The 71,639-nt window shown below is 40.9% G+C and overlaps 4 protein-coding genes across 5 annotated transcripts; all 4 read right to left on the minus strand.

Moving 5' to 3' along the window:
- Positions 1 to 1,403: 1,403 nt before the first annotated feature.
- Positions 1,404 to 16,391, minus strand: cers2a (ceramide synthase 2a). The gene is made up of 11 exons (XM_070846160.1): positions 16,015 to 16,391; positions 8,647 to 8,820; positions 8,378 to 8,495; positions 8,038 to 8,156; positions 6,831 to 6,888; positions 6,439 to 6,489; positions 6,185 to 6,277; positions 5,271 to 5,399; positions 4,769 to 4,875; positions 3,344 to 3,497; positions 1,404 to 3,247 (listed from the first exon to the last, which is right to left on the minus strand). Exons 2-11 carry the CDS (start codon positions 8,817 to 8,819, stop codon positions 3,101 to 3,103), a joined length of 1,149 nt encoding a protein of 382 aa, XP_070702261.1. The 5' UTR covers position 8,820; positions 16,015 to 16,391; the 3' UTR covers positions 1,404 to 3,100.
- Positions 16,392 to 18,459: 2,068 nt separating this feature from the next.
- Positions 18,460 to 44,253, minus strand: celf3a (cugbp, Elav-like family member 3a). The gene is made up of 14 exons (XM_070846035.1): positions 43,839 to 44,253; positions 42,769 to 42,921; positions 40,861 to 40,943; positions 30,853 to 30,901; positions 28,666 to 28,794; positions 27,405 to 27,484; positions 26,642 to 26,785; positions 25,654 to 25,798; positions 24,601 to 24,750; positions 24,275 to 24,334; positions 23,598 to 23,702; positions 22,124 to 22,267; positions 21,819 to 21,951; positions 18,460 to 19,309 (listed from the first exon to the last, which is right to left on the minus strand). The coding sequence occupies exons 2-13, from the start codon at positions 42,911 to 42,913 to the stop codon at positions 21,824 to 21,826; spliced, it is 1,362 nt and encodes a 453-aa protein (XP_070702136.1). The 5' UTR covers positions 42,914 to 42,921; positions 43,839 to 44,253; the 3' UTR covers positions 18,460 to 19,309; positions 21,819 to 21,823.
- A 4,136-nt stretch (positions 44,254 to 48,389) lies between these two features.
- rprd2a (regulation of nuclear pre-mRNA domain containing 2a) lies at positions 48,390 to 63,468 on the minus strand. 2 transcript variants are annotated; one of them, XR_011585527.1, is made up of 11 exons: positions 63,037 to 63,468; positions 57,855 to 57,984; positions 57,447 to 57,598; positions 57,160 to 57,212; positions 56,872 to 56,998; positions 56,561 to 56,736; positions 55,817 to 56,159; positions 54,065 to 54,265; positions 53,717 to 53,899; positions 51,510 to 53,594; positions 48,390 to 48,667 (listed from the first exon to the last, which is right to left on the minus strand). XR_011585527.1 is itself a non-coding variant. In XM_070846702.1 (10 exons), the coding sequence occupies exons 1-10, from the start codon at positions 63,209 to 63,211 to the stop codon at positions 51,850 to 51,852; spliced, it is 3,285 nt and encodes a 1,094-aa protein (XP_070702803.1). In that variant the 5' UTR covers positions 63,212 to 63,468; the 3' UTR covers positions 50,836 to 51,849. The 2 variants fall into 2 exon arrangements, 1 of the variants encoding a protein (XP_070702803.1); XM_070846702.1 differs by lacking the exon at positions 48,390 to 48,667 and having other exon boundaries at positions 50,836 to 53,594.
- Positions 63,469 to 64,489: 1,021 nt separating this feature from the next.
- On the minus strand, positions 64,490 to 70,113 carry ciarta (circadian associated repressor of transcription a). The gene is made up of 6 exons (XM_070847008.1): positions 69,902 to 70,113; positions 68,199 to 68,549; positions 68,025 to 68,100; positions 67,819 to 67,897; positions 67,574 to 67,721; positions 64,490 to 66,883 (listed from the first exon to the last, which is right to left on the minus strand). The coding sequence occupies exons 2-6, from the start codon at positions 68,547 to 68,549 to the stop codon at positions 66,509 to 66,511; spliced, it is 1,029 nt and encodes a 342-aa protein (XP_070703109.1). The 5' UTR covers positions 69,902 to 70,113; the 3' UTR covers positions 64,490 to 66,508.
- Positions 70,114 to 71,639: the final 1,526 nt, after the last annotated feature.

The following is a 71,639-nucleotide window of genomic DNA, read 5'->3' on the forward strand; positions in this document are numbered from 1 at the left end:
AGGCTGAAGAGCGGGGCACGGAGGTAAAGTGATCCCACTCCATATGCAATTAGCCAAGAAGGCCTTTTAGGCTGCAGCCAAAATTACTGCAGGGGGAAAGTGGCAGGGGAAGAAGGAAGAAACTAGAACTGGTTTCTTTTTAGGGTGCATGAAAAGGAAGCCCACCCTGATCAACACTCTCAAACTTCCTAACTGAATCAAGACCAACTCTTTCATTCCAGGATGATTACACAAACATCTGAGACATTTCTGGCAACAGTCTGCCTCCTAAAAGTGTGCCAGGTGCAGCTCAGTGTGTCACCACTACACTGTGCCATCTGATATTGTAATAGCTCCACGGAGACTTCAGGTCTACTCTACACCAGTGGAACCAATAACTGAAGGATGGTGCTCGTGCCAGACTGGATCTGGTCCACAGTGACAGAACATCTACAAGGCAGCGTTTGTCTTTTAGCTCTGTCACCTCTGAGTGGCACATTTCTCAGCTCGTGATTTATGGCTGTATCTTATGGTGATTTAGTCCAAATCACAAAATTGTCAAGGGGGTACAATCAGGACAATTTATGTTTAGGAGTTTTAGAATTAGAAAAAACCTTCTGGACACTCTGGAGATGGTACTATTAGATAGTTAGAATAAAACTATTGAAAAAAAGACTGCTTAAGCTACTTTTGTGTTTTTCATACTATTCAATTGCTGACCAACGCCATAAAATGTGGCTAATTGATGAAAGCTGAACATTTTCCAGTAAGCTTGCGTGCAGAACATTTGACAAACTATATGCAGGTTAAATTTAGACTTTTTGGGCACGTTACTGCTGAAGTCATCCACTGAACGTGTTCTGAACTCCACCTGAAAACAGTGATGTTTTAACCAATTAGTCACAGACACAACAGTGGTGGGAAACAATTTTTGAAATCAATTAAAGCAAAAGTGCCAAACACATTCTACCTCCAGATTTTTCCAATTGTTTTAAGATTTTGCTACTTCTGTTTAATGTATTAGTAAATTTAAATCTTTAGCTTTGGACTTCTGCTCAAACAAAGCAAACATTGTGAGGACGGCGAGGGGACTTGTGATGTGTACTTTCACTATTTTCTGGCGTTTTAAAGGTGAAATAATCAATCAGTTAATAGAAAACAACAGACAACAGACAAATTGATGATGAAAACTGCCACCCATCGCAGCTCTCAAGAATTTCAAAACAGGAAAACCACAGGAAGCCATTTACCAGTTAGTCATCTTTCATTATAATCCTCTCTCCATTCAGTCCTTTGCATTTATTAATTTAATGTGAACTTTGAGTCTTGAATGTCAAACATCTGAAGTTAAACCTTTATACCTGTAAAAAAAATTGCCATATTTCAGGTTCTAATTAAAAGAAGAAACTATGAAAGACACAAAGTAGTTATCCATAATTATCTTTATCATCATCGTCATTATGATTTTACATTTCAGCAACACTTAATGCAGAATTAAAACGCTTTCTGTAGAAGCAAAGCTCTTCAGAGGGAGCTGCAGGTGATTGGTCGTAGTGAGCCGCGGCGTTCAGGAAAGTTAGAGGCCCAGAGTGTTACAGTTACAGTGCATGTGTCGGACGTGTTGAGGCACAAAAGACAGCAGAAATAAAGACAAAGGGACAGAAATGACTTTTTTTTTTTTGTGTTAACAATTAACACTTGACATGATGAAGGCACTTGACAAGGGAATACAAAATGTAAACCATACTTTGGCGTTTTATTTTTACCGCTTTACTCCATATTTCATTAAACTTTTTTTTTTTTACAAAATGAACAAAAACACAAGAGGAAGATCTTGGGTGGATAATAATGAGAATAAATATGAAAAAAAATTGAAATCATACTCCAAACCTCTCTAAACTAAAAATAAATCAGGTCTGAATTTGAAACAAACACTATCACTACCTTTGTTTACCAGATATTTAGTCAAAGCTGATCTACAGAAGAAACCATAAAGTGCATCTTTGGATGGAAGAGAAAAACAACACTGAATGGGAACGCTATTGACTCTTTCAGCCCGCAATGAATTCATAAACAGTTACTGATTGGTTTGGGTTACGCTCGTACAAATTGCTCCCAAAATTTAAACCGTCGACTGGACTGAAAACAAATAAAACATAAAGCAAAATAAAATCATACACTAAAAAGATATTAAGCATAAACAAAACAAACATTTAAAAATTATCTCTGTGCAGTCTGCTTCCCAAAAGGCAAAGCATTTAAGACAAACTTCCACAAAGGCACAAAGCAACACACACACACACACAGCAGATGTAGCACCATCTCACGCTCTTTCAGACTGTTAAAAAAAAAAGGGAAAAAAATGGTTTTCTTCCAATTATTTTGTTTTAAAGATTATTGGAACTAATATATTTTAGCACAACCATTGGCAAGAACCAAAGTGACAACATGGCAGCTGCAACAACCAACTTTTTTTTATTAATTTTTAACTGATACTCTGATCTTCAGTAAATTCACTTAAATCAGGTTATGGTCCACAGAAAGACATCACCTCATTCATTTTAGTGCTCCTCATGATGTCACTGACTTCAGTGGGGTTATTTAGAGCAAAAAAATCTGTCAGGTTTAAGGGCAGTAATACTCAAAAGAGTTTTAGCTGACTGTGCAGGAAGGGATTGCCCGTCCTGACCACAGCGTGACTTTAAAACACTTCTAGTAACAAAACATAAAGCTACAAGCAGGCAGATTTGGCTCGTGGCAACTTGGTGAACAGCACAAAATCTTGGCAAATAGCGAAACAGGCTCGAGTGGAGGGAGAAGAGGTGTGTGTAACGAGAAAACCGCTCTGTTGCTTCAGTGCAAAGCAGATCATTGTGGTTCTCCATCGCAGTCTTCCTCTTTCTGTTTAATTTATGGTAATCCACAGAGGAGTGAAAAAATCCATGTTGGACTACCGAGGGTTTCAGAAAGGAGGGAATAGATGTGTGTGTATTTGTGTGTGCTGCCCGCCGCCCCTTTAAACACGCCACGCTTCCGTTCTTTGGCTTTCAGGTGAGGGCCATGCGTGAGGGCCCATCGTCACCTCCTCACACAGCCTTCGTCTCCAGCACTCGCAGTCCGATCAGTCAGTCTTACTGTGGTTGTTGTTGAGGACGGCGTGGCCATTCTGCACGTGGCCGTTTTTAGATTTTTCCCTCTGTTCGCAGTCATCGGCTTCATCTTCGGACTCGGTCTCCTCTTTGTCGCTCCGCTCGTCCTCGACAATGTCCTGTTGGGAAAAACGAGACATGAGATTTGTGCAGCTGCTGGTTTGAGGTCAAAGTGTTGTGCGGTGGGTGGGAAAACTGAAAACGGAGGTTCATACGTTGCCTGGCAGGAATTTGACGACCATGCGCAAGATGAGCCCGGCCCAGAAGATGTGCAGAGCCTGCAGCACAAACATGAGCCCGTTGAAGAAGTAGAAGCCGGGGAAGGGAGGGTAGAGGGTGAGGGGGTACACCCACGTCGTATATATGATCCTGGAAGAGAGGACAAAAGGCAGAACAGAGAGTCCAGTCAGAGCCACCTACAGTCACCATCAAAAGCCCATTGAGAGGGACCACGACGGGACACAATGCATCTGTTGTTACATTTCCATTCGATTCTTGCTCTAGTTTTATGCAAATTGATGACATTTGTGCAAAATTCAAATGAGCGCACATTTACACCAACTACCTGTATGCAGATATATTCAAGAGGACATATTGCATATCTGAAATCGAGTAACTCTGATACATCATGGCATTTCATTTTGGCGGCCCCCTCGAGATGGCATTTCTGTTTTCATAATGAATCGACTCTTTTGAACAACATGTAACCAGCAGCAACAAGAGACAGTATGATATGAACACAGTGAGTTACAGTGGGTAAGTAGTGGAAGAACAAAAGACCAAAACCAACAATGTGCTGGTCTCAGTGTTTTCAGACTTCCCTGCCCCGTCTGTGGCAGACGGCCTGAAGCTGAGCAGTTTGTAAAGTTGGCATAAAAAGAAAAGGTCACAAATATATAATTCTGTCTGGGACCTTTTGCCCATGTTTAATACTTGGCTATATTGTAAATGAGTCACCTACATGTATTTCCAAAATTAGGTAAAGGTGAACTAAACTGAATATAGTTCGTTTTTTTCCTCAAAAGACTAAGTAGCAGCTCCTATTATTGTTTTATCTAGCTTTCATTTTTAAAAACAGATGTAGTGTCTACTTGTGAATATCTCTACTTTATATTTTAGTATTTTAGATTCATGTTTCCTGATTATACATCAATATACTACACTGGCAATAAACCTTTAACAAACATTTGTCGGTGCATTTGTTGGGGACTATTTACTATGATCAATACTTGACCACTTGATGTGATAGTGAGGCCGGTGTATGTCCTCACATGTCCATCATAATGTAGACACGTTATCCAGTGCAAAGGTGTTTCTCACTGATGTGTTTCAGTCTCTGGCACAGAGGATCAGACGGTGAATTCACAGACAACACCTGCTAGGGAAAATTCATTGTTCGTGATAGCCTTTTCGTGGGATTTGTTGACTTTCAGAAGAATTAAAATCACTGCCAACTTTATCCTTTTAGTTTCATGTGAAAAATCAGTTTTCATCCATAAACATTATGGCATTTCCATTTTGCTCTTTGAATTTGAAATGGCCATAAATATGTGTCAGTGTGCACGCGTTCCTCAAATGTTCCTATTACACATCGGTGACTCATTACAGCTACAGTTTATCGGATGTCACATAATTTTTACCAGAAGGGGAGGATCACGAGGCGGGTGATGATGAAAACTGCGGCGAACGCGGTGAACATGAAGTTGCAGGTTTTCCTCCAGCCTGCGTAGTTGAACATTTTGGCTGACTGGAATGAAAGATGAGGGAGATCAGAAGGTGACATTTACATTTACTCTCCTCTAGAGGGCAGACAGTGAACTGTGTGAGGTGTACGCTTCTGACCATAACATCATCATCATCACGCTATTCAGTAATGCTAAATGTTATGAGGACATGGGAGAGGGCAGCCATTTGTAGGTTTACTACTGCTGTGTGACTGCAATTAGATTCTTAATAAGCCACACTGCCTGTTCTAGGTATATTGACAAAAAACAACTAACTTGAAATTTATACTTTTCTTTTCTTTTTTTCTGTACTCAAAAAGCTAATGTTTCTGATATGTATAATGTAAAAGTGTGTTAACACAGAGCTTTTATCAGTGAGACGCCCTTTTTTTCCTGCCACGTTAGCATGCTGTCATACCTCCATTAGATAGTCAGCGGCATCATGCACCAACATGATCAAAGTCCCTCCCCTGATGTAGTTGACCAGCCAGGAGAAACTTATGAGGACGATGGTGGCTACGTGGTGAATTATCTGCTCTTTGAAATCCTTGAGAGAAAAAAAATTGGGACAGAACATCCAACAATGTTTGGTCATTTATTGATCAAGCTGTAAAGATTGGTCACTAATCGACAGTGTGTGCCTGATGGATGCTGGTTTTACAAATGATTAACTCTCTGCACATGGCAGATTATACGGCTTGATGGCTATGAAAATGAACTAAATCCACACACGGAGGCCAAAAAAAGGAACTGAACAAAAAGTTGCAAAATAAATCCTCATATTAGAGGCTGATTTCAACACAGAGGATCTCCGGAAAAGTGCAGAAAACTGTTGTTTTGGCTTAAAAGATTAGTTCCTTGCATTTGTGAGCTGGGCCTTGCATTTCGCTGACTGGCATGAAGGTCTGCCACCTTTCACAACATCATTTAGACCTGTGGATGATCGGTCTCTCCGCAGCGTTATTTCCCCACAGAGCTCCGGTCACACATTAACTCACAGGACACCTCCAGATGCAACATTCGCAACTGGAGAGGCAGTTTACTTTGTTGCTCGCTCACTCTGACTTTACCAAACTGGCAAAGCGGAAGAGTGGAGCTGATCGTTATCTTTAATGGCATTCTGAATGCTGATGGCTCCACTCGATACAACACATAAAGGCAGGACGTCTTAATAGGAAAGCCAATATCCAAACCTCAAAATATACTACCAACACAACAGATCATTCTCATTATTCTATGCACTCAGTGAGGGATCTCTTTTGATGGAAGGTTTCTGAGGGGTTTTATAGTATAGAGATAATGAAGTTTAGCAGACATCTCTGTATCACTTACCTTACGTTTGACATCCGATGCCACGCTAAAAACCAGCGAGACATAGAAGCCTAATTCGATCATGTAATACCAGTACTGTGAAGGCAACAGTGGCTGGAAAAAAGGAGACAAAAAAAATGTTAGAATAGTCACCTTTACCTCTTAGTTAGTTAAGTAATTTGGTGAACAAATGATTGAACTAGCAAAATAAAGATAAGTATATATCTGCACTTTTCATAGAAGCAGAGAAAATCCATGTTATGGTGCTGACATACCATTTTCGGGAAGCCATCCCACATCTGCTTCATATCGTAGAACCATGGTTTCTGAGGTGGGATATTTGCTCAATATTAATGAGGGTTAAAGTGTCCAACACAACCACAAGCACTCTCACCAACAAACACCAAACAAACACAACGTGGAAAACAATGTTTGGATGGCAACAGTGTCAAGATTAAAGATTGTGTAACATAGCAAAAAGATCCCCTTCTATTTTTTCTGGAAACACGTCAGGGTGACAAAAGGTGCCCACAGATCAATAAATACAGCAGGTTTCCAGTTATGACTACAGTGTATTTCTTGGTTATGTTTAGTAAAATGACACATAGTGATTTATTTGAAGTAACAAACATTATGAGGGCAGAGTGAGAGTCTGACAGTTACTCACGTCAATAAGGGCAGCCAGGCCAGCAAAGAAAGCAAGAAGGTAAAAGGTAAATCTCCAACTGTAAGAGAATGCACAGTCATCTCAGAAACCCCATCCCAGTAACACATCATTTCAGACACCATAAAAACGACATCCCGCCTGCACAACAACAATGTTCAAACAGTGGCACACAGCTTTTGGATTTAAAAGGACGAAGAAATCATATATAAAAGAAAAACTACTCATGTGCACATATCGCTTATTTAAACCTCAGCAAACTCAACAGTGAAACACACTGGATGGAAACTCCCTTTGACCGCTGATGGGAAACACCTGGTTTGCCATCAATATGTTTTACGTTTTGCAGCATTCTTCTGCTTGAAGGTACAGTATGAATCTGCTCCTATCACTGCAGTTATGCAACGCCATTTGAGAAATACTTGCTCCCCTTTTTTTTGGGTGTGTCAGGGTTGAAAGCCAAAACCCTGATGACAAAATAACGATCAGTGTATCAGGAAATACAGTATATTTAAACCTTGTATGGTGTTCGGGTCTGTGGGACCCGTTCTCAGACTCATTGGCCTTGGCTCATATTGATGAGTCTGAGTTTGAAAAAATTATTAATCGTATAATTTTTCTTTTGATAAAGAGCATGAAAATGGATGAAATCAGGTCTCACAAATCCGAACACCATACAAGGGTTAAGCCTTTTTTCACATCTTATAGTAGCAACCAGTACCATTTAAAGCAGCACATTCAATGCTCCGTCATTTTACTAAAAACATCCATTCATAGCCCCTCGGCATAGGCTGGGTACACCTCAGACTAGCATATAGTTTATAACACTAACAATAAATATTTCCGTCATCATCCAAATCATCAGTGAGAAAATGTCTGAGGTGTTTTATTCACTGCATGTCATAAGAGGAATATTGCACAAGTGAAACACAGGAAAAAAAAATTTCAAATCATCTCTGCTTCTGACTATCATGACATTACTCTTTTGGGTCTAATTGTAATTTCATAATCTTTGCTGTCCTGTGAGCATCTCTTCAGTATTTACTAAAAATGCACCAAACTAGAGTTAAGAACTCAATGGTTCAATTTCCAATCAAAGCAAATCATCAAAAAAGAAATTTCACAATGAGTGGAAAAAAACATCTCACAGATATGAATGTCAGACAGAAAATGGGTTAAATTTGATGTCTGGTTGAAGATGCTTAACTACCTCGCTTCGCGAAATTTTTTGAGCTTGCTGGGCCGGTTCTGGTTTCTCCGCCGCCGAAACCACCTCTGGACCTGTCGCACTGAGCAGCCCGTCTGCTTACTTAAACTCTCTATGGAGCTCTGGCAGCAAGAGCAGGACAAGGAAAGACAAGTCAGTGCTGTAACACAAGTCTTTACACCAATATTTCTGAGTTTTTATATATATATATATATATATATATGTATATGTGTGTGTGTGTGTGTGTGTGTGTGTGTGTGTGTGTGTGTGTGTGTGTGTGTGTGTGTGTGTGTGTGTGTAGGATCAAGTTGTGCTAGTTTCCTAAGGCATGCAGGTTGATTACCTGTGTGGGATGCTTTGATGTGCTGCAGAAATAGGCCTCCAAGACAGGATTTGGAGGAGCATGAACTCGCTGCTTGTCACTTACTCCCAGCAGGGAAGCAAGAGGAATCGCTACTGTCCTGGAAAGAGGAAAACACACAGGATGGAAAACACTGCTCACATCTCATATTTGTCAGAGGCAAACATGGAAATCAGGTAGGTAGAGGGGTAAATTATCAAGCAAATGACACTGAGACACGACATAAATGATCACCACTAGAGAAGACTGACCTCTCAAATATCTGCCGGATGACCAGGAAGCAGAGAGCAATGGGTAAAGCAGCCCAGAGGTCCCGTGGTTTAGGGAAGACTTTGCCATCGCGGTCCTTTAGGTCATCCCAGCCGTGGCCTTCAGGGAACCAAATCCAGTCCGCCCATATCAGCTCACTCAGCCGAGACAACATCCTAAAGTCAAACAGTGACAGAAAAGGATTTGTTTTTGCATCACATTAAAGGAAAATTAAGAGGTAATAAAAAAAATTTTTTAAAAGGTTTTATCTGCTCTGTGATCTCCATACCGATTTTCCATTTGTTAAATTTAGCAAGTGGCTCAGCTGTGACAATATCCTGAGAGGAAGGAGAGGAAACAGAGGGCTGAGGGGAATGAGTATTGATTGGAAGTGATTAATCTCACGGGGTACCGGCAACAGGCACTGTATCTGGGCACTTCCTGTTCCACATGAAGGGGAATGATGTAGGGAGGATTTTATTACGCTGAACACAATACAATCAGAAAATCCACAAGAACTTATTTCCATTCCTTGAAAAACATCCAGCTATTCCTGATGCTTGATGATATGTTTACTCAGACACATGGACCAGAAACCCCTCCGTTGTTCACTTTTTCTATACTCCCTATATCAGTGATTCTAAAAGTGGTCTGTGAATGTGCCATGAAATGCACACATTATATTTCAATCACATTTCAATACTTTCACCTTCAACAACCTGCATTATAACACATGTGCACAAATAAACTGTATATAAGAAGCGGATGAAGCCGCCGTGATGTCACCCACTTGTTTGTGGACCGCCGTTTTGAAGCCTTAAGTTTGGTTTCACAGCCGTCACCATCTTTGGAACCAGAGGTGACATTCATTCCACGAAGACCGCCTCTGAGTCTATCGTCTATTTTACTCTAAATGGAACCATAATTTACAAAGTGAACATCATGCTGTGTTGAAGAAGACTTGAAACTAGCAACTGAGACCATACACTCATTTGTGTTTATTGAGATGCTACTGCATCAAACTGCACCCTCCTTACCTGTCTGTCAGGTTAGGAATGACAATGTGTGGAAAACTATTAGCTGCATGACAAATTGTGGCAACTCATGAAATTACATTCTGTGATCAATGCTAGTGCTGTTAGCTAAAGTTAGCCACTACTAATAATAATAACAATAATAATACTTATATGGTGTTGTGATATATGGTAACGCTCCGATAGCTGCCAGAAGTGAAAATCTCTCTTTAAATCAATCACTCTTTCTGGTGTCTGATGGTTTCATAAATAAATGATTGTGTTTGGAATTATTTTATTTTATGTGTTTTTCCTGTGCAACCATATGCTAGCTCCTTAAATTGGCAGTCTATCATCCAAACTATGAGAACCCCTGCTCTATGTAATGGATGAATAGTTAACGCAATACTGCGCAGTGAATTGAGATTTCAGACACACACTAATCATGATTCATCAGTTTGTGCCAGATGTAGAGCTGGTCAGTGGTCATTTTTCAGTCTGTAAAATGAGGCAAATTGCATTGTGGGAGTGTTAACAGAAACCACTGCCATGGACACCATTTTATTTAAAAAAAAATTTCACAATTATTCACAACATGCTTCGTATCTGAGATAGGCAAAGGAAATTGCATAATTAGCACATCATGTACTGAAAATATCTTGAGCAAGATGTGATGTTCCCAACTGCTCACCGAGTGTTAATCGTTTCCTTTGTAACCTCTACAAAGGCCAGGACTAAACAACTAGTCTAGCAAACTTATTAAACAAAACAAATGTGTTATATTATGTCACTGATATTCAATGATTTAGAGGTTATATATCGACAAGGCAGATCAAAGTGTTTAGAAGACATAAAAGAAATGCTGAAAGCTATTTCTTGACCTGAGAGGTATGGATGGCTCCTAAAACCCACAGAAAGCCAGTGCAAAGAAATGAGAACTGCAGTGATGTGATCCACTCTCTTCTTTACAAAGACCGGTGAATAAAGTGGTCGAGCACACTGGGGGAAAAATAACATACAAGTTTTCCTAAACTGTACTGAGATTTGGGCTGCAAATACTGATTATTTTCACTGCTGATTAATCTGACGAGTATTGTTTTGTCTGTAAAATGTCAGTGACACAGACTCTTTTTTCTTAAAGAAAAATTACTCAAACCAACTGATCGATTATCACAATAGTTGGTAATTACTTTAATAGTCATAAACTCATCAATTAATCATTTCATTAGAGTAGATAAGATTCCACGTTATTGTCATTGCACGTCACAGGTACAAGGCAACGAAATGCAGATTGAATCTAACCAGAAGTGCACAAGCGGTAGCTATATTCAAAAGTGCAGATATTAAATGATATATAATTGTTGCAGCTCTAAATGAGACACATGTCTTATTATTGTTTCTATATTTTTAGCCATACTAGCTGCATGGCTTTGGGATGGTAATATTGGTCAGTCCACCACTTTGGTCCAGACTAAAACATCTCAGCAAGTGTTGGATGGATTAGCATGAAATGTGCTACAAATCCAAGGTCCCTTGAAGACACATTCAAATTAATCTTTATATAGCGCCACCAGCAGGACAACATTTTTTACTTAAGTTGGGAAATATCTTAACATCTACAGGGTGGATTGGTGGTAAATTTGCAGAGAAATCCATGCCGAGAGGATAAATCCTACAGACTTTGATAGGTCTCTAGCTATTCCTCTAGTGCCATCATAAAGTTGACATTTTTGTTGAAATAGCTCAACCACTATTGCCACAATATTTGGTACAGACATTTTGATCCCTGATCCAGTGCCCTTTCGTCTGACACCATCATTGATACTTTGCGTTATTACAAAATACCTGCAAAATTAATGACATTCCCATCAGCCTCTGCTGTCCTCAGGGTTTAGTGGTAATTAGCAACCGTTAACATTTAGCTCGAAGCACTGCAGTACAGCCTCGCAGAGCTCCTAGCATGGCTTTTGACTCTTTAGTCTCCTTAAGGTGAATTTTAATAGTTGTTATGCTATGCAGAGTCCATAAAAAGAACAACATTTCTGGTTTGGTTTGTGGTCTTTAACATTAGAGACTGAGGCTGAGCACTGCCTACTAATAAGGAGCAACATCAGATACGTGGACACAGGCGACATTCTTCCAGCTTTGTTGTGTGCAAAACAGCAACATGATCTCCACGCAAACAACCTGAGATGACATCATTGCTGCTGCAATTACTCCTCAATAGAACAATAAGTCACCTGTGGACTTTTATAATGTCAGATCAGCAGATTTTGATCATCATATCACCTCATATTACTGCTGCACCTTTGCTTCTGCAGTCAAAGCTTTGTGACAAAGTGCGAGCGTCCTTCTGATGCAAATCATTTAAGAGGGAAATTCAGACGGTCGCAAATTTCCTGACAGATCCCTTTACAAGGACTTTGTGAGTGGACTTTAATCTGTAATCACTATGAATGCACAGTAACTCATGCAGACTGTTGTTGATAGCGAAGGACTTTCACTTCAACTGGATCGCAGTTGCAGTTTTAAAGATGAGTCACCTCACCTTGAAACAACAGCAGTGAAATATCAACTATCCTGTCTTTTGAAGTTAATCAGTGTGGAGATCAGTGAACCTGCTCCCTCCTGAGTCACTTCTCATGCCAGAAATCTACCTTAAACTCTTATTTTTACTCCACAAACACTGACATAAATACATCTGAATTTCTCTTCGTGTCCAGCATTATTACTTAGCTGACCTCAGGTCATGGTAAGTCTGTTAAAAGCTTCAAACAGAGAACAGAGATTGGCCTTTCTGTAGATTGTGTTAAAACATGTCAATGAGCGCACTTTTTGTATGCAGTCCTAGGGTGAATTATGGGATTTGGGTGAGGGTTTTTCTGTCTAACAGGGGGAACTGGATAAGGAGGCTCTCACGTGTAGATCCCAAAAGAGCACACATTTTATCTAAACTAAACAGCTCACTTTCACTGCGTGTGGCAGCAGATGAATGTACATTCCCAAACTGGCAACCAGAAGCAACGTGTGCACAGGTTATATGCAGCAAATATCCTCATGTGTCCCTAGATGTTTACATGTTTAACAAAATAGTGTCCACTCCTGCTGGTGTGATTTCCTCAAGCGTTTCCTGACTGGAGGAGATCAACAGTTGGCAGTAAAACAGGTCCGGCACCAGCGGCTCAGTAAGTGTAACTGCTGCAAGCAAAAGTAAACTTGCATTTCATTTTGTTAGCCAAGCATGGTTTACAGATCATCCGTTATGGCGGTTTGTTGTATTATTAGCCATCTGTCCTAATGCTGGCTGACAGATATTCTGGCATTAACATATCTTTTAATCCAGTGGCACACAGCTGATGTTTGCACATGTCCAACTTTAGGACAGTTCTCACTTCAGACCAAAGTGCACTTTCACCCTCTGGCACCAATGCTTTAGTGTCCAAGGACAGGCAGGGTGTTTTTAGAGAGGTAAAGTATGACTTCAATTTCTTAATTTGAATTCACATTTCACTCCTCAAAGCTTCTAGCTGTGCTAGAAAAAAAATACAGTTACTACCCTCACTGCTGCCTCACTGTCTACAAGCAATCCTTGTCCCCAGTTGTTCTCAGATTGTGTGGCGCCAGTAATTAAAGGAATTGTTAAAATTATTTGAAGTGGGGTTGTATAAGGTACTTATCAATAGTTAGTGTATTATCTACAGTCAGCAATCAGTTGAAGTGCACGCTATATTTTCGCTACTTTACATTGCCACCAGACAAAAATAGTAATTTTACCTAAATCAATGAACTAACACATTAGTTTGGCAGGGAATGCTTTGTAGGAAAACCTGAAGGGAGGGGTTGGGATATTTTTAGTTGGATACTTTCAAAATCTAGCTACTCTTACTAGTCTCTCCGGTGTTAAATGTCCTGCCTTTAAAACACCAAAGTCACACAATAACACAAGCAAATAGATAGCAATAGACTTGCAACGGCTGTTTTCTGTGAGGTATAATTACTGTTTTTGGCAATGGAGTCTGGTGGCTTTGAAGCAAACGTAGAATAAGACAGAACAGTCTTAGTTCAGTCAGAAAGGGTAGTCTGACGGCAATGAAAAGCAGTGAAGATATTCTAAATATAGCCCACACTTAATCTGATTCTTCATCAGTTTCTTTCTTTCTCCTTAAAGGGATAATGCAGTGATTTAATACTGCATTTCTACAAAGTTGAAGGAGTCACAAGAAACTGATTTTTGAAAAGTGGTCAAATGTGTGCCGCAGAGGCTGAGATGTCTTTACTTTTGCTCCGGAGTTATGGGTCAAGCTCCAGAAACACCTGATCCTACACTTTCCATCGTTCAACTCAATAGTGTCTATCATTAGACCCTCCAGCCTCCTACAGTAAACGCTTGCTTCTTACAAACTCCTCAGCCCTAGTTTATATGACATGCTTCCCGTTAAAAAGGGTACTGTGTGTAGGTTTTGATCACTGGCATCATTATGGGCACTTATTTGGTTGTTTTTGTGTGACGGAGTACACATTCCTGCCAATAATTTAACACCATTGACTTGGTCTAAAGGTGGTGGTGATGCATCAAGAAATGCAAAAACAAACAATTTAAAGCCTGAACTTTCAGCTAGGAAACAGATGTAAACAATGCGTTTTTCAAAATACTTAAAAGCGCTTTGCAAATGTTATACGAGGGCAGAACTGCTTTGAACTTGTTTGTTAGGCCTGAAGGAAACACACAATGTGTATTGATGAGTAAATACTAAATGTAAACACAATGTTTGTTTACAAGAAAATGACTCAAGGCAGCTTTAATAGGTCCCATATTATGCAAAATGCACTTTTTAATGTCTATTCAACATAAATGTGTGTCCCCGGTGCAGCTAGACTGCCCGACCGTCCTCTCTCTTTTTCTACCACTCCATCTTCAAGAAAATGCGTGTGAAAACACACCGTCGACATTTGGCTCCTCTTATGATGTCAAAACGTGGTTCTGTTGATCATGTGACCTCCTCCAGCGCCATCAGCAGACTGACTGACCCCGCCAATGAAAACCCTGTGAATCCACCTCGCTCCATTGCTTTTTCCTCACTAACACCAGCTCCTGGTAACACAAAAGATGTCGAAAGCAAAAGCAAAGCAAAGCGGCAGATTGTTTCTGTTCTTCTAAAATGGAGCGGCGGGAAACAGCTGCAGCAGCCATGTCTGTTATGAGAAAAATAATGTGATTTTTGAGCATTAAACCACGTAAACCTCTTCTAGTAGGGCCTCTAAATACAAGTGTGAACTTTAAAATGAGCAGAATGTGGGACCTTTAATATATTTAGGTCTCATTTTTTTTTCAAACTCTCTACACAATAAAGATCATATAGTCTTCATCAGCTAAATAGCAATCTTCAAGACAGAGGGGAGTTACCTGAAGTCCATATTCATGTGTAAAAATGCGTGGAAAAAATTTTTTTTAACTAAAACCTTACTGTTTTACAGTCCTTGGAGGCAAATGTGAAATGGTGAAGTTAGTAAGACTGACTCGACTCGCCCACAGGACACAGTAACACCAATGTAACATCTAAAGTGATGCTCCTCGGTGTAAAGTGAGGCTGGAGGCCGCTGTGTGGGTTAAACTTTGGGTCTCTTAGTAAAGTTTTGCATACAGTGACTGTCGCAGCTCTCTGCGCTGTTTACGTAAAGCCGTGGAGGGAGCGGCTGACAGAGAGACTGGCGCAAGCGGGGAGTCTCCCGGACATAGCGGAACACACAAGCCTGCCTCTCTGAGATGGAGCTGTGAGCAAGTTTCTCAACGACAAACTACTTTTGTTAAGCCAAATGTTAACCACAAGGGTAATTCACCCACTTAATAAAGAGAAACCGGAGGGGAAACTTTGCTAAGCGACATCTCCACTTTACGCCAGAAAACTTTTAAATATAATCTTCACCGCAGGCGTTACAAATGGCCGATTATCATTTGGAAACTACTTCTGTATTTCCTCAGAGGCGACTGTTGGGCTTTGTTGGCTAATACCCGAGTGCTTTTTATGACCTTCTCTTATCGCGGTGTTACTGAGCAAACATGAGGACAAGCTAAGGCCTGTTAGCTAACTAAACTAGCTAAACTTTGATGTGCGGGTCCCTCCAACGTTCTCCAACGGCCGAGCCTGCTGCCAGTTAAAGCCGAGTTTGAGGTCTGCAACGCGGTTAAAACTTCACACAATCCTCCCGGGAGGATGACTCTCGCGTTTCTGTCTAAAAATAGCATCCCAAAGTGTGCGCCGGGGGTGAAGTGTATCATTTGAGCCCGCACCGAGGTTTTAAACCAGCCCGACAGACACGACTGCATCCGCCCGTCATGTAACGGTGCAGTCGGCTTACCTCTGCTCTCCTCTCTGCGCTGTCTGCCGGTAAGGAAATTTCAAAATGTCTGCTGCTGCTGCTGCTCTTCCTTCCTCTGTTCCCGCTGTGGCTGAGGGGATTTCACGTAGTTCTCGCCATCAAACACAGTCAAACTTGTTGATCGCTCAATGAGCTACAATCCGCCTCTTTCCTCTCTGAAGTTAACCTCAGCTTCGCCTCATTCTCAGAGGGGAGAAAAAAAATGTGTCGCACTTTCTCCCCCAGTAGTCTCCCCTGTGGCGGGTCCAAGGAGGCAGGAAATTAAGTTTAATTTGACACTTTTCCGTCTTATCAAAGTAATGTAGCTGGGCCTCCGCTGGTCGCCGGGTGTCTCAGTCGGTCTCTTACGGTGGATGTTGTGGTAGTATGATCGGAGTGGGCCGGGGGAGGGCGGGGCTGTGCTCTCTGTATGAGGGGTGGGTAGTGCCACCACCGGCAGACTGAAGGGGACTCTTGAAAAACTTGTGTTTAACCAGCATGGGCGTGTTCTCTGCAGGACTTCATGCACATCAGGGTAGACGTGGATGTATAAAGAGGACTGGATGCAGCATTTCTGTAGATCAGACCGGCACATCCTGGAACTTTAGCTTGAGATATGTCTCTGCCAGGCTTCCATGCCAATTTACATAGCGGCCAACCATGTAATTACAACAATGGCATCCGCCACGTGATGCAATTGGGCCCGAAAAGACTTTGTACCACAGACTTAGATTGTGAGAGAGATGTCTGTAAATCAGCAGAACAGAGGGTTAACAGGAAGTTAGCGGAGGGCTAACAGGAAGTTAGCTGTCTCTGCAGACCCGAGAGGGCCCAACAGTGTGGAAGATCTGGGTACTTTTATACCTGGGAAGAGCAACTTTCATAGGAAGGGAGCCTCCAAAGCTGCATCCAGTTGTCTTAATACATCCATGGTACAAACAGATCTGGATACAGCTTAGAGGCGGGGATCAATTCATTATAGATCAGATTGGCACATCCAGGAACTTAAGCTTGCAACACGTCCCCCTCCCTTTCTAGGGGACAACAAACGACACTCAGAGGAGGTGTGAACCTGTATTCTGGTGAATGTGCACCAATATGTTCCTGTTTGCATAAATATATGGTGGGAATGTCTTTATTTATGTGAACAAAGACACAACATTCAAGTACCAATTGACAATTCAGACATAATGGAATATGATGCAGCAAGGCTCTCAGACATGTATAGCTTTTGAAATATTTATTCACCTGTAAATCAACTATTCTCATTCATTGTTCTTCCCCGCAGAGTCAACACACTTGTTACATGATTCATTCTTCTGTCCTCTTTTGTGTCCTTTGTTTATCACCTTTCTAAATGCCTATTCACATAATAACACATGATAAACTCATTTGAATTAACTGCAAACCCTTAGTAGCTCATAAGTGTTTCAGCAAGATTTCAACACTGTTGTACAAGTATGTTGAGTGAATATGTAGAGTTTTGTATTGGATTACAGGAATTACTTAAATTTAATTTTATGGACTTGCAAAAGTGGCAACACAAAAAAATAAAGCAAGTATATCTCAAGAGGAGGTGAGAGGAAGTGGGGGACATAAAACTGATGGTATCAGTATTTTGAGAGATTTCTTTTCGCTGTGTGCTCCACTGTAGCTTCTTACTTCAAATTTCATGCCAAACTGTCTCGAATCTGCTCTATTTGAACAATATTATAACAGCAGATTCTCAAGCTGCAGCAGCGGAGCGAACAGGATAGTGTTTCAATGCATGGCATCAATCACCCCTCATACACCCAGGCATGCCAAAGGAGGCCCAGGCTTGTTGGGACTCATCAGACCAAACCCAAAATGCTCATCACACACCCCAGCTATGGTTACACACACCTCAACCTTTTCCATCCTCTTCACATTGTCACAGCTTCATCAATAACTTAAAGTGGGAGCTTGCTGAAGCAGGACTATCAATATTTTAGCATAATTATGTGCAGTTATAACAGGCATTATTTACAGGATTGTACTTAAACTCAATTTAATTCAAGTCAGTCAGGCAGCTCCAATAAAAACGCTCAACATATTTCTGTAATTTCTGTCATGTTAAGTTTGGTCTTCAGGTTCAAACGAAGCCAAGCCTGGAGGCCAGATGTTTTCTACTTCCCCCAGTACTTCTTCAGGCCAATAGAGAGCAGTAAACCCCGCTGTAAAAGATCATTTATGATCAAGTCTGAGACAACCTTTGTCCCCTCTGGTCTGTTAATAACAGGTGAGACATAAGAAGGAGGTGCTTTTACGCTGAGGAAAGATTACCTTTTTTGTTAAGTAATGTAACGTGATTCAGACAGTTAAGCAGACACTTTTTTTTTTTTTTTCTAAATTGTACTTTATTTTCTTTTAAAGACATATGTTTTAAAACAGCGATTGTAGAGAATAAATAAAGAAACATTATGTTGTTGTTTTTTTTTACTTCCATAGGTACATTTATGTAATTAAAAACTCTATAATAAGTGTGTTCATTGTCTTGAAGACCACAAGACCACCTCTTCTTTTTTTTTTTTCTAAAATTAAAAAAGAAATCGACACGTCTCCCTCCTCATCAAATCGATTACCAAATAAATTAAACGTAAAAAATCAAGATAGAAAAATTCCCAGCCCTTCCTTCCGCTTTGTTAATTTGAAAAGTAGTGGCAGCAGAGAATCTTAACTTGTGAAGTTTTAAGTCCTTTAACTCCATTTTTAAACCAAAGTATGTACAGTGACAGGAAATCCATTTCTCTTCCAGTTTAATTACCCCATGTTTTTTTTAAATTTACGTATAAATAATAAAACTAACTCTACATAACAATATTACCAATGGTAATCATACAGAATAGTATTTTCTTTTGCCTCCGACTGTGCACACTGGCCTTCTCTTTACGTCATAGACCACAAATCACACTATACAGTAGAACCCTGTTCAGTAGAATAACATCAGTGATATGCTTTTTCTTAACATGTAGATCTTGTTGCCGACAATAGAGTATGTACATAATATAAATGAATCCAGCTGTGGAATGATAGGAAATCTGGAGCACTTCTGATATTGCGGATGCTGATTCTGTTGATGTATTTGTCGCTGATATTACTGCTGTTGTTGTTGTTGTTGTTGTTGTTATCTATTATTATCTTTTTTTTTTTGAAAGCGCATACAAGTGATACAGCTTTTTGTGAAGTGTTGCTCCTGTGCTATACGGTTGGTCAAACAACCAAAAAAGGCTGGGACATCCCAAGTGGTTTTTCTTGATTGAACTCTTAGGTTTTCCTGGAAGTAAAGAAGAAGAGAGAGAGAGAGAGAAGGAGAGAGACAGAGGAAAGAGCACAGAGAATTTTAAACCAAATCACAGCAATCAAACACATAAATTTAAAGACTTTGGAAGTGGAGTGGTGTCTGCAATACACACTGCTTGCACTGACGCCTCAGGGGAGTCTCAGTAATCAACTAGTGTCCATGCAACTCAAATAGTGACAGTCACACTGCTGCAAGTGTATGCACGTTCTTAGAAAATACTTTGTCATCTCTTTTGGCAGGCAAATTAAGTCAGAACATGCACAGTAGGAATTCTGGTGGGAATAAACTCTCCAAATCAGCTGGAGATCATTTTATATTTGTCTTAATGATATTCAGAACCACGGCGTTCACTGTAAACTGTAGTTTCTCAGGGAGGTGAGAACTGAGATCAAGCATTTCAAATCACTGCAATGTGGTTTGCTGCAAACAGGGCATCTGCAGGTACCTGAAAAATCTGTTTTTGTTTTTTTAAAGATATTTTTGTAAAGCCAGTTTATCTGAATGTAAGACCAATTGTGCATCAGAGCAGTAACGTGGACTTTCTGTCCTTTCTGTATATTAATTATATTAAAAAAACCCTGACAAGCAGTCATTGCAAACTCTCAAATTCATTTTCTATAAATTAGGATTTTCATTTGAGGTTCAGGGTGAATCAAGGGAAATATGATAAATCTAGGATACTTCCATTTGACTAATAAAACCATCACTCTGCAAAAAAACATATAGCTTTGATGTAATTTTAAATATTATATATAACTATATGACTTAAATGATACATAAAGGTGGAACTGTATGTTAAGGGGTTAATGTGAAATTAAATGTATTGATTTGTTTTAACAGATTTAAGGTTTCATTTATTGTGGTAAAATGATAAAAATCCCGTTAGCTGACAGGTTGAAACTGATTCAGATTTTCTGCTTTTTTCAGAGCCAAAAACATCTTCAAATTTTTTTATTTTTATTAGAAAACATTTACCTTCAGACTTTTTAAGGGACTTTCATTTTTATTTGAATCATTTTCTTTTCAAACCTGGTCAGGGACCAGCAGATACCCTGTGCATAAGACACATTCTGTGTTCTTGGTTGTTATAAAAGTTAAGTGGATATTTGACTTGAATAATGGGGGTATTTTTATGTCCCAGAATTCCTACAGAGGAATGCAGTTCCTCAGCCAGCAGCACGTGTCACAGGAACCAAACAGCTTTACCCAAAACCTTCATAAGTAAGGTTAGTGTCTCAGTTGGTACAACACGCACACACACGTTCACTTATACATGAATATTTGACTCACATGTAGTCAATACAAAACACTCACACAAATATGAACACACACCTTCTGGTTGTTTCACACTCACGTCTCATTCATACACAAATACTATGTTGTCAACCATTTAAAGGGGCACATTTTGGTACATTTTCAGTCTCACAAAAACCAAACAAAGTTCAGGCACAAAGTCACTTGGAATTGAAACGAAAACCCCGCACTCACCGAAAACTACCACACCAACCAACTAAACAGAGGGAATGTGTAAGAATGATAATCATGACAGACAAAAAAGGGAACTAATCAAAAACCAAAAAGTCTAAAAGGAAAAAATCCTAGAATATCCATATTTGATGGACAGCAGGCTAATTTAGCTCTTAACATTGAAGCTTTTAGAGGACTAAAAAAAAAAACCAGCATGTCATGATAATCAATTACTTACAGATGCTGAGGTAAAGTGACAGTTATTGATCAGTGTTTGCAAGGATTAAAACCAGGACAAAATAATAAGAGGAAACTCACAACGCACCAAACACAGTTCATGGTCGCCACAGTAACCCGCCATGCAGTTGAGCATGGTGAATCAAGGCAACGGCCCAAAATAAAAATTGCTAATGGCAACCATCACAGGCAATATCGCCACAGCAACCAACACAGGCCAATTAACTTACAACGCAGTGAGAAGGAAGGGGGGGAGGTTTTAGCGGTTGCTAGGCAACCAAAGCCATAGCGACGCACGTCTCCACGATATATGTATGGACGGGACAGTCTTGAGAGTGGTGTGATGTTTTTTTCAGGAAATATGGCATATGGCACAGCACAAAAACAATAAATGAAAAGTAAAACAAAAAATTAATGACGAACAGTAGTTGGCATTCAACCCTGCGACAGAACACTGGTTAGACAAAACATTTGAACCGAGTACAAATCTACTTCTTAATTAAACTGTCCCTACATACTGAGCAAAAAAAGAAGGAGCCACTTTTACACAATCTATTTCAAATTGATGATATTCTCAGAGCGCTGCCACCTCATTAAAGTTAATCTACTGTAGGGTTATTGACTTCTTCAGTTCCACATGAAAGACAAACATTTAAGTACTGAGCCCCCGATTACATCCACTCTGTCTCTTTAACTTCCACGCACATTTCCAGCTGTCTATCAATCCCTCCCCGAGCCCTCCCCGTCTCCTCAAATATGTCAATATATTATTACTCACCTCCTTCAGTAAGGCCTGTTGGCATCCTTGGGCCTCTTCAGCTGCACCTTCAGTCTCTTCATGCCGATCTGGAAGCCGTTCATGGCCTGGATGGCAGTCTGGGCGCTGGATGGGTTGTCAAAACTCACAAAACCTGAGGAGGAAGTGACAGAGTGAAAGAATCACAAACATTCAGCATCGTTTATGGGAAGGTAAATAAAGCTAAAATTACATGTCTGGTGAAATCGTGTCTTTTCTCACACAAGAAGGAAACAACCATCACAGACATCATCATCATCGTCGTCGTCATCATCACAGTGACTCACCGAAGCATTTACTCTGGTTTGTGGCGCGGTCAACGAAGACCTTTGCAGAGATGACGTTTCCGAAGGGCAGAAACATCTGCAGTATCTCAGAGTCAGTGAACTCCTGTGGCAGGTGGTAGATGAAGATGTTACAGCCCTCAGGACCTGTGCACAAATAGAGAGGCACAGCGACACAGATGTGATGTGACATGATGTGACATGACAAGTTAGGCGATCAGTGAAAACAGCAGTGTCGAAGAAACACTATAAAAATTGCAATAACATAATGTACTATATGTTTTACTTAAGGGAATGGTTTTCCTTGCTGAGAGTTAGATTGATACCACCGCTTACAGGACTAATTACTGAGCTTTAAAGGTGCTGGTGGGTGGATTTTGTTCCTTTGGACAAAGCTATGCTAGCTGCTTCTGCCTATTTCCAGTCTTTATACTAAGCTAAGCTAAGCCGAGCTAATTATCTCCAGGCTGTTTTGACATATCTACAATTTAGACACAGGTTGGACTGATACCACTCTTGTGTTTATACAGTAAATATGAATCTAAAACCAGCACCCAATTAGCTTAGCTTGGTGTGAAAATATATTATTATATAAATGTTCTCATCTATCTCTTTGCAAAAAAAAGCAAATAAACCCAAAATGTGAACTATTCCTTTAAAAACAAACGGACAGATATAGCTTATATTCACTGTCAATACCAAATTACTGTAACAGCTCTACATTTGTGTTTAACACACAGATTTTTGAGGAAAAAGTGGCACTTTCAGCCATAATGAGGGCAAGAAATTCACAGATTTAGGTGCCAACCTTAAAGGATGATACCACAGTGTGATTTAAATGTAATGTTTTTGCCAAACATTTTCAAGTGCATGTTACAAGTAAGCCTGCACTGCATTATAACAATACTGGCATGACAACAATATAATTTAAAAAAGAGCTGAAACAATTAACCAATTAATCGATTAGTTGATCAACAAAGAAATAACTTTGATAATTGATGCAATAATTCATTTTGTAATAAGTACATTTTCAAGGCAAATCCCCAAATACTTTCTGGCTCTAGCTTCTCCATCTGTGTTTTTCTCAGTTTTATATAATTGTAAAATGAATATCTCTGTTTCGGACACTTGGTCAGACAACACAGGAGACTTGAAGACGTCACCTTGGAAATTTTACATGATTTTCAAACAAATACTGAATATTGTTCTATATTGGAAATAATGGTTCTGACAGATTAATGCAGATTATAGTTCAAGCACGTTCTAAAAGTCTTCTTGTACATTTCCATATCATACAGGCATGAATGAAAAGCCACAGATACCAAGAAAGGCCACAAAAGTATAGTCAACTTGTTCTTACACGGTGGAATTGCTTGCGAAAAGATTATCTGTCATGTAAAGTATACGTGATTTGAGGTAAATGGGCAAAAGCATTCAAAACCACCGGTATGTTTTTTTAAGATATGATCATGCCTACCTTCTCGCTGCTGCAGCTGCTGCGGCTGCTGCGGCTGCTGAGCCACCAGAGTGGGCTGGTGGGGGAACGGCTGTCCCACCAGGCTGTAGGCAGCGGGGTAGGTGGCTGAGGGGGAGGAGGCACAGGTGAGCAGAGAGCAGCGGTGAGGCAGGCAGAGACTGCAAACTAATCAGTTTCTCCTCTAAAACAACATCTGACAGATCTTCATTCCCACCTACAGATGCTGCTAAAACGGGGAGATGCTTTGCATATATTTTGCGATGTGTGACTCATTCTATAGAGTTTCAGTTTATTTACATTTTGTAATATATGTGCATGTTTTGACTTTGGATGTGAATTTCTACTTTACACATGCAGTGTTGGGTAGTCGCGGAGTGCAAAGGTAATGTAGCTGCATTTCATTGTTGTTGCTTAAAACAGTTTTAGACTGGAGGGTTGTTTCTATTGACTAAAACTATAAAAATCTGAAGAATGTTTGTAAAATGTAACGTAAATTTTCTTTTTTTCTCATACAAACATTGATACTTCAAGTAGTATATGCGCCTTATTATCAAGCACACGTACACATCCATACATTTCTATAAATAACTGTCAATTTATGTCACAATGTGTGACACCATTTTTAGCTTTATATGGGACACATCTAACACAGTTTAAAATGAGACTGTCAGGCTCACCTGTATAGTGCTGCATGCCTGTGTAAGCTTGCTGCAGGGGGTCCAGGACAGGACTCTGAGCTGTGGCAGAGTAAACACATGGTCACCAACTGCTATATGCACACAAGAAACTGCTAAATGCTATTTGGGGCACATAAGCACGCTCCAAATAACATTTAGTGCTTTAGTTTCATTTCATTTCCTCTTAATTAGACGGTCGCCGCTGCACATCAAAACAGGAAGCCTGTGACTCTGTGGAGGAATATCTTATGACAGCAGCAAAGTTTTCTCACATTGCTCTCTTGGGGTAGCTGCTGTGGATTGAAGGAAGGATGTTACGGCTATACCTTGATAGGCATGGACCCCGTTGGTGTACAGGGCTTCAGTTGCTGATTGGCCATTGGGTGGAGCTGGCACAGAGGGGTAGCTGTTCACTGCGATAGGCGGAGGCAGAGCAGGAACAGGTGTGGCTGCGATGGAGGGTGGAGTGCTGGTACCTGCGGATATGTTTAAGGCATTTCTTTTTATTTAAATAAATTAAATCAATAGAATAAATACAGAAAATTGAAAAAAAGAAAACTTAAAGCAACACCTAGAGGAGGTAAGTGGAGAGATTTGCGTCGAAATGACAGGTACATTAAAAGACTTGTCAATCAATAACAAGACTTAGAGTCCTACAGCCAGACGAGGGGCTCTGAGAGGCTGTTCTTCGGCACAGCGGTGCTTTGAGCTAAGTGCTAACATCAGCATGCTAATAAGCTCTAAATGACAATACTAACATGCCGATGTTAAAGGTACCCTGTGGAGTTTCTGACCTCTAGTCTAAGGAGTTTTGTTCTTAAGATGTGTGCAAGAAACACACAGCCAACACAGCCTGGGAAGAAGAGGACTGCCAGCTAGTAAACATGGATCTAAACCCTTTAAAAAACAGCTTTGCAAATGTTATATGAGGATGGAAATGTGCCCACCACTATTGTCAGATGCACTCAACCCGTTTTGATGAGCATTGATTATTGTAAATATGACTTAGCAGAATATATGACACAAGGCAGCTTAAGTTGTGTTTTGATTGTTCAAAAATGATGATGAATGACATTTTTTAAATTCTCAAATATCAACATTGGTATCACCAGTATCAGTTTGGCTACGATACAGACTACATAAATACTTCCAGGATGCAGGCACTCTACCTCACCCACCATATTACCCTCTTTTGTAAAAACAATGTAAAAACGTGGCTAACATCATGACAGACTGAAAAGGAAAAAAAAAAAACCTACAAAACAAATGTTTGTCATTTTGTCCTCTTAGGTCCGCCTCTCCTTGTGTATCTGTCCTCATATTTCAAGGAGAAATCTAATCAAGGCCGGCCGGGGCCAGACATCTCTGCCTCTCATTACCTGAGGAGGGGGTGATGGATGCGATCGGCGTGGCAATGATGCTGCTGGGGTTGAGAGCGGCGAGCTGCTGCATCTGAACCGCCGCCACCGTGGCAACAGGAGAGAGGTAGGCCGACTGCGCCACCAGAGCCTGCTGCTGCATCAACTGGAGGACGGAGGGAGAGATTGTGATTGAGAGGGTGGGAGAGGGAGTCAGGGGGGATCTGTTTCCATCACTAATTGGCTCAAAAAAGGGGACCCAGTCATAAATATCGAGCATGCTTAATATAATTGTAATGGCTCCAGTCTGAACCTCAATCGCCAGTCAATACTATGTTTGAAGGCCACATTTCAGCACTCTGCAGCGCAACACAGACAGACCAACTGTCCTTGGTGACTCGCTCTGTTTTTGCAGACCTGTCCAGACGCTTCATGATCTTCATGATCACTCACTGTGGCTGAATCAGGGTAATAGTTGATCTTAACATCATACAGTGTGGGTTACATGATCAGTAAACAAGTTTATTGCTTACTGAAACTTTTTACTGAGGAATAAAACATGGCTATAAATCAGCACACCCATAATAGTGAAAATAATGTCTGCCCTCCTTCAGCATCACAAATTGATCAGCTGTAAATGAGCCAAATCTGAAACCATTTGCAGTACACGGTTAATTAGCAATGACAAGAGCAGTTATGTGACTTTACTCTACACTGTACACTGCAATTTTTCTGTTTAAAATCATCTAGTATGACATCAAGACTCTTCTGTTAGTATTCTTTGCATACCAGAATGTTAATCTTGGAGAATATTTTATTTTGTCACAACAGCTTTTACTGCTGCACTTTTATTTCTGCTTCAGGAAAACATCAGTTAATTCAGAGCGTCACTGATAAATAAATCTAGACCCTCAAGCAGCGTCCTCATGAAAGGTGGAGTATGTGTTTCTTCAGAAATGTGTCTGTATGTGTTAGTGTGTGTGTGTGTGTGAGTGTGTGTGTTCCTCACCGCCTGTGTGTAGGCGTTGTAGGCCCCGAGGTGCAGGGTCATGGGGCTGATGACTCCAAGCTGAGAGGCCACCTGCTGCATCCGCCGGAGCCCTCGCTCCTTCTCCGAATCGGCAAACTTCACCACCAGGCTGGACGAGGCGCCCTGCAGAGGAAATGAGAAAAATTATAACTCCACATACGTAATCGCAACGTCCCCGACTCCAGCCTTTGGGTCTAGGGACCTTTTTTGCAAGTCATTCCTCCTCTGTCTCTCCTCATCTGCCATTAAATAAAGTTAAAATGCCCAAATCTTCTACGCAAATATCTGTAGACAATTTGCAATTTTAGCTTTAATGTCTTTATAACATATTAGTTACGTGTTATATATGTATCAATAAATATACAGTCAACCTGCACCAAAACACAAAACAAATCACCTACAAAAGAAAGATAAGCACATTTTACAAAAATCATACCCTCTATTTTTCTGTGTGTGTGTGTGTGCGTGCGGGTGTGTGTGTGTGTGTGTGTGTGCGTGCGCGTGTGCGTGTGTGTGTGTGTGTGTGTGTGTGTGTGTGTGGAGGTGTGGAGGAGGGAGACAGAAAAGAGAAGTGGTGACTATTAGCTGAGTCACCGTGTTGAGTGTCTTAATGACTGGATTTGGAGCATCTAACTAAGTGTATGTTTGAGTACGTGTGTGACCATGTGTTTCTGTGTGTGTATGTGTGTGTGCGTGTGCGCGCGTGTGTGTGTGTGTGTGTGTGTGTGTAGGGGGGACTCACTGGTAAAGTACGACTCCCATGCAGGGCGTTGATGGCAGCCTGGGCCTCTGCGTTGCTCTGGTACTTTACAAATGCACACCCTACATGAAATGACACACCATTAAACGTGGCCTCACACGCACTCTCTCTCACACACTCACACACACAATATACAGAAACTACCTCCCTTTAAAAAATACATTAGGAGCCGTTTTACATCCAGTGCTTCATCAGTTACCGTGGCATCATTAAACATGGTCTGCAAGACATTCATTGCTGCATCAATCACAGTCCGTAAACCACCAAACGCATCATTAGCCATGACCCATAAAACCTATTGCACCATTAGTCATGCCTCATGCAACAAACGCAGAAAAATCTAGCATCTGTGTTTGAACTGTCGCCGGACTTTGATTTACATGGCAAATATCATTAGCATTGTTGTTCATGACAATAGCAATTTACATCCACGTGGTGGTAAAGTGCCGGAGGCTTAATTTCCAGGGCTGGATAAAAATACAAACAGTTAAACAAAGTCAATGTCACTTTGTTCTGTCATGATCTGGACTCCATTTGCAATCATTTCATGCTACAGTACCTTAAAAGCTAAAGGAAACCTGAGGTAAGAGCATTTTGGAAATAGTGGATGGTTAAGTTAACCAAAATCATCTTAGCTCTTATCCTTTTATTCACTTGGACAAATATAAATTTAGTGCTCAGGATTTTATGTAGTTGAATCACCCTGGGTCGTCATTTGATCTTATTGCATCCATAAGTATAGGACATTTTAAATCACTAAAATGGTTGCTACAGGTAGTAGTATTACAGTGTACAGGCCGGCAGGGTGTAACACTAAGCAAAGTCGAAATCATTCCTAGATATGCCTCTCTTGGATCCAAATCATTTAAATGTGTGGGATAAAATTTGCATACCACATGATATCACAGTTTCTAAAAGCAGGTGTTTTATTCAGAGAACTGCAGAGAGGGGAAATGGCTAAAAACACATGAATTTTATAAGTAATACTGCATCTGTTAAGGATGAATCTCTGAGTCACACCTTCCACTCACGTCTGTAATGTAACAGAGGGACGGAAGACTTTATCATGATCTGAGGCAGGCCAGGAGCTCTTATTTATGGAAGTCATTCTAACTTTCAATGTTTTTATCCTGTGTCTTCAATGTCTTTGTGTTATATGCTGTTTATAGTTTTATTCTGTGTTTCTGTGTGTCCATGCTTCATGTTGGATTGAACCTGTTTGTCAGACATGATTTGACATTACCTTTGCTGGTACCATCAGGCCCGCGGAGCACCGTGCACTCCTCTATGCTGCCGAACGGCTCGAACATCTTTCTCACATCGGTGTCCGTCTGCTGTTTTCCCAGCATACCGACAAACAGCTTCCTGTCTTCTAAGGGGAAGGAGATCGCCAAGATGGGAGGGAGAAAACAGGATAATGTGTGTGGGTAATGTGAGTGAGATCACAGGGGGGAAAAAGTGGGAGCAGATGTTTTGCAGGAGAGGTGATCCAGGCGGTGAAAAAGGGAGGGGGGGGGGGGGAAAGGGAGAAGAGCCATGTCACCGCACACGCATGAAAAACAGAGAGGAACAACAGTGTGATGGCACAAAGCAGGGTGGACGCCAGCCTGCAATGCTTCAGAGAGCCACCAGAGTGCAGTAATATGAGTATCACAACAAACAAACAGCATCTGGCGGTGACTCAAATGTTTGTCACCCTCTGTGTTGTCAGAGAAGCTGCTCCGTCTGTCCCCGTCTGTGAAGGATCAGACCAGAGTTTCTGCATGTTTTTACTCACTCTCTACAAATCACATACACGCTGCATTCCTGCACACGATTCTCCAAAGCGTACCATAGATTTATGGATTGTAACCTTTATTATTTCCCAACATTCAGGCTGCCATTTCCTTCCAAGTCCTTTTTAATATGGTATCAAAATCAACTGTCAGACACTCCAAAGCTCGAGATACATCAGAATCACAGTCACAGTGAACATGTTACTGTCCAATTTCTTACATGATATTGCTGCTGAAAATGAAAAGGCCTGCACGCGTGGTGTGTTAATGTGTTGGATTTGAGAGCAGACTGCCAAAAGCATTGAATTCACACGGCAGAATTGTAGAGAAAAAAAATCCAGCAGAGAAAAACTAGAACTGGGTAATTTATTGTATAAAAAGTTGTCGTTTGACAGCCGACGTTTAAGTCAAATTTAAAATGTCTGCAAGTACGTATTCGTAGGACATTTAAATGGAAGGAAACTAATGGGCTAAAACTATGCCGTGCTTATCAAAATGGTCAAAAGCAAAGTATATTACATGCGAATTGTGGGAAATGAGCAAAAACATGTTTTTTTTTAGGTCTTCGGCAACAGGCTAAAATATAATGTGCACTCACAAAGTTGAAAATCACTGATTAGGTGACATTTTGACAAACAGCACAGGTCTTACTAGTAACATTAATGATGGTTGGAACAGGTTCTCAGCTTGAGGACACAAACAGACAAAAGGAGCTGGAGCACACAGATTCATCCACAACCTTTAGTAGTGCAAACAGACGTTTCAACACTACGTCAAAATGACTTATTTTTCACACAAGAGTGCTGAAATGTTAGTCTGTTTGCACTATTAAAGCATGCGAATTAATCGATGCGCTCCGGTCCCTGTTGCCCTCTGTAACATTAATGATGGCTCTGTGGTGTTCCCAGTAAGCCATGACAGTGTGACAGTGAGCCAGCATGAACAATATCAGGACCCTGAACCCGAGCAAGTGGAACTCATAATTAATTATATAACGTATACCTACTGTGACATGTTAAAATGTCTTCTGTGCAAAAAGCCATTAATAAAAAGCAATGAAAACCATTGTCATACCTTACTGGACCCCACAGCTGCCATAAAGCTCTGGTACGATTTGGGAAAATGGGCAATAATAATGTAGAGCACACATGAATAGCAGTAAATGAAAACACACAAAAATAATGTGCTTTAAGTCTTTGAAAAGAGCTTAAATTCATTATAGTGGGCTCACAAGTGGGTGAAAGTGAAGTGATTAGGTGACTGATTGATTAGATGTCAGGGCAGGAGGTAGTCAGGGGTCACTTGTAGTAGCTGAAGCATGAAGCTAGTGAGATGTACAGATGTAGTTTGACAGCAACAAAACACCTATTAACAGCTAATTGAATCTAGTTTTGTTAAAATAATAGTTTGGTGTATTTCCTACCCAAAATGTTATTGTTGCATATAATAGTTTGCAGAAATGTCCTTCATCATCAACTGATAGTGTTTTGAGTCTGGTGGTGTCATTTTAAGATATTGCCACATTCTTGAGAACTCCAAAAAAGTGTTTACGTGCGGATACGAGACCAAATGACTTGATATTTTCGGTCGTGTACTCTGTCATGGAGTTGTTTGAACAGGTGCTGTGTTTGTGGGTGGGGACAGGCGTCTCTTACCCCCTCTGCTCTCGCTGTCCGCCGGCTTCACTTGGATCGGACGGTTCATCTGGAACGACAGAGGCCGCACGGCACAGTTAGTGTGAATGCAGGACTGGGGTCAGTGATCATTAACACACACACACACACACACACAAAACAAACAAACATTCAAACTTGAAATAATTGGCAGTAATTGAAAGTTTACCCTGACACTTGGCCAAATGTGGCCACTACTGTCTGGTAAATTGCAAAAGAAGACATTCATGTTTACTGTCTTCATGTGACCCATCTGGAAAAGCTATTAATGCTGTAATATGACTTATTAGTGACATATGCGTGCTTGTACGAATATTAGTGAATTTGGCATGTGCTCCAGCCTCCTACGATCTCTCACTAATTTCTCTTCTTTCCTTTTTTTTTGCCAACTCTGCTCCAGCAGAGCAGACCACGGCTGACACTGATATGTGTGATATTACATTCACCGTCTCTCTCTCTCTCTCTGTGTCTCTGTCTCTGTCTCCCCACCTCCTCTCTCTCTGCTCTAATCCTGCCGTCTATCGTTCCTTCTCCCCCTATCACACAAAACCAGGAAAAGCACACACCCACGCGGGATTGGGGAAGTGATAAGATTAAGCACACTCGCCGGCTAATCTGGATTACAGGAGCACACAGCGTCAGAATAGTGAGAGACTCTGAGCCTGACAGAGAGACAGAGACATGGGTGTACAGAGTGAGAAAGGAAGGAATAATATCTGGGGGAAAAAAAACAAAGAATGACAAAGAAAAAAAAGAGCACACACAACACAGAGGAGGATTAGGCGACCTTTTCATAATTCATCACAAGACAAGCTGCTGAAATGCCATTTTTCCTTTACTTCTCCACAATCATTGTCCTACTCACTATTTAACAAAGCCGCCTATATGAAATTGTGCACACATCAGTGCCTCTGCGCCTCGTCTGTCAAATGTATAGAATACGAAATTGGTGAAAAGAGGCATTGAATGAAATGAAGAAAAGAGCGAGCAACAGAGGGCGAATGGGAGAAGGGTGGGATTGAGAGGGATTGAGGGGAAGGGAAGGAGCATATGGAGGAAAGGATGGAGGTGGGGGATGTGTGTGTGTGTGTGTGTGTGTGTGTGTGTGTGTGTGTGAAGGGGAGGAGGGAGGGTGATGTCAGTGAGGAGTCGAGGTGAGAGCAACAGAGTGACACTCTGTTAACTGTGGCTTAATGAAGGTCTTAATTATGGAGCTGGTGACATTTCAGCCAGTCACTGATCCTGTGTCACTGATTGATCCGCTGTGATCGGTCACCAGGAGACACTATTGATCGGTGCCACGGTTACGCTCCACCGCCAGGCCCCGCATGCACAAACACCGGCCGCTCCACGCTGCCAACGTACAGAACCACCGGCTGAAATACCACCGACACCTGCTGCGGAGGGCCCCTGTGTCTCCTCGCTGAGAGCTTCCAATTGATTGCACCAATTAATAGGATGATAGAGTAGATCGAAGGGCAAAGTCTCAAAACCATCTTCCAATCAGTCAAGCAAATGTGGGCGTCTGCTCCTGCAGTCAGTGAATAGTAATTTTTGTTTAAATTATAGTTCGTCCTTCCATAAAATTAGATTTCAAGTGTTTTTGTTGCGGAGAGGACAACATCATCCTGACTGGGCCCACATGCTAAAATTCACTTACTCGTGCTGTTGTGAGGTGATTTGGATAAAAGCACTCAACAAATATCACTTGTGTTGTTAGAAAATGGTTCATTCATTGTCTCTTGTCCGCTGCTCACCAATCACTCTTCTGCTATTTGCACTTGTACGCCTACAATAGGGAGTGCTACAACTGTAATGTTACAGCCTGTGCAGAATACCATATTCTCTACTCACTGTGCATTATTACATATAGATTCTGTGGCCCTGTGTGATCTGCTGCTGCCCATTGATATTACATTTGAACTGAAGAAATACTCAGTTTCCCAGTCTGTGTTTCTGATTTTTTAAGCTGGTTTTCATCAAAAAATGATTAACTGGCAGACCTGTGTTTACTATTCAATCTTACTATTTAGTCTTTCAACTCTTTTGTCTCTCTTTGCTGCATTTACATAAAATCCTAATGCGCTCTCAGCTTTTTCATCCACTTAATTCGAAAGTGCATTCCATATTTCATGGAGAAAAAAAAATTTGTGTTAAGGGTTGAGCTGAAAGTATTTTGGAGAATATAAATGCTTCGGAAATGTGTGTGCATGGAGGCAAAAGGACAGCTTTAATCAAATAAAATTGAGGCTGATGGCTAATGGATGCATCATTATTTTCCTTTTACTGATCAGGTATTCCACTAGTTTTGCTTTAACCACAGCAAAAAATAAATGGCCAGATAAGATAATAGCATACACTATAGACCTAAATGTCTTTACACCTGTTTCGGTGAGTTTTCTCCACATCCAAATGTTAAAGTTGCATTTAAAACTATAAACCACATCTCAAATAAATGACTAAGAAGCCCGTGGTGACCTTGCTATGGCCCTGTGTCCATGCTATGCACAGACTAATTCTATGAAATAAGCTCTGACGGTCTACAATAGAGCCAGACTCAGAATGAGATTAGATCAGTTACTTGAGTTAAGGAATCAAAGCTGATGCTGCAACCTTCTAGCAGTAGTTAATGTGACATCTTTGATTGATAACATGTTTGACTGATGCCTGTAAAAAATCCAGTGGCCCATATTTTACTGCAGGAAGACAAACAGCGAAGGCCGCGGCGGTGGCGATAAGGAGAAGTGCAGCAGATGGCTCAGGAGATTGGAATTACAATATACAAGAGGGAAAACAGTGAGAAGTGGAGGCCATCAAGGCTGTGCCACTTCATATCGGCACGGCAACCAGCCCCACCGCTCTGACGAAGACCGCGCTCGCATGGCCATCGCCATGGCAACCCCAGTGATGAGAACCCCACATCAGGTAAACAAGGTTGCCCTGAACGACATGCAGAAAGGACGGGTGAAAAACAAATGAGGAGGACAAAGGGTGCTTCTAGGTCGAGAGATAGAGGGATTAGATGTGTTGAGGGAGGAGGGGGGACGGAGAAGGAGAGGAAAAATGAAAGACACCGAACAAAAAAAAAAAAAAAGGATGATAGAGGGAGCATTTGTGCCTGTTGAATGTTGGCGCTGCCTTGAGAGCAGATGCAGAAGCAAGAAGGAAAAATATCTCCCTCTAAGCCTAAACCACTAACATACACACTTTACAGTAATTTGCTCTCCCCCCTCCTCCTCCTGTTGCTCCCCTCCTCCTCCCCTTTCTCTCTTAGGCTTGTTTACAAAAACAGTCCCATACTGTGCACTGACAACACACAGGCACAACCTGCCTGATCAACAGCCCATTTTACCAGTATGTTTTTGCTATTACATTTTCTTCCTCCCCCTGTGCTTCATCTCCAAACACACAGCACAGATATTATATACAATCATCCTCCAACTAAACACACATTCATTGTTCCCACACCACACACACACACACACACACACACACACACACGCTCTGTCTGCCCCTGTCGGTCACAGCAACATGAGCACACATCTACACATACTTAATCTTTTCACTCTGTGATGCCATGGGGGATTTTGGTAGGATTATGAGATATTAAATCCATAGATTATCCAATCAAATCACAGCTCGACCCCTTTCACCATAATGCATGACCCCCCCCCATCACATCAACGTCCATACGCGCCAAGGAGTGGCACTCGCTCCCATCTGAATGCTTTTTCTTCTTCTACTACAGCAATGCAAATGTGTTTTAGATAGAGGATCGTTTACAGAGTGAGTAAAGCAAATCGGTGATGGTATTTTTCTTGCCTTTGTATTATGACCTGCAGATGATAATCTCTGTTCTCTGAGCTCGACGCAGCCGGTGTTGTCAAGTCTATATAGCGGGCTGCTGTTGTCTCAGGGTGACACATTTCTGTCGCCTGTTTTCTCTCCAATTTCCATCCATTCTGCTTGTCTGCCCTGAAAAGCAGCCACTCTGAATGGTAAATATATCAGCAGAGACCATCTCCCCTGCTCTTTCAAGAACATTTACAGCAGGGAGGCAGAGTTTTGTGCGTGTGTGTGTGTGTAGGGGAGATGGGGGGGTTATAGGTGGGTGGGGCTGGAGTGGGGGTGGGGGGGGGTCCACAAAGACAATTTTCCGTCTTCGCCTCCCCTCCGCTCCATCACACAGCGCTGGTCAATGCATCGTGCCGGTCGCCTAGCAACCTGGCATCCCTGGTCCCCGCCGTCTCCAGGCAACGAGACCTGCGACCGTAATCAACCTGCCACCACCCCCCCCCCCCCCCCTTCTCTCTCTCCCCGTTCTGTTCCTCTCTCTTGTCTCTGCTGCTTTTGCTCCGTCGCTTTTCCATCCACCTCCTCGTCGCAAATGCACTTACGCTGGGACGCACTTGTGAATTCACCCGAGGGAAAAGAACAGGCACAGGTGGAAATTGGTATATTCACAACAACCCCCCCATCCCTTAAATAAAAAAAAAAAAGAACAAAAAAAAAAAAAAAGGGAGATTAATAGACACAGATGATTGTGAGCTCGCACAAAGAGTTGGAACAAAGCGACGGAGGCAGGGACCAAACAGCAGAGATGCACAAGTAGTACGGTTTGTTCCACACGTGGATGCACACACAGATGCGCACACACACATGGGCGGGCAGGCACACAAAGCGGAGAGAAACTCTACCTTCTCTTGAATTCAGCAAGTCGCTAAATCAATCAAATACAAAGAGACTGACAGCAAAACGCTCGTACAGTTCGATAATATTTAATCAATGACCCAGTCTTCAGTGTCAAAGCTGCTTCCCTGCGCTGCCTCCCACTTCTGCAGGGCTGTCTGTCCGTCCAGCATGAAGGTGAAGCTGACAGCTGTTTGAGCTGACGTTCTGCCTTTTTGTCAGACAGCCGACAAAAATCCTTCAAAGCGGAGATACTGAATATCAAAGAGTCGATTTCTAACAACACTCAAGTTGATTCTCAATTGTTTTGTCTCTTCTGACTGTTAAATATTCATGTCAAGTTTTGTTTGACTCGACTCAGTGGAGCAGAAGGGGAAAAGAACTGAATCACGGACAGATTTCTGTGAGTGTGCCTGTGTGGGTACAGATAGGGTCCATGTCCTACTTTGCTTTTTTTTTCACTTTTTTAATTCAGACATGGTTTACACTCTTTAACTCCATCGTAGTGCACTGCATATGTAGTTCAAAGAGCCTAATGAGTTTTGTGACAACAACCTTTCTTCAGTTTTGAGTGTGTTCGCCTGCCACATGAACACACACACACACACACTCCCCTACCCCCCAAAACACACTATTTCTCAGTAACAGATGTCTGTATTTAAGCTGATAAATACGCTGCCTCAATGCACCTCCAACCCCCTCCACCCTTACTGCCACCCACTGTTCATTATGTCAAACTTTCATTCATCTCTTCCTCCCCTCCCCCCACCCGCTCATATTGCCTCCCCCCCCCCCTCCTTCATTTATCCAATTTCTCTCTAGTTCACACCCATTTACCACCTCTATAAATCCAATCTGCATTCATCATTACAGTCGCCCCACAGTGACGTACAGAGGACTGGCCCTTTTTTTGTTGTCAGTCAGCGCCGTCTGTCCTGCACCGTCCCTGTCGCGCGTTGATATGCATGCATATGTAAATGAACCGATGCATGAATGCACACTTAACTCCAGATAGATTCATCAAGTGAACGCATTCGCTCTGAGGCACGCTAATTGCTATCATCATCATCATCATCCCCGCACCTCGCCGGCATCAAGACTACATATGGAGGCTTTGCTTTATCATCTTATTGTCAGATACATAAAATATATTTCATGCTCATGTTCAACATGCTTTAGAGCCTCAGTGAACCGAATCCGAACATCTACTTTGTGTTTTTGTCATGTGTTGTTGCACACTAAATGTCAGTTGCTACATCATTATCTGTGTTTACTATCAAAAAAGAGATTAAACTGCAAAAACTGCATGAATCTACAGCGCTGACAGGTATATAAGAGACTGCTAACACCACTCTGCCCCGTGTGTTTCTACAGCAGAACATTGGTTCAGACATTAAGGGCACAAAACTGTGGCACTACAACTTCCTATCTCATATCCTGCGTAAAAAGCCTTGGCTATATTTAGCATATGCATTTATTTCAGACTATTGATAAAACCCCTCTGTCTGCTCTGTCTGAGTCCTTATGGCTGAGTAAATGTCAGGCTTAGTCAGATGTTCCACTCAAAGAGGGCTCTTTCCTCTCGTATGGGCAGCTTAAACACAGAAGGCCTCGCAGCTCAGATTTTACTCTCACACACACAGCAGATAGTGAATGAAGAAACCCGAGAGGAGCGTATAATAAAACCAACAACTTCCATCCATCCATCCATATCTTTGTATGTGTGCTCTCAACGGAAACACATGCACATTAAAGCAAACAGACATTCACGCACACACACTCACACACACACAAAAGCACACACACCCTTCATTAAACCGTGTTAGTGCGAACACCTGCCCTCCCTTCCCCCGCTGCACATGCAAATATACACCAAACACACACACAGCTACTTTCTCACTTGGGCACAGTCGCACTATTAAATACTTATTGCATTTAGAATTAACGGTGAGGTACTGTTGCAAATATTAATTCAAGTAAGTGATTGTTGATGAGGGGCGATATATTGTGTCTCTACTGAAGCAGATACGAGCTTTCAGGCCGCAACTGGCAATATTTTCCTTATCGGTCAAACGAAAAGTTCAGCATTTCAGGAAACACGCTAATTTGCTTTCTTGCTGAGAGTTAGATGAGAAGATTGATAGCCTGTTAGCTTAGCTTTGCACAAAGGCAGGAAACTGCCAGCTTGGCTCTTAAACAAACAAAATATAACTTGTTAATTGGGGAGTTTTAGAGGAGCCTATAGGAGGATTATGTTACTTTTGGACAAAGTCAGACAAGCTTTATCCCTATCCTGTCTTTATGGCAGCCAGCTGCTAGCTTCAGCTTCATGTGTACCAGACAGACATGAGAGTGGAATCAATCTTTTCATCTAACTCTCGACAAGAAAGCAAAACAAGCGCATTTCCCAAAATGCCAAACATTTCCTTTAATCTACCAATTATTTTCTCAATTCCTTGATTGATCGTTTTGTCTCTAAAAGGCAAGAAATTATCAATTTATGGCCATCACAAGCTCTTAGAGCCCGTGGTCATGTCTTAAAAAGTCCAACAGTCCCCATTATGTCCAGAGTGCTATCAGACAAGACAAAGAAACCCAGAAAACACCCAAAATGTTTGAACACTTAATGGATGATGAAAATAGCTGCTGACTGACCATTAATGGCGACATGATTAAATCTTCCAGCACAGTTATTTATTCAAATTGTTGAAATGTAAGTTTGGTTTTGTAGGTTGCCGTATAAAATGGCTTCTTTAAATGTGGCATAACTGGATGTTATCGTCTCCACGAGCCTCACAACAGCTGACTCGGCCAGACAAACTGGCCTGAGACAGTAGCGATAAGAGCAGAGGGGACAAGAGAACAAGATGTCCAAGTAGGATTGAGTGAGAGTACAGCTCAGGAGGAGCGGATCTTTTCTCTTCCCAACCTCCATTTCCACACTTCTTCTCAGAGTGAATCTGGTACATTACTCCTGCCATTTTTTTTTTTCTCTCCCTTTCCTTACTCCACCATTCTCTCACTTTCTTCCCTCGCTTTCGGCTGAATGTGCTTTTGACACTCTTCCTCCCCCTCTCTCACTTAGAGACGGACTCTCTCACCTGAAATTAAACACAAGGCCAGGTGCCACTCTGAAACAACCATCTGTTCGCCCCTGTCTGACTTCTCTCTATATATTTCTTTCTTTCTTTCTTTGCCTTTGTTAGCAGAAGGAAAAAAAAAAATCACTAAAATAGCTGGGAGAAAAAAAGCCTTAAGGCCGACTCCTACTTTCCAGAGAGGAGAAATGCTACAAAAAAAAAAAAAAGTAGCGCTAAGTGTTAATGACATCCTTCAGCTTTCTCTACATTCAGGTGTGCTTTCATTCGAGCTCTCTCCCCTCAGTCCTATAATTGCTTTCATGTTATTTCTTTTGTATCGGCCCGGCCACGAGATGCCAAAGTTAATTATTCTTTGGCAGTGCAGGTGCAATTAGATGACAATTACACCACAGCTGGTAGCAGGGGTGGGAAGCAGTTCTTGTCCGTGTGGGCGTGTATGGAGCTAATAAGATGGTTTTCGTCTTCTTTTTTTTTTTTTCTTGTGGCAAGGGAGGGGGGAGGGCAGGGAAGGATTGAGGGAGCACAGGAGGGTTTAGCTTGTTCCACACGGCTTAAAGGTAAGAGGTTGTGAGGAGAAGAGCCGCAGGGGTAGGAACACTGGGGGGGGAGATGGCTTTAGCCATGGGGCATTGGGCCCTGCTGATCCCCTATGAGAGGTCAGGAGAGGTCACGCTACTGTCACGCTAACAATGGGATTTCTTTTGTTGCCACCATAATACCAGCCTGCTCCTTCAGACTGTCCCCATGTTCCCCAATAACCCCCTGCAGGCCGCTACAACAATGTTCTCATGCTGAAACCATCAATATGTTTATGAGAAGAAAATCTATTTAACCAATTTTAAAACTTGAGAAATCTTAATTTATCAAGGAAAAATCCTAAGAGGGTTTCAACCAGTGACTGTTTTCGTTAATCGATTAAATGCCTGAAAATAATAAAAAGAAATTCCCATCACGCTTTCCCAGAGTGGAAGATTATGTTATCAAATGTCTTGTTTTGTCCTACCAGCAGCTTAAAACTCAACAATATTCAATTAACTATCACATGAGATAAGACAAAGCAGCAGACATCTGAAAAGCTGGAACCAGAGAAAACTTAGCATTTTTGCTTTATTAAATGAAAACAGCTTCTCCGATGTGAATGTTAGCTGGTTTTCTGAGCCCTCTATGATATTAGATTGAAAATCTTTGGGTTTTGGACTGTTGGGTGGACAAAAACAAGCTCATAGATGCTGAGAACTTGCTATAGGCCTTTTTTTTTGTTATTTTCGGATTAAACAATTCATGAATTAATCAAAAAGACTGACAGTTGACTGTAAATAATGTTACAATGCTGAAAACAATCGTCAGATGCAGCCCTACACTGTTCACCCGCTTCCTCACTCTTCTCTAAAAAAACTATGGTCATGAGCTGTCATTCAGCGAGGGGGAAAAAAAGAAGTGAATGATGTAGATTTCAACAAAAATAACCAAAAGGAAACAGGGGTAAAGCCTTGTTAGTAAAAGAGGAAGCAGCAGCAAGTCTGGGAGCACACTCTGTCTCAGTAATTCCTTGCCTTGTCGCCTTGTCTCTCATATAGTCGGTTATTATAGAGACGCGGCTGTCATGTCATATTTACCTCTGGAAATGTCATTTGGCAGCACACCTGCTGCCTGGCTATGCTAATAAAGCTAGGTTTAACTTTGATTAGAATTCAGAGAGAGAGGAGAGGAGAGGAGAGGAGAGGAGAGGAGAGGAGAGGAGAGGAGAGGAGAGGAGAGGAGAAGAAGAGGGGGAGAAAGACAGAGAGACACAGAAAGGAAGAGAAACATCAGAGAGAATAAGAACTGGCAAAGTCACTCCAGCAGCGAGCCTCATAGCTGTCTCTTTCGACCCGCGACATGTTGCAAGATGACTCATGCCTTAACTGGATGGATATGTCTGGATGCATCACATATGAAACATAAGAGGGAGAGCAGCCTCTGACCTTTATTGGAGCATATCAGCTAAAGGGGGAAGTCAGGCCTGCGTGTCAAACTCGGTTAATTTTCCCGTGTCACTGTGTGTCCTTGTGTGTCTGTGTGGTGCATTCAGATAGCCTTGCATGCCAGTTATTCTGCTCCCTTTATATATATATATATATATATATATATACTTTATATGCATATATAATTATATACATGCAAGCTGTTGAGGAGCTCGAAAAGAAGACGACACACTCACCCCTGGTAATGTCTTCTGCTCGTGCAGTGCATTCTGGGCTTTGAGGGCGGACTCACGAGCACAATATGTGAGGAAGGCACATCCTGTAGACAAAGGCAAGCGGTAGAAGATCAGCAAACAAAGTCTATGCATGTGTCAGAGTCATGTGCTTTATATAATGTCAGAAATGGCAGTGCCATGTTATAGTAACTTAATCTCAATTGGTCATTTGCAGGCAGAAACATGTGGCAGGAGGTTATAGACCTATTACAAATCTGACATTTTATATATGTCCTGTTGGCGTTAATTTAACGTTCTGGCTAGCACGTGTTTACATTTTCTAAAAAAATACCTCCTGCCTTTAATCAGGTCATCATTATCAATATGTATTCAAAGCTGCATGACACAGAGACAAAAAAAAAATGAAACGAAAACAATGAACAACTTTCATTTTGTTAGATAGTTTTCCCCGGCGGCAGCGGAGATCTATGGGATTATTAAATCCTAATACCTGGAGACTATTCAGACACAAGCAGTCTGAATGGGTATTTAACATCACGCTGGTCAAGCAAAATGTATGCAGTCCCACATAATAGAGAAAGGCCTTCATTAACCTTTAGGGCTCCCACTAATCATGAATATGTAAATGTATGCAGAATAGGTGTTATAGGTGTTAGAGGACTGATACCACCTGGCATATACGTCTTTCAAATGACTGTTGGTTTATGTGGATTGATAAAAGCCTTTTGTTTTCTGGGCTCACATTTGCATTAGAAATGACAGGAAGGATCATTGTTTATCTTAGATCACTTTAACCAGCTTTGGTCCATCTGTCAAACAGGATTTTGAACATGTTGAGACTTTGCTTCCAAAATAGAGAGAGGCCTGTTCACCATTTGACACACAGTGGTGCTGGTGGGTGACATGTAGTCTTTCAAACTGACTGATATCGCCGTATGAAACCAATTACAGACTGACAAAATACTTTTTGTGAGATTAATCTTAGACAACTTGCTTTCTGGTTATGACAACGTAGAAAAATGGAGAGAGCTGTGCAACATTTTCAGTAAAAAAAAAAGTAAAATGATGCTGTTCAATTAAGTGCAATTCTAACAGTTTAAAATTACTCAATTTGTCTTTGCTTCTATTTTTAATTGCTGCACCCAGAGGCAGGCGTTGGAAGAAAACCTCCCAGAATGCACCAGGGGGTGTAATGAACACAATTCTCACATCAAATGTGTGTTTCATTTGTGTTTTACACTATGCCCCACAATGTTTTTACTGTTTCCACATTTTAATAGTTGTTATAGAAGTGCATGTAGTAGACTGGTTAAGGTTTGAAAGCGGCCATTAACCTCCCTTGTCCCCAGTCAGGATACTGTATTTCAAATTGCCCCTGATGAGCAACAGTACTTGACTCCTTTAAGTGATTCTGAAATTTAAAAAAAGGATAATACAATATAAATAAATACTTGATTAATAAATACCTAATTCTACTTAAAAGGTTCAGCGAGGTGAATGGACTTATGTTGATTCTAGTGTTTAATGTGAAACTCCTTACATTATTTTTATAAGTTTGCGTTAAAGTTGACGAATTAGTCAAAAATATTAAAGCAAGAGGGAGGATACAAACTTCTGACCAGCAGTGAAAGGGATTTCTTTTCAGTGGTGATAAACATCAGGGTTTTGACCTCACAGGGGTCCTTCAAGGGGCTCCAGAGGGACAACAGCTGAATGAGGAATAGTTTAACCTCACTAAGAATTAAATCCTAGCCGGGGGACATACGGTGCGAGGGCCGCTACTGTAATGACTGGCTCTGCTCTCACCACTATCTTCCCACATAATGAATTCTAAATTAACAATTTTATTTCCCCATATGAGCTCCCTGAGACAAAGTCTTATCAGCTGGGTGTCCATTATCCCCTTACCTTTGTGCATCCCTGTGTATTTGTCCTTTATCACCGTCAACTCATAGATCTTGCCAAACTGCTCGAAGATGGGCTTCAGGTCTTTCTCCTCCAGGTTTCGGGGTATCTGCCCGATGAAGAGCTTGATTGCGTCAGGCTCCTTCATTGAGAAGTCTGGGGAGGAATAATAACACACACAGAGCGGAGGAGGCGGTCAGGAGGAGCAGACAGGAGCCTGCGGGCTTAAATTCACACTGCACAGGAGGTGCAAACAGGAGGCCGGGGATGGAGGTGCAGATGGGAGTGTTCAGAGGGGATGGGAGGCTGAAATAATAGTTTCTACACCCTTGGAGGCATCGTAGTCCTGATTTAGTAGTAGATTTATCACAGATATTACAATAAATCACATTAGTAACACTTAGATTACAATATAGATTATTAAGATATTAAAATATTATGGGCTACTATAAGATCACAGTTTACTATCACAGATGCATTGTAAGGTCTTTAAATAATATAAATCCTGTAAGAACAGTGACATAATTTAATTCTAGAGGAGATTGTACGCAATTGTACAGATCTTTTGAAAAATAATTTCAACAGTTGAAACCATTAGTTTGTGTTTCATTTGCATAAATATCATTTATTTTCTTTTTATTGGCATAAAATGGATCCTTCTGTGCTCTGTTTGCATAAAGCCCCACATAAAAACACATGAATTACAGAAAATGAAATTATAATCTGATAACTTTCATATTCTTGGCAGTCCATGAGCATTAGGGATCAGTAATCATGATTCACAGCTACAGAGCTACGATACGTTCTCCTCTTTGCCTGACGTGGAGATGATTTGGAACAATTACATGTGATATTGGAGTAAACATCAGCACAATGCTTCCTTGCACTGAATTCGGTCTAGGCCGCCTATATTCAAGCTGCTACAGGAACATGACAGTGTGTCTGTCAACACAGCTGGAGACCTGCGCTCTCTTTGTCAAGACACGGGTGACAACAACAATAAGCCGAGCATGATTTTACACATTTGACTAAAATCAACAAAGAGTTAAAGAGAAAAAAAGAAAGAAGCATACCTGTGGTGCTGTTCGTGGCAAAGAATCGGCGTAATCAGATGATGCCTTTCTTCTTCCCCCCGCTGTTATTTAGTTATTGAATCTCAATTATTCAGTTCATTTGTCTGTAAGAGCGTCTTTGAATCCTGTAACAAGTTAGGCCTGCACCCCCCCTACAACAACACAACTAACATCCAGCGACGGTCCTTTATTCGGCATGAGCGTCTTTTTCTAGATCTGCTTGTTGTCTTTTTTTCTCCTCTGCTCTTTCCTGACTGATGCTCCGTAAAAAAAAAAATCTCTCTCCTCAAATGAATCTGATTCCAAAATAAACAAATCCCCCCCTGCAGCTCTGCTGAATGAACAGTGTTGTGAGAGATGAATTTAGGCTTCCTTCAGTGGACCGTGGGGAATTGGCAGTCTGGTTGGTTGTCCTCTCCGCTCCCTCTGCCTCTGCCTGTGTGTGTGTGTGTGTGTATGTGTGTGTGTGTGTGTGTGTGTGTGTCTGTACTCCTTTGACGTCGTAAGCCGGTGTCTCCCTCCCTGTCCATCTCAGCTCCATCCCTCCTCCCCTGGGCTGGACGAGCCGTGATGTCTGCCGCCAGGGACCGTCGCCAAACTACCAGCCCTGTGACAGCCGAGGAGGAGGAGGAGGAGGAGGAGGTGGTAGAGGAAGGAGAAATGAAGACACAAATCAAACACGATCATGGCTACAAAGTGTGATGCTGAACGTCCATGTGTATAAATAAAATAGAGTTATTTATCTATGCATTAAGGTAAATAGAGGATCTTGTTTGTTTAATAGCTGTCACATGTGTTAAAATCCCGGTCAATCACAGCACCTGTTTGTGTCATTTAAAATGTATCATAAGATCATATGAATCAAACTTAGAGCCATATGATCTAATAGTAATTAACTGTGTAATTGTCAGAAACTTCAAATAACATCAACAGCATAAAAAAATAGTAAATATTCATATTTGAGAAGCTGGAGCTTGAAAAATGAGTAATTAATTGTGTATCAAAATAGTTAATAGTATTTTTTTTTCTACTAACTGATTAACTAATCACTTCATCTAATGAGACTCAGGAATAATGCACTCTTTCTGTCTTTTCATACCCCAACATCCAGGACAAAAGGTCTTGTAGGGAAAATAACATTTATTTAATTTCATCTCATTTTTACTGCCTCTACCGTCTTGTATGACCGTCATACTTTATGTCACGTTCATGAATGTCTAATGGTAACGTGTGATTAGACCAATGTCACATATAAGAGGGAGACAGAGAGAGAAAAGGGGATTTTCTTCAATGATAATTTAGGGGGTTTGTGCTGATGTCCGGTGTATATGTAAAGTAACAAACACAGCAGCGCTCCAGTCAGTGAGAAGGAAAAAATATGAGACACCACTGAGTTTAACTGAATTTACACATTATCCATCGGTGTATATTTAAGTAACTTTCGTTCAAAATCTCAAATGGTTGCTGAAAAATCCACCTTTCCTCACAGAATATGTAACTTTGTGAGCACTTAGCACCAGAAGCGAGCGCTCCACTTGGTCATCCTGGACAGTGACACACGGCATGACGGTGCAGAATGAGGACATCCATTATCTATACCCGATTATCCTGTGCAGGGTCACGAGGGGCTGGAGCCTATACGAGATTACATTAGTCGAGGGAGGTGGGGTTCGCCCTGGACGAGTCATTAGTCTGTCCACATAATGTTCACGTTCTATGACCAGACAAACATTTACACTTAAATTCACACCTACAAGCTACTTATAGTCACCAGTTCAGCTAATCTACGTGTCTGAAACCAGAGGAAAAGTCCACACAGAAAGACAGTAAATCCAATAAAGGCCGACTAATTTCTCAGCACCTATCAGTCTGTAACGAACGCCTGTTGTCACTGTGTGTCACATACGACAAGATTTTTACTGTCTCTCATAAAACAAAACTCAAACACACACTCACATACACACACACAATAAAAATAAGTGTTAAATAATAACAAAAAACAGTTTAAGTTCAGTGACCAGAATGGATCCACTGATAGGGTTTAACGTGTCTATCGCCTGCTGATATACAAGAATACACAACAATGATGAAAGATACCTTAGACGAACCCCATCTGTGTGTTAGGTAAGTAGGACATTAGGCGATCAAATATTAAAGGGGTTTATTTCGACAAAAGCAAGACACAGAGAAAACACAGGACCGTGAAGGGGGCAGGGGGGCGTTTGCTCTGAGGGGCTTTATCGCGTTTTTCGTTTTTTCATGTGGACGATGAAAAGGCAGACGGTCCCTGACATCAAGAGATGCAAATCCGCCTTTTGTTCTCTCCGTGAAGCTGGCCATGGTGCTGAAATGGGTCCGCTCAACTCGTGACACATTATCACGGCTTCAACATCCCCTCTCTGGGACGAAAATGACATTATTTCAATAAGTGTGGCCGTAAATGAAGGGGGGCACAATTTGGCACGTACACACTCACATACACACTCACACACACACACACACACACACACACACACACACACACACACACACGCCCTCCCTGAAATCTCGACAGCATGTAAACAATGAGCCCACATGACAGCGGGCTGCACACACCCGATCTGCGCACACGGCTGCACTTCAAAGGAGTCACGATGTGGACCTGCCCTGTGCACAAACACCGCAGACCGACCGATGCGCACAGATCCTTCTGTGGCTGCGCGCGAATTCCTTTATTTCCAACAGCGGAATCTCTTCCTCGGCTTGTCTCTAATGTTAAGACCGCCATCTGCCATCAGGCACTAAATCCTATCTGCCTTCCGCCCTTCAGCCGCAGCATCAGCCAGCAGTGTCGGACTCGGCTGGTCAGGGTATTAAAAAAAAAAAAAAAAAAAACGGGGTATAAATGAGTGATGAACTTGATTTGTGCCACTTTCACAATGGAAGGTGTTTTTATTTCGTTTTATTTTATTTCACAGTGGAACCAACAACGACATCTGGTGACGAGCTGCACACACAAATGATGCCAGTGGTTGTGTTTGTGTGACTGCTGTGCTTTAAATGAACGACTTTGCACAATATATTTCATCTGGGAACTTAAATCTTTATGTTTTTATACTTTAAGCAGTAGTGGATGAAGTATAGAGATCATTTACTTAAGTAAAAGTAGGTCAGAAATACTGCTGCAAGTCCTGAATTCAAAATGATACTTAAGTAACTTAAGTAAAAAGCACTCCAGTACAGAAGCTTTGTCAGTAGACCTTAAGTATCAGAAGTACTCAGGACACAGAAGCCAAGTGTTATGTTAGTATAAAATAGTATATCATTCAATATTCAATATTTTGTGATTGTAGCTCATCAATGAGGAGCCAGTTTTAGTTTGTACTCCTGAGTAGATTACTGGCACAGTGCTGCATCATATCATGTTTTCTTTATGAGAGCCTCTAAAATGTGGTGGTATAGCAGTAAAGTAGCATTAAATGGAAATACTCAAGTAAAGTACAAGTTGTACTTAAGTACTTAGTTACATTCCACCACTACAAGTAATTATACAATGATGTAGAAATACTCCATTACAAGTAAAAGTCCTGCATTAAAATGCTTCAATAAAAGCAACAAAGTACTTTTAGTAACATTTACTTGTTATGTACAAAAGGAGGACTGTAGATTGACCTATTTCATGGTGTGGTATGAAGATTATTGGATTATTAATACGATGTATTGACGTGTAAGAGGGATTGTTCCCAGAGTAGATTTATGAAGTAGCATGAAATGGAAACACTCAAGCACAGTACAAATACCTCAAAAGTGTACTTAAATACAGTACTTGAGTAAATGTACTTTGTTATATTCCACCACAGAAATGTTTCCTGGAGCAGTAAAATACTTCACAAACAGTCTGAACTCAGCCGGAGGTTGTCAAAGGTCCTCCGAGCTGAAATCAGTTCATCTTTGTGTTTGTATTTTGACTTTTCTCAGATGAACCACAGCATCAGTGTGCCTTCATGTTTTTATACTGTATTTTAATTGCTGTTACTGCTGCTCGTTTGTGTATTTGAATGAATTTATCACCATCTGTGAAGCACTTTGTAACTGTTGTTTCAAAAAGTGCTATATAAATAAGTATTATTATTAAAATAAGAAATAATCTAATCTAATTAAAATCACTTTGGATGATTGTCACACACTTCTTAGCTCAGTGAAAAGCATGCAACTGACTGTAGGTGTATATTGAAAATAAATAAATGAACACAAAACACAACCTTATCTTATTTTGACATGATGGCTCTTTATTTCACACAAACATGCATTAAATGGGCATTTCTTTTTTCACATGTGGATGAATGTCTGGGTTAGTTGTTGGGTAAAAGTGTGTATATGAGAGAGAGAGAGAGAGAGAGAGAGAGAGAGAGAGAGAGAGAGAGAGAGAGAGAGAGGAAAAGTGAATATAATGTTTAATAAGTATTAAATACTCTTGGCTGTACTCACTCACATGGGCGTCTCTGTCCAGCCTTCCTGCTCCCCTGTGATTCCTGCTCAACACACACCTAAACACACACACACACACACACACACACACACACATCTAAACACACACACACACACACACACACACACACACACTCATCATTTTTATATTCTCCCAGCCTGTATTGATTGTTTAGGTTTCCTACTTGGTGCCACTGATGTATCAAACCTGGAGGCTTCCCCGGCTGCTGCGGTGCGCGGCGCTCACTTCAGACATCACTGGGAGCAGTGCAGGATTCAAAGAGGAGAGCCACCACAGCATCATTTAACATGTGGAAAAGGTTCCCATCACATCAGACACATCAAAGGGGGGCTCTGGATCCCTGAGGAGGAAAACAGGAGGAGGAGGAGGAGGATGGAGGAGGAGGATGGAGGGGATCAAACAGGAAATAGGTTAAAATTCAAGGGAAAGAAGGTTAGTGCAACATTCAAGGATGCAAACATTATTTGTCACTGAGAATAAGCTTATAAACATATAAATATTATCATTTTAGTGCAATAAAGGACACCAACATTCCCCCCATCATTAGTATTAGTATTATTATTAAAGAGCTGTGGCTGCTCCTCATCTCACAAAGCAGGCTAATAAAGTGATCCTGGAAAGATCTGCTGACATCTGGCGACGGCCTGCTCACCTGATCTCACTGCACTATTTATGTCAGGAGCGTTCATCATCTGTCTGATCGCTTCCTGCCGCCTCATAATTAAGTCCGCATGATAATCACGGCCTATTTTATTACGCCGAATACACTAAAAGGCGCCGAATTAACTGTTAGCGTCAGTTTTTGTTTTTTAAAAATTTAGTCTAACACCGGTTTGTGCAAAGCTGAGTGATGCTTAGTCAAAACCGATACTGGTTTGTCAGAAAGGCTGTAAAAAGTAGAGTGCGTGTTAATTAACGCGAGGACGATTTAATCAGTGAGTCTGACCTGAAACGTGAACGTCATAAAGAAAAAAAAAAAAAAAATTCCTGCGTCTCGTTTAAGGATATGAGTTAAAGTTTAACATTTATTTCCTCACCATACTGGAGAAATTAAAGTTTGGAAGTTTAAGATTCACTTTGTATATTTGGGTTAATGTGACAGTTTAATTAACTTAGAGACTAAGAATCAATTTTGATAAATGTCAAAGCGGATCTTTTTAGAGCACGAAATAAGATGAAAAAACGACCTATTATTCAAGGTACAATGCATTTAACAGTGACTTGAGTTTTTTGTAAATTAAATCAAGACGAATTTTATCTATAGATGGGGCTTAATTAATCAAATAAGAACTTCTTTTGTAATTGCCTAATCAATCTTACTGATGAACACTTTGTCTTGCAAACTTGTTCCTACATTGAAGCCCAGTGTGGAGTCAGTTTGGCCTCAAATTAAGTGTCCCTCACATTCCTCTGAGGAGCCAGAGAGCTCTCTGCTGTGCCACAAGGGAAATAAACATCTGTTTTCCAAAGGGAAACAACTGGAAATGTGTTCATCACACCCCGAGCACAGCGGAAAACAGAGAAGATGAAGATCTTTCACGACGCAGAAAAACTTCAAATGAACAGATTTGGTGCTTTGAACTACTGGAAAGAAAAGCTTAGTTATAATTTTAAGAAGGCAAACTGCAATGAATAATTTCAAAACTACAGGTTGAAAAAAAAAACAGACTAAAGTAATGTGGTGACTGCAATCAGCGGAGGCCAACTTACACCTATGTCAAACTGTTGAACTGTGCTGGTAACAGGAAACCAAACTAAGAGTGAAATATAAGACACTGGGTAAACCGCACAGAAACGAGGGGTCACTTCATTTAACTCTGGTCTGGAGAGGGAAAGACACTTGACTAACACAAACACACCAATGTTAACAAAGGAACGTCCACACAGGGTGAAGTATGCAGCCTGTGTGGACACGCTCGTTCATTAACAGTAGTTTTTCACCTCATCACTAATTTTAAAAAATATTTCCTGTTTTTCTGGAGCAGAAACCTCTTTTTTTTTTTTTTTTTTTTTTAAGGATTTTGATGTGACCTGTTATAATATATACGTCTCTTTCTTCTTTGAAGAAACATAATGCATTTTATTCAACTAGTTACCATTTAAATTCATTTAAAGCACCTAAGTGAGAGAAGGTGTCAGGCCTATTTCTATTCTTTGAATAGAAGAGTACTTTTACCCTGCTGGAATAATGCTGCACGGCAACAGCAACCTAACTTTAGACCGACAGTAATCAAACCCTTCCCTTTAACTTTCTACAAAATGAGCTGCAAATACTAAAATAGTGATTAAGCATTGTCCCTAAAAAGCAAAGAATTCGTAAATGTATCAAAAGGTGAGATCCAGAAATGCGTATGCTAATTTCTCTGATGATGAACGAACTAATAAAGTTTTAGTTTTCGGACACATTTAGGCTTGTTGAAGTATAGGTAATGACTAAGCGATTGGAGCAATGGTGCAACAGTTCAAGGATCAGAGGAAAGAGGGGAAAAGAAAACAACACAATTTTTCAAACTCAGATTTTTATTAGTCAGTACAAGTAAAATGAAACTGAGGACGAGTTTCTTCATCCCCTCCAAAAATGCACTTCTTCTGCGTCAGCGTTGGAGGCTGAAAAAAAAAAAAAACTCACACCTCCTTCTCCTTTTGAGTAGACTTGTGCCGCTCTCCTTCAAGGAACTTAACGAGACGGAAAACTATCGGCGAAGGGATCTAACGCACTAGTGGAGAGAGCATCGCTTCACAAATACAACAGTCGGAGTTGGAACAGTGAAAAATCATTTCTCGAAATATGCTAACGTGTATTGCAGAAGGAACATAAATTCTATAACATACACTCTCTTTTTCATACCCAAAGTAAAGTTTAAATTGATGTTTTGCCAAAAGTTAGTGGGATACTGCTGATATGGAAGAGAAGCAGTCACAACTGCTCATGGAAAAACTAAGTAACGGCAGAAACATTGCGTCGACTACATTCTTTTGTTACTCCCTTAGCAAAAATAACTATCTTTTCTGATTCAACCTCGGTGACTGGTTGACTTACACTTGCATGCACACACGTACACCATGCACACACTCTGACCTATGTCAAACTGACGCTCAATTACATACTGAATGCAATGCTTCGTACTGGAGCAAATAACACAAAAAGTGAATTATATATGTGTATATATATATATATCCACCTCTTATTTTCTTTAATCTTCTGTCTTCACTCCTCTGTTCAGCAGCCCTCTCAGAGCCTCCGATTGCTTTTACATCTCTGGGTGTTGTCTCTTGTTCTCCTCCAACATCTTCACATCCATTATTCTTCTCCATTTTCATGTGTCTTCTGGTAGCTGCTGAATTCATTCTTCTTCAGTATGACCATGTCTCCTGATGCCCACCTCAGTGTGTGCACTCTTATTCTCTGACATTTTCCATTTCAGAGGCCTCAGAGTGTGGACCTCAACACAGTCTTGAAAGTCCTACCACTGCCTTCGTGGCATCCACAGTGATTTCGAGAGCTCAAAGCTACATGTCCAGTCAGTATCGTGGGGGTAGAAAGGGCCTTTTCGGGGTGAACATTGGACCAACATTTCCCCCTCCTCTTGGACCTGGGCGTTTGCCTCTTAACCTTGGATCAGGGCCGTGGAACCGGGGAAATGGTGCATGTGGGGGTCCTCTGGGGAGTGGGTTGAGTGCTGGGTGGGGAGGCCGATGGGGAGGGCGATGTGGAGGGCGATGAGGAGGCCGTAGACCAGGATGACGGATGTCATGATGAGGTGGTGGCGGTCTCCTTGGAGCGTAGTGCTGAGGAGGGGGGCTGTGGTGTTGATAGTCGTGGGCATAATAAGGGTCCTCTGAGGGTGAGAGAGGGGGAGTGAGGCGCCCTCTAACTCTGTGGTAGTGGTGGGAGGGGCTGCCCGGCCTGAAATACGGATCATCTGGATGATGGTACGGGTCTTCCTGAAAGAAATGGGCATCGCGATGGCGGACCTCGTCATGGTAATGCATGTCGTCCGGGTGAGGACGAAACTCCTCAGGGTGAGGAGGGCGAGATCGCTCAAGATCATACTGTGGATCTTCTGGATGAAACATGGATTTGTGTTGATGGTCGTGGACCACCATCCCACTGATGACACTATTGACTCTGGCCCCAATCACCTCCGCTGTGTCAGCATGGGGCTCCGGCTTCTGCTCTCGGGGAATCATCATACTGCTGATTGCAGAGGGAGGGGCGTCAAAGCTGTGAGGAAGGGGAGGGAACTGTGGGACAGGGGGGAGGTTGCCTCCAAAGAAACCCGAGGACGTGGTGGCGTCCCGCTGGGGGGCCAGCTCTTGAGGTGTCTGCGTCTGCTCTGCTTGGTATGGATAAAGTCTTGATGTCTTGTTTTCCCCGGCCCCTCCAGGCGCTGTCACATTGTAGCCTCTGGGTGGCTGAGTGTTCCCCTCTGGGTACATGTCACCATACCAAGCCCTTTCACTCACCCCCTGAAAGCCTTCAACTGTCTGTGTGCTACCGGCACTGCCTGGGGCTCTTTCTCCAGGCACTGGCCCTCCTACTTGTGCAGAATTCTGCTGGTAATGTGCAACAGGAGCAGTAATCCCATGTTCTGGCATCTTGTGATTGCCATATAGGTAGGGCTGGTAGACCTGTCCATTCTGAGCCACTCCTGGCTGCAGGTGAGCTTGTTGCTGGGGATTGTTGGCGTTCTGCTGCCTGCTGTTCTGGTATGCAATAGGAACCGTGTTAAAATGTTCTCCAACAGAAGGCTGAGTTGTGGTAGAAGAGAACGGGGCCACCACGGGCTTGTCCATGATTTCATCTTGAGTAGGGGTGCCTCCGCCTTCGTCCCGCACTGGGGTCCCCTCCTGGATGTCTGTCCCAGTTACTGGGCTGAGGTTATCCCCCCCTGGCACTGGGGTTGCAGTGAAACCCAGGTCAAATGCACTGAAAGCAGAGTTCCCCTGCAGGAAGCTGTGGATTTTAGACTCTAAACTCACAGAAGAAGAGGACGCTTCAGGCTCGGTTGTCAAATCCATTTCTTTATGGAGAGCCTGGACCAGGGCAGAGGCTGCATTGGCAGTCTGAGGGGGGGCTTGGGAGCTTGTGCTCTGCCTTACAGTGGAGCTGGGTAAAGAAGGCACAGGTGCAACAGAGGAGACAGACAGGCTCTGAGAGGGTACTGCTGATGCAGATGTGGATGAGGGAGAGGGAGGAATCTTGCCTGTACTGGAGGAGTCTGAGGAGACATTTGCAGCTGGGCTGCTCAGAAGAGAAGTGATGCCTGGAGTGAAGAAATGAAAAATACACAAATGTATTTTAAGCAAGCTTGCTGCTTGTGATGAATGACATAATAAAAGATAATGCTTCCGTTTTCAAATTGAGCAAAAGAGTCCTTAATCTCACCGTCAAGGCTGCCTTGGCCCTGGACTTTGGAGAGAGCACCAAGGAGGTCTGCAGGACTCACGTCTACCTTGGAGAGGAGGTTTACCAGTGAACTGGCTTCCTGAGAGGCTAAAGGGGCAGCAGGTGTGGTCTTAAACGAGGAGCCAGTAGGGGCAGCTGCGGGTGGACTCTCCACTAATGGTGCTGCCAGACAGAGAGAGGTGATCACTTTAATTTATCATTGACATGTGAAGTGTTTGAACAGCAAATGCAGTATTTTCACTCCCAGAAAAAGGAGGACTATTACAGGAGGATGCTGGAACTTAAACCAGATCTCTGATCAAGAAACATGTATGTGACAGCACTCACCTGTGTTCTTCATGACAGAGCTTAAACTGTTGAGGATGGAGCCAATTTTACCCAGGTCAACACTTTCCAAAACTGCTGCAGGAGCTGACACAGGTGGTGCGACCTGTGTGACAGGCTGCTCTGTTGCCACTGATGGCTCCTTTTTTGCGGGGGCTGGAGTGGACACCTCTGGGTGGGCGGGGCGCTCAATCTGGTCCTCAACTGAGGTGAAAAATATGGCAGTGAGAGCAGTGAGACAGAGTTTGGGTGCTGTCAGATATGCATTTGAAGTAATGAAATGAGATTGTTATGACCTCCACAAAGGAGGTTATGTTTTCGGTGCTGTTTGTTTGTATGTCAGCAGGATTACAGATAAATCTACTGATCTAATTGTCATGAAACCTGGTGGGAGGGTGTTAGGAAGCCAAGGAAGGACCCATCAAATTTTGGAGCAGATCTGGATCAGACCTATGAATGTGCATTTTTTTGGCTTTTGGCAGAGGGTCTGAGCTCGCCAAGTGCCCTTCTAGTTTCATATTTGTTATTATGCAACAGTTAATTTTTGAATTGCAGATAATTTATGGGTCCAGAAGTAAATTGATGGATGAGATTACGCTGCCAAAAACATTGAAACAATCTCTCCAGCTGTCTGTGAAATACAAAATCATATTACATAATACATAAGTCTTTCATCTAAAAATGAAGTTAGAAAAAAGCTTCTTTTTTTTTTACAACAACCTTTAAAAACAAGTCAAAATACAGAATGTTATAATGACAAATAATCTTACACTGGCTATAAGATATTATGGTTGATGGTGATCTGCTGATTATTATTATACTCAATCGTTGTCAATCGTTAGATGTACAACGCATCACCACTTTCTCACACTGTACAAAAATGAAGCCAAAATATTCCGCTGGCATCTTGCACTGTAGACGTCATTTGGAGTCAGTCTCAAAATACACCCATACAACCCAATCACAGGTTAGAGATGGCTGTCAGCTCTTTGTATAGCATCAAATAATTAATTCAAAACACTGATCAGGAAAAAAAGAGCACTTGAACAAAAATCGGAACAATAAACTCCCTAAAATGACAGAAACCATCTTTGGGAAAGATCTGTTTGACGTGTACTTTTTAGTTTAGTGTAGTTAGTTTTGTAGTTTGGCTCATGTCCAGCCCCCTTACATAGAGGGGGCAGGCTTTCTACTCTACACGGCAACCAGCTACCAAGGGGCGATTAAGATGTTTTGGCTACACTTTCTGAGGAACCCTCATGTCGTCCATCTTTATGTACAGTTCGTTGATAAATCAATACAGTATAAATCATCTTTACACATGGCTAACACACTGAAGTATATATACACACTGGAAGATGGTAATATTCTATCCCATCAAAGTTGACTATGGCAGTTAACACAGATCATATAAGGTAAGCTGCAGCTGTTGTAGCCAATAAAAAAAATTATCTGGACATAAAAAAACATTAGAATGGCAGATATATGGCTGTCTGTAAAAATGTCTGATTTAAATCAGATGGCGCAGCGAATTGGCTACAAAGCAGATGGTCTTGGATGGTCTTTATTGACATATGAAGGCTGTGATGGGAGTTTCACTTAGTGCTTCTCATTTTTATTATTTTAACACATTTTTTTCACAACACTGCCACACAAAATCAGTAGAAATAATCGCATACATCATTCATAAATACTGTATTTAAAGAGCACTCACTGTGCAGTCATTAAGTCCCTAATCACCAGCCCTGTCCTTACCTATAATGCCACCGCTGTCTGCTTCCTCCTCAGAGAGCTCCATGTCTTCCACTTCACGATTGTCATTCTCCCCGAGAGCCTCTGGGTGTTTAGGGGATCCTCCGAGTGAGGACAGAGGGCTCGGGGCCGGTGGCTCTGCCTCATCATCCATAGCAGAGCCATCAAGATCTGGATCGGGTTCAGCCATTTCCAGACCATGAAAGGGGGACTCTGAGCCTGTAGGAGATGGTGCATCTGCAGAGGGTGAGGGGATGGGTGACTCGTCCAAGTCAGGCAGGGTGGCCTTCAGGGTGTCCAGCTTACGCTTCAAATGTGACACCCGATTAGCAAAAGTCTGGTAGGCCTTGAGAGGAGAAGTAATGGAGTATGAGTAAATGAAAAGTAAAACAATAACAAAAAATGGTCTATTACTGGCACTGAGTTGTTTCACAGTTAATAACAAGTTTAATCTATTGTATGACAAGTTTACTTTGTGGATGTATATTACAGTTTTTGTGTTTTCCTTGAACATTAACAGCTTTCATGTATGAACATGTTTGCCTTCCATCTTATCTTAAATGAAATGTATGTAAGCAGAGGTGGGTCATTCCTAAACCTAACCAAGCGGAGGCAGGTCTTTGGAGAATGCAGGTGGGAAAAAAATGGCAAGATGGCAACGCCCAAAATGCCAGACTTGAGGAAATGGCAGTCTATAAACCAGTGGCTGACATCACCACCTATGCTACAAATACATCTGCCACTCACATTAGCAACAATCTTGACCTCCTTGTATTGCATCTCGTAGAAGATATCTGCGTTGCTGAGGGCCTGCATGACAAGAGGCCCTCCTTTGCTTTGTTTGTCTAGGAACTTGACAAACTCTTGTAGCTGCGCACTTCCTTCTTCAAAGTCCTTGGAGAACTTCTTTCCACCAGCCTTATCTGCAAGAGTGAAGCATGTAAGGATGAAATTTGAGGCAATGTAAGAAAAGGCAATGATTATTTTGAAGCCAAGATCCATCTGAGTGTTGCAGTAGGACAGATGGTACAGCGGTGGGAGACGACTAAAGCAGGCACCTTTGAGCTTCTTGAGGGCCTCAGAACTGCAGATGTCAACCCTCATAGCCGCCAGCTGCTTTTCTCTCAGGTCAATCTCCTCCAAAGACTTTTTGTACTTGTGCAGTTCGTCTACCAGTGCCTGAGGCTAAAGCAGAGGGAGCAGTTAGCCACAGTGTTGGACCAACACAATATTAAAGCAAAGGTGGGAAAAAAAGGACACCTATGATCATAACTATCTTTATTAGTTTAATTAGTTGCAGTCTAGTTAGGGTTTAGTTCAGCTTAAAACTCTAATTTCTTGCTTACCACAAATTCAGCAACAACCTTGGACCGTAGATCTGCGTTACACTCAACTGGAGCTTTAAAAAAATAGGAATAATTAGAGATCACCCCAATATCACCCCACCCAGGTGTGACACATTCAGTATTTGGACAACAAAATACAGTAGAATTAAAATTTAAAAAACTGGGATATGCCAGAATAAATCTATAGTAACTAACTGAACAACAAACTTTTACTAATTAACAAGAATAGATGCAACATCTGTGTATGAAATGTAATACAGGAGCTAAAAATAAAACAACACACTTACTTTTTTGCTCCACAGGTGTCTCGGGAGGGGACTCGTCTTTGACTAAACTACTCCGAAGGTCAGCAATGAGCGCCCCTGAATAAACACCCCTGTCCTCCCAGATGGACAGTATCCTCTCTACCGATTTAAGTACCTTGGGATCACCGTCAGAGCTGGAGAAAGGAGAGATGAGGACGGAATAAGAACAAGGAAGCCAAGAGATTTATGATTTGTTGTAATGACATTTGCTTATTTATGTGTGAGGAACTTCTTTGAATGAATAAAACAAAGGGTGGAACAAAGGAGACAGAGAGTGTGACAAACTAAAGCACAGGACAAAGGAGGTCGAACAACAGGAAAACAAGTCAACCTCCACAAACATCATCACTGCATCTAATATACTGTACATTATACTGTTGAACTACTTACTGGACCAACAAGAAGGCGTCACGAAGCACCTCAGCGAACGCTGTGCGGTAAACCATGGCATTTTTCCTTTTACAGTTCTGAATGACATCATTGGCGACGTAAAAAAGGTTGAGCCTTTGTGAGGCATCAGCTGAGGAAAGAGGGACAGTGATGTTAGATTGAAGGCCAAATAACCTCAAAAACAAGCTGATGTCTTTTGACAGTTTCTCAATATTTGCAGACACCAGTAGTGCTGCATCCATCACCTATTAGCAAAATCTAAAGAAATTACACATTAATCTCACACACAAACATATTTACTTTATGACATTAAATGAGAAAAGCAAACAAGTCTTAGTATCTAAAATGTCTAGTATTTTCAATATACAAATTACAGTAATTAATTGCTTTGATTAACGAAAAGACATTCAAATGTATGACAATGACAATTCATTAATTATTAAAATTGTGACTAGTTAACTCTCAATGAACAAACTTGTTTCATTAGAGATCCAAAACGATCAGGAAGCCAGATAGGTTGATTATAAGTCACGTGAGAGAGCATGTAGTCAGTGACATTTAGACTGTGCAACATAACATTGCACCATCATCACAATCAGTGTTACCATTTATGGTATTTAGGGCTGCAACCGATGATTCTCTTCATTATCGATTGATCTGTTGATAATTTTCTCACATAATCGATTAGTTGTTTGGTCTATAAAATGTTTGACGTCCTCAAATGTCTTATTTTGTCCACAACCGAAATATATTCATTCAGTTTACTGTCATACAGGAGAAAAGAAGCCAGAAAATATTCACGTATAAGAAGCTGAAATCTGAGAATTTGTTTGTTTTTCAAAAAAATGACTCAAAATGATGAAAAATCTCCAAGTCATTGCAGCTCTAATGTTGTCTTAAACTTTAACTGTGCCCAAAGGGTGAAACACTGCATCTTCAAAAACATCTGGTTTCAAAGCCAATAACTTCAGACTGAACACCAAATTGCGATCTTAAGTCCATCAGGTGGTAGACAGAAAGCCATGTTTTTTTTACAAACCACAAATGTCAGGTATTTTAACATTTTGACAACAACAGGACAAACAAAAAAAACTGTTGTAATATTTTTAAAAGGTGAAAGGTTTCATTACTACTGAGGCAACCTCTGAGGCAATTGTATTCAAGTGTTCACCAAAACATCATCAACAGAAAAGAGTTCACTTTCAAGTTACTGTAAGGCAAACGGATTTTATTTATTTATGACATGACCATTCAATAGTTAAAGTGAGTGATCACACACCACTGTAGTCCATACTAATATGTACTTTGTGCTGTTCCCAGTCAAACTGCGTCTGAGCTAGCTGAAACGCAATTTACAACACACTATTTCAAGCACAAGCTGCAAGCTGAGAGAAAGACACACAATAGTGAAGCAAGGCCTCCTGTGAGTTTTGAGCCACTTCTGTGGTAGTAAAACCCAAATCTACCAGCCAACCCTGGCAGAGAAGTCCATGATCAAATGTGTTATAATCTGCAGCCATGTTGGATGTGAAAAACACAGAAATTGTTTTGGAGCATCAAAATAGCAACACTTCAAAAACACAAGAAAGCTTCCAACTTTGATTTTTTTTTTTAAAGTGTTCAGATGGCAATTACAGCAATAATGAGTTAGTTATTTAATTTGATTTAAGACCACCTTAATCTAACAGCACTTGTTACTATGACAGAAGCCAGACAATCTCACGTATTTCAAAATAAAGATCTCTCAAGGTTAATGCTGTGTGCAATTAATGTTTCTAAACTAAACTGAATGTACCTGTCTGTTAGGTGTATTTTAAGATTTTACGACAGTCTTGTCCCTGTTCCCCGTTGACTCATCGTATAAACTTCCCATCAAATGGCAGCATTGGAAAAGCAGCAGAGAAAAGTGTTTTACCCACAGACCATAATCAAAAGTTTACTGAACCCTATTAAACAATTCTTGTTGTTCTATATTCCACAGGAGCAACTCATGATTATGTTCATTATCTGTTTATCTATCAACTGTTCAGTGTAAAAACAGAAACAAATCACAATTTCCCTCATGCAAAGGTGACAAACATGTTTTGTCTAAAACCAAACATATTTAAAACATAATTATATAAAACAGACAAAAGCAGCATTGCAACGACTGCAGTTCAGCATTTTTCCATAACAGATAACCTTAACAATAAATCATCTATCAAAATTGTACATTATTAAAAAGATCAATTAATGAATCGTCATATTGTCTTAGCCTTTATGTATTCATTTACATATTCAGGTGTTAACATTGCTTGAATAAATGCAGAATCCAATTAATATTATCATTATTATTTTTGTTTTGGCCTCCTAAAATGCCACTGGTAGTGGGCTTTACCACACATATACAGACAGCTCAGGTTCACAAGACACATGTTGTCAGATCTTGCAGCAAAGGCTCATTCATGGAGCACATTTTTAGAGAGAAACATACACAATCTAAAAAAACAGCTATGTAACCAAGGCCGACATGAAGACAGTGTTTCAGAAGATGAAACCAAATCCATGACAAAAAACCAACCACAACAGGCTGTGCTGTCTCGCTCAGCAAAAGACAAGTGACAAACTCTATGATCAGTCCTTAGCATCGTCTTTGTTCACAGTAAGAAGCACCAAAGTCAAATGTACAAACAGTAGACGATGACTGCTTTAAGGTCTCGACTCATGTGAATGTCACACAAGGTACAAAGCTATTCTGTTAAGACACAACATTTTCAATGACACATCCATCTTAGCACTTATCAAGGGAATAAGTGGGGACTTATCTACAGGCAGCCGGTGGACAAGAGACTTGCCTTTAGGGACCTTTTGTCTTGTTCTCAACACTGAGAAGACCAACGAGCTAATCGAAAATTTCAGGAAAAAAGATTTCCCTCAGCATCCTCTGTGGATTAAAGGTATTGTAGTGGAAGTGTCAACAGCTTCAGGTTTCTGGGCCTGCACATCTCTAACAACCTGAGTTGGCCAGAAAAAAACTCAGTCACTGTCATGAGGGACTGCAGCAGCTCTGTTTCATCAGGTTGTTGAAGGAAGGGGGCCTGAGTGGTCGGCCTCCCACCCATGACAAGCAGTCTTGTGGAGTGGGCCCTCGCCGCTGTGTGGTACGGCAAGACAGCACTAAAGGAGAGGAAGGCTCTCCAGAGGATCATGGGAACACAGCTCCCCTCAATGGACACTCTGTTCCCACATCACCCCCCTGGAGACTCTCTGTTTAGGTGGAGAAGCTCCAGACACCAACTAAAATATCACCAATCAAAAGAGTATCACAACCAACAGGAAGCACTTTTTTCCAACAGCTGACTACGAGAGGCAACTCATATTGTGACGATATACAATTGCAATATGAATTGCGAGTTTTGGTGGGAATGGTAATGCTTTACATTTCATTTTGAAATGTGAAATGATTTCTGCTGTGTTCTGCACTAAATAAGCATAAGCATGTTCTCTTATGTCTGGGGATTCTGACATGACAGGACATCCCTGTAGCTCAACAATACGTCATTTATAATGCTATATTATGACATATTTTATGTTTTTTCTTTTTATACTCATTACTATGTGTATATTTTGTTGTTTTTGCACAAGAACTCCAAAGGCCTTGTCCACCTGTACGGCAGCAAATGGCAAATAGTCTTGAAACTTGGAAACATATGTGTGATTGTGGTTGGAATAGCTCTACACAGCATAAATACAGTCTCTTCTTCCTGTTTAAAGATTCATCACAGTAAACTGTTTGTACATTTTTCTTAACTTCTTATAAAAAAAACAACATTTGGTAGGTAACCGGTAAATTCTTTCTTTAACACCCTGAAATATTAAAAAGCAATGCTCTAGTATGCATCCCAGGTAAAACAGCAATCTTACGCAACAAGTAGTATCTGTGACTTTGCAACAAAATTATTTTAAGTGCACTGCCAATCATCAATCAATCAATCAATCTTTATTTATATAGCGCCAGTTCATAACAGTGTTATCGCAAGACACTTTCCATAAAGAGCAGGTCAAGACCAAACTCTTTAATTAAGAGAGAGACCCAACAATTCAAGAATTCAAAAACTTCCAAGTCTCTACTGAACCATCCCCTACTGTGGAAAGTTTAAATCAAGCCAACAGACAACAAAGCGATTCATCAACACCATTTTAAAAGATGAGATTAATTCAACTACGCCTGAAGAGCTGACTACAAACAATACAACCCAGGATACAGTAGCACCATGGCAGGATTAACCTGTTTGGAGTCTTTGGGAAACAAATTTGCTTTTGGGCGTTGTTGCCTCCAAGTTTCCATCAAGTACAGTACACCCATCCCACTAAAGCCGGCAGCTCTGATATATTTTCTCCTCCTCCAAAACCACCAAGTAATGTTATCCTGATACATTATGTAGCAACAGGATTTTCCATGCGTCAGTGAGTTTGAGGTTATTGGATGAAACACAACTTTGTTAAGAAAAAGTCTTATATCAAATATGGACACACGGTCACCAAGACAATAATGCAGGTCCCTGCTAATATTGTACAAATTAACAAATTTGCAAATAATCACATTGCAAAAAGGCAATTGAATACACATTGAACTGCATTTTTTCTGGCATTTGTACATTTGATTACTGATCATTTACTTAATGATCCTTATCACAACAGCATTGTCCACCCATCCATCCATCCATAGCCCTATAATTGCTAAACTATTAATTAATTTACACTTAATTTTAACCTATTATATTTCTAGCTATACATTTGAATTTTGCTTTGCTTATTTGAACCTCTTTTCTGCACAATATACAGTAATTTCTTCTCTTGACTGAGTAAAATCAAAGATCCCTCTTAACGAAAACTTGTGTTTGTTCTGCTAAAATTTTAAAATATTATCTCAGACTATAAATAATCCCACTTGAGCGCCGGTGCCAGCTACGCTTCTCTGCTAACAACACAACGTGTTAACTACAGGAGCTGCTGGTTGGATGAGATGGGAGAAGCCAGTTTACCCGGTATTTCAAACTAGGTGTAATTAGCCTGTAAGTCAGTCAAACACAGCCAAATTAAACGGTATCATGGTCATTTTGAACACTTGGGGAACTCCAAAGGAGACCAGCCCAGAGCTGAAGCAGCAACTGTCAGTGTACCAGGCAGTAAATCTACTCACATTTCCTCAGACACTTCATCCACTGACGCACAACCAGGCTGTGGTACTTCTTGTTGTCGATGCACCACATGGACAGTCCCTGGATCGCGTCCATCGTGTTTGAGACATTTTGAAACTTCCTCTCCAGAGTGGACTCCAGAGAGCCGCCAGAAGCGCCCCCTGCTCCCGCTGCCATGTCCGGAGGAGCTCGACCGACTGACGCTAGCCGTGGTTAGCACTTAGCTTAGCATGCTAGCTTAACGTAGCACAGGCACCGCCGCTGAGCCCAGCAGCCATTGTAAAGCTACAAGAGCTTAAATGATCCGTGTGCCGTTTCCCCTCGCTTTCTACGTCTATAAATCATCCACGGTGAGCTTCTGTATCACAGCTAACACTTTATATCGGGTAACGTCTGAGGCTAAAACTTAGCGCCTTGCTACATCCTGGAGTCTGTTTACTGGTTGCTGGTGGAGCGATGGAGGACACTTCCGCAAACACGACGTTAAGATGGCGCCACCCAGCGTCACGGAAGCTCAGAGTTTTCAGCGCCACCTGCTGTGTGTGTTTGGTAGGAAAATGTTTATCATGACAGCAATGTTCAGATCTTTTACTGAAGTAAAAGTAGCAATACAACACTCAAATACAAATAAAAGTACAACTTTCTTAATTTTTACCCAGATAAAAGCACAGAGCTATTATCAGTAAAAAATATAAAAAGTAAAAGTACTTATTGTCATGTAGGTGTCATGAGTGTTATAGACTACTTTTGGTATAGTAATACTAAATGTGGAGCTACTTTTAACAGTTTAAATACTACAGGGAAGTTTAATTGGTAGTAATGTATCATAATTCTTAAGATGATCATTTTTGCATATGTTGTATCTTTATCTGTATAAAAAGTTTTATCTTGTCTTTATTTGAACAGAAACTATATGTGTCAGATAAACGTAGTGGAGTAAAAAGAACAGTATTTCCCTCTGAAATGTGCAGAGTACGATCAGAAAGTAGCACCAACTGGAGATACTCTAGTTGGAGTTATACTTATTTGTCTTATGGAACCAGTGCTGCACTGAAATAATTAGAGATCTTTAGTGTTTAATTATGGTTAACTGATGAACTGATCAATTTAGGAAAAGCTATTATAGAGTAATTGATTGTGTTAGAATTTAAATCATGCATTATAAAACTCCGATCATGCTTTGCATAAAAGAGGATAATTAAAAATCAAACTCCTGCCAACACATACCAGCTGTCTAATAAAAGCTCCAACTGCTGCTCTGTGGCTCAGATTTCATTCATTCATTTAGGTGGAACTAGATGGCTAACACATTACAAATGAAAGAAAATGGAAGCTTTAAATCTTTAAGTAATAAGTAAAGTATCTACACTGTAAAAAATGTAATTAATCTGACCGGCTTCAGACAAGCGTTGGGCTGTCAGTGTATTTCACTCCAAAAATCAAGAAGCATTTAAAGTATTTTGATGAACCATATAATTCATTTAATATAGAAAAATATGAGCATTTATCAATTAATCACCAATAATGACAATGTCATTTTAAGAAACAAAAGAAATGGCCTTAAAAAAAATCAAAGAAAAAAAAGACATACAACTGGGAAATAAGATTTTTACTCTATTTTCAGTTTTTCTTCTATTTCACAAATTAAAGATCTATAATCTATCACAGCAAAACCTGTATGATAGAATGCTACATTTTATACACCAAAACAACATTACACTACACTATTGTTCTCCACCACGTGCCAACAGTTTCCATCTTAAATAACACCACTCAGGGCCCATGAAAACAGTGCAGCCTGAGGAGCATCTGGTGAAACCACGACTTTACCATCCTTAGTTAAATATTACACTTTTTGTAGAATTGATCATGTAATTTCAGGCAAGTGTACTTCGTTTATTTATATCATGTAAGTAAGGCTGACTGGTGACAAACCACCAGAGATGAAACACCATTCAACATGAATGATATCTGATTTAACAAATGGTGGTACAATGTGCCATCAAAATGAAATGATGTGTTCAAGAACGGAAATAGTTGAGTTTGTCACATCTCCATACATTATATTCCTTATTACATAATCAATAGTAAGTTTGAGTGATACAAATCCATGTTAAATAGGACACAGAGAGTGTTGGATTTGGGGCATTTCAAAATAATAAGCTAAATTTACTTTTTATGACTTTGAAGTGCTTCCATCCTCAGTGCTAAAACGACAAGATCTTAAATAAAACACAATCATATGACAAGCACTTTAAAAGCACTCTTTTGGCTCCAGAAGTCAGTCGATGGGACAAGGTTTTCAAGTACTGATCCTCTTTTTTAATAAATAATATTACAACTCTTTTATGTTAGCAAATGTTTAACTTTTCCTCATTGTCATCCAAAGTGCAGTTACATCTAATTCAATGTACACTGAAATACATTAGGCCTGTTTTATAATACACATTAAAAAGTTTATCTGCTGGCTGGCTACAGGAGTAACGGACACATGATCATCCAACCTAATAGTTCCTAAATAATTACTGATCAGTCTGGTTGTGGTATCTCTTTTTACCATAAGTGGAACTACAATTACTTTCATTTACAAACAAAGATGTTGTCTGTTTTAAGTCCCAATAAATAATGACTGTGAGGTGTGTAAGGTCTATGTGGTGTGAAAATGCAAAATGGCTTCATTTGGCACATTTTGGCGGTGGCTACACGCCTTTGTTCTTCCATGTGTTATAATCAACTAGCAAAATACTGTTTTAACCTTCCTAAATTAACAAATAAACTGTTCACGATTTGTATATTTTATTAAACAGGTCAATTAACAATTATTTTTACTACAAATTAAGCTGCCAATCTCTTTCTCAATTCATAGTTTCATTTGTTGGTCTATGACATCTAAGAAAATGGCAAAAGTTGCCGTAAACAAGGTAAAACTAAGAAATGTGGGGCATTTAATGCTTTAAAAACAAGTCTACAGATAAATGACTAATGGCTTCAGTTCTAAACTGAGCAACGATCCTCTGTTTCCTTACTTTCATAAAAGTGATATCTGTTATTTCTACTTTTTTTTATCAATGGCATGAAATTCCACACGGCCACTGTTTGGGCTGTGCTCCATAATATGAAAAAATACAAAACAGCTTTACCTCAATACACATGTAAAGTATTTCCAACATCTTGTAACTTAATAAAAGTCAATGCATACAAAAATGATACTCTTACAGGCCAACAATTTACAATTCCTGGCATAATAGTGCAATAACTTTGCGTTAATCGGAAAAACACACTGGATAGTTGAGGGTTAACGAGTGTCTCTTTGCATTTCTCCGTCTTCTTCTCCTCTTATGGTTTTCCATGCCCAACAGACATCGAAGACTGGCTCTGCAACTTTATTCTTATGTAATCAAGTCCGCCCTCTGCTGTCACGCTGGCTGGCAGGCTGTGGCACCTCCACGTGGTAGCAAGGTCAGCTAAGGCCAGCTAAGGTGAGTCAGTTGTAGTAATGGAGTCAGTTGAGGACACTACACACTCCTGTGCAGCTGGGCTGCCGCAAGCCGAGAGCAGAGAAACCTCAAGCTGCTTCCGATTTCCTCCCTTGCTACATAAATATGACGACCCTCTTAAAGTGCCAGCACTGTCTGTAAACTCACGTCCGGTGGTACAGCTGTCCAAAGCTGCTCCAACTGTTTCCTGCACTGGAGTTTTCCGTTTTTTAGTTGATCCAGGTAGACATGTGGAAGCGGTGTCAAGTGAAGTGGCGGCCTGGCAGATCCCACGTTGTCCGTGTTGATGGTACTTATGGTTGACTGGGACTTGGCCAGACTGGTCAGGGTCTGACCAGCTCAGTTTTCTCTTCTGCAATGGGAAAGTAAAACCAAAAATAACAACCATGACGAACCAAAAACCACAATTAATATCTTTAACCCTCTTAAAAACAAGCTTCATGCAGTGTCTCCTAATCTCTACAGTAATTATACTTTCTCATCTCATGTTTTAATCTTGTTGTATCTTCCTTTGCCTACCTGTATTAATATATTCTACATGGATGCTTGGCAGATAGAAAACATGCTGTTATTATAAGAAATGATACTTAGTTTTGTTATTTTAACACCTCTGAGTCATGACGCCCCCAGTTTCATTATTACACACTTAGAGTAGAGACAATGTCATGTTTACTGTTTAAAACCTGTTTATACTTGCAGACATCATAATATATAATAATCTTATTATACATACATATACGTATATATATACGTATATATATATATATATATATATATATATATATATATATATATATATATATATATATATATATATATATATATATATATATATATATATATATATATATACACTTCTTTCATAATTTACATTCTAATTTTACTTACTACTTTTTAATTACACATATTTATATGAGCACCGTTGGATGGAACCTGAGAATTTCATTGCCAACAACTGCTACACTGTAATTGTCATGCATGTGACAATAAAGACCTTGAACTTGAATATGATAACAAAGCGAACATCCAGTATGAGGCTCACCTTAACTGGCATGTGGAGCTGATTTTGGTGCCAGTGTGGTCTGGGAGCGGTGGTCTGTCTTTGTGTGTCTGTGGACTGAAATGCCACCTGAGGGAACCAACTTTTTAGCATCATCTCTATCTGCAGCAGATTTTGGAGGTATTTCTCACTGCAGAAAAAAGTTACAGAACAAGACAATGATGAGTAGGGATGACAATAACAATATCCCCATTTTTTATTAGGTTTGCTACTTGTGATGGTCATACCCCATGTCAGGCTTCTGCAGTATCCCGAGAATCCTTTGCAATCTGTCGATGGCAACGCTCTGCTGGAAACTGGTTAAACCTGCCACAATTAAAATATACCAATCAAACATCAAGAAAAGAAAATAGGCACTTACAGATTTAATCACATGATGGTGTGCACTAAAATTTGAGATGACAATCATGTTTGATATTGCTCAACCACAAACCTTTGTCAAATCGCCCGGTCTTTAGTCCATGTAGAAGCTGAAGCAAAGGATGGGTAAACATTTGCAAATCTGCACACTGAGGAAGTAAGGAGATGGATTAGTTTTACCACTACAACTGTTCTGGTCCTCGAAATACAGAAACAGAGACCTGGGAATCAGTTAAAGGCTGCTCACCTTCTGAGCGAAGGCCAGGTCCCCTGGTGTTGCCGAGGACGAGCCTAAAGTGGCAGCTTCAGGAGAACAGGCTGAGACGGGACGCTTCGTCTCATCAGGGCGATGTTCAGGACGGTCTCTCCTAGACCTCAAGTGCTGCTGATCTGAGCGAGCTGGGAAATCAAGGTAATTTCGAGATAGGGCGATTCCTTCATCAGCTGAGATGGACTTTCTTATTCCGCTGTCCCCTTCTCCCTCTGAGAAGACGTCCGCTTCATCCTCAGTCTGTTCATTCTCACTGAGGAGGAAGCTCGAAGTGGACGGTATTGAGTCATAAGATGGCCATTTGGAAGAACTGCCCAGTGAATTCATCTGTAGAAACAGAGAGATGATAATGTCCAAACAGGACTTCAATGAGGACAGCTTTTGGCGCTGGGCTAAATCAAACAAGCAGGCCTGCAGTATACATATCAAAAGGAGTTACACATACAGAACATTAGGGCTGCAAATAATTATTATTTTTATTGTTGATCACCCTGTTGATTATTTTATGTTGTTTGGTCCGTAAAAATGGTGAAAAATGTCGATTGTTGTTTCCCCAAACCCAAGGTGGCGTCGTCAAATATCAAGTTTTGTCCAAAACCCCAAAATATTCACTTTACTGTGACAGTGGAGGAAAAAACACATTTGAGAAACTGGAATCAGAAAATTTGGATATCTTTTCTTTCTAAATAACTCGCAAAGATGAATCGATTATTAGCAATAATTTTCTGCTCTACAGTACATTATCAGTACAATACATAATAAAGCAAATCTGATGGAGTCACACAATCACACAAATCAAAGCATTTACATGAAATTTCCATCCCTAAGGTGAAATCTTTGTAAAACATTTAGTACAAGCAGTACATGATACTGGCTGAATAAAAAGTCACAAGACTTTCAATAGTGACGCATTAGGATTAGTGACAGACCATCTGTAATATTAATATAAAGAATTACATACATTCATTTTTCATATTACTCAATTACAAGTGTCTAATAAAACCTACAAGATTTATCACTACAATAGATGAATAGATACTTAATTCCTCCCCTAGGGAGAAATTCAGGATAATAATCTTTTATATATTCTCACATCACAATATTGGCATTATATCAACATATCAGTCAACCCATATTACAGGATACATCTTAAGTTAATCATATAACACTCTCAGTATTCATTATACAATCCACGATAAATTATTACATAAGTTGGAAGCACAGACAGGACAGGACTCCTGCTCCTTTATGACTATCAGCACGTCGACTCACACAGTGCCAGAAAGTGTGTGTGTGTGTGTGTGTGTGTGTGTGACAGAGAGAGAGAGAGAGAGAGAGAGGGGAGAGAGGGTGTGTGTGCATGTACTCTGGCGTCCAGTGGAAAGTAGTTGGGACAGATGTGTACAGCCACTATTTACCTCCTGTGACCTCAACATTGATGATAAACCTTTAACCTGTTTGTCACGTCTGGCACAAACTCTCCAACCACGGTTGTACTTTATGAACTTATCAAGTGAAGATTTATTTAATATCTCTATATATACATGCATAAAAACAAAATATATACAAGTTAACGACCAATAGTGGCTAATTGTATTTAGCATAACACAACGTATACGTGGAGTTTGTCTTTCCAACTTTCCCTAAAAGCATAACAAAAACTCAAGAGGAGGTCTCACCTTTTGCCCGAGCAGAACTGGGTTGACAAAGACGGTAAAATAAAACAGATACGCTTGGGAAGGCACGTTATGCTACTTGGACACGTTGAATAATTACAAGTCTTAAAGAAGTGCCTTAAAACGAACGAACGGCTGTGTTTATCCCGGCTGACGGTGCTCGGTGCAGTCCAGCCCTGTCTCACCCGTCGTCGTCGCCCGTGTTTCCTTCACTCCGTCAGTGTCCAGCGTGTTCAAAAAGTACCCACACACAGCGCGACGGACGCTACACGTGCTGGGTCGGTACTGAGCCGTGATTGGCTGAGCGGAGGCTCGGTCGTTTCGCAGTGGCTCAGAGGCTTGGCCAATCAGGAGCGTCCGCGGCGCCGGTTGGCTGGTAAACACGGAGGTCCCACCTGACTTACCGCGGCAGCACGTGTGGGTGGTATGGCTGAGGCGAGGGGAGCTGAGCACGAGGCTCAAGGCATGTGCTGAACAATTTGGTATGCAAATTAGGTTACATTTGGTCCGACGCAATAAGGAGAGTCACGTAGTAATAACAATAATGATAGATAGATAGATAGATAGATAGATAGATAGATAGATAGATAGATAGATAGATAGATAGATAGATAGATATTACTATTATTATTATTATTGTTATTGTTATTGTTATTGTTATTGTTATTATTATTATCATTATTATTAATCGTGATGATAAGAATACTAATACTAAGAAGAAGAAGTCAGGCTGTTGGTATTTGTGTCCCTCTATTTTCAGTGTGGTTCTGTTTTTAGCTTGTTTGTTTGTGTTTACCTTTATGCCAAGCAGTGCTCTATTTCACTGAACAGACACCTATCAAGAGGCAGTCCTGATAACATGAGCATACAGATACAATTTAGACCAATAAAAGACTGAACAATGTGCATAAAAGATTAACAGGAAATGGTTTAGCTTTGTCACAATGTGACCAATACAGCTGTATTGGTCACAGGCGTCACGTTTTTATCTGCACCAATTTAACAGTACTCGAAGATACCCCACTCTCCAGCTATGTATGGTCATCCCTCTTTATTTTCTCCCAAACAGTCATAAAAATAACTCAAATACAATGGACCCAGTATAAAATCAAGACATGAAATAGCTTTTTTTTTTTAAATGAATGCATGCCTCCACTTTTAATCAATAGTCTACGCTCTCATTAAATTGAGCCAAATGAGGCTTTTGTTTTTTTGTTTGCGCTCTAGAGGCAAAGTGAATGTAGATAAGACAGACAAGATTACGAGATATGGCATCATAGGCCTATTAGAGCTACAGATATAAAGCTCAGTCTTATATAGTTACATAATGAGATTGCTATATGCTTAGGAATGAATCTCTGCTTTCGTAGCATGCACGCAGAAACAGGACGCTGTCACCTGCAGGAGGATGTGGCAGCTAACTGATTAATAGTGATGAACTGCGGCTGTCACTGCCATGATCAGAAAACGTTTTAATTAAAGTTTGACAGAGCTCCCAAGAGGGTTGATTTTCCAAGCAGTCTGTTCTGGGTGCGCATGCAGATCAATAGTTTTCTTTTTATGGAAAATTGTTTGTGCTATTCTCGCCAGGGGCTCCTTGCAAAGATCCCATCACCATGCAAACAGCATCTGCCAGCTACAAACGGCGATGGCCAATACCGATAAAAGCTCTAAAAACAGAACTGCGGTCAGAGAAACTGCTGAAGACAGATGCTCAACCTGCTGTTAGACACCTTTTGCA

Source organism: Pempheris klunzingeri, chromosome 16 (genome assembly GCF_042242105.1).
Source record: "Pempheris klunzingeri isolate RE-2024b chromosome 16, fPemKlu1.hap1, whole genome shotgun sequence".
Classification (NCBI taxonomy): domain Eukaryota; kingdom Metazoa; phylum Chordata; class Actinopteri; order Acropomatiformes; family Pempheridae; genus Pempheris; species Pempheris klunzingeri.

Excerpts from the sequence above, each read along its gene's own strand:
- ciarta (XM_070847008.1), bottom strand. The coding sequence starts at position 68,549 with ATGAATTCACTGGGCAGTTCTTCCAAATGGCCATCTTATGACTCAATA. Across the intron at positions 67,898-68,024 it reads GACCGGGCGATTTGACAAAG|GTTTAACCAGTTTCCAGCAG; the intron begins GTTTGTGGTTGA and ends TAATTGTGGCAG. Across the intron at positions 66,884-67,573 it reads AGCTCCACATGCCAGTTAAG|AAGAGAAAACTGAGCTGGTC; the intron begins GTGAGCCTCATA and ends TTCCCATTGCAG.
- cers2a (XM_070846160.1), bottom strand. The coding sequence starts at position 8,819 with ATGTTGTCTCGGCTGAGTGAGCTGATATGGGCGGACTGGATTTGGTTC. Across the intron at positions 8,496-8,646 it reads ATCCGGCAGATATTTGAGAG|GACAGTAGCGATTCCTCTTG; the intron begins GTCAGTCTTCTC and ends TCCTCTTTCCAG. Across the intron at positions 6,278-6,438 it reads GGGATGGCTTCCCGAAAATG|CCACTGTTGCCTTCACAGTA; the intron begins GTATGTCAGCAC and ends CCTTTTTTCCAG.
- rprd2a (XM_070846702.1), bottom strand. The coding sequence starts at position 63,211 with ATGGCAGCGGGAGCAGGGGGCGCTTCTGGCGGCTCTCTGGAGTCCACT. Across the intron at positions 57,213-57,446 it reads GACACCTGTGGAGCAAAAAA|CTCCAGTTGAGTGTAACGCA; the intron begins GTAAGTGTGTTG and ends ATTTTTTTAAAG. Across the intron at positions 54,266-55,816 it reads AGACAGCGGTGGCATTATAG|TTGAGGACCAGATTGAGCGC; the intron begins GTAAGGACAGGG and ends TTTTCACCTCAG.
- celf3a (XM_070846035.1), bottom strand. The coding sequence starts at position 42,913 with ATGAAGGAGCCTGACGCAATCAAGCTCTTCATCGGGCAGATACCCCGA. Across the intron at positions 40,944-42,768 it reads ATACACAGGGATGCACAAAG|GATGTGCCTTCCTCACATAT; the intron begins GTAAGGGGATAA and ends CTTTGTCTACAG. Across the intron at positions 21,952-22,123 it reads AAACCAGAGTAAATGCTTCG|GTTTTGTGAGTTTTGACAAC; the intron begins GTGAGTCACTGT and ends CTTCCTCCTCAG.